The sequence below is a fragment of the Camarhynchus parvulus genome, chromosome 5 (assembly GCF_901933205.1).
Source record: "Camarhynchus parvulus chromosome 5, STF_HiC, whole genome shotgun sequence".
NCBI classification, from domain to species: domain Eukaryota; kingdom Metazoa; phylum Chordata; class Aves; order Passeriformes; family Thraupidae; genus Camarhynchus; species Camarhynchus parvulus.
The window spans coordinates 60,115,623-60,183,878 of NC_044575.1; the positions used below are offsets into that span (position 1 = coordinate 60,115,623).

At 49.4% G+C, this 68,256-nt stretch overlaps 5 protein-coding genes across 5 annotated transcripts; 3 read left to right on the forward strand and 2 right to left on the reverse strand.

Moving 5' to 3' along the window:
- Positions 1–967: 967 nt before the first annotated feature.
- On the forward strand, positions 968–17,357 carry POLE2 (DNA polymerase epsilon 2, accessory subunit). Its single transcript, XM_030950063.1, has 20 exons — positions 968–1,004; positions 1,374–1,629; positions 3,718–3,818; positions 4,855–4,930; positions 6,977–7,054; positions 7,727–7,820; positions 8,187–8,261; positions 8,527–8,610; positions 9,116–9,172; positions 9,551–9,599; positions 10,462–10,534; positions 10,958–11,130; positions 12,667–12,756; positions 12,913–12,967; positions 13,289–13,348; positions 13,446–13,523; positions 13,876–13,984; positions 16,117–16,293; positions 16,385–16,452; positions 17,177–17,357. The coding sequence occupies exons 1-20, from the start codon at positions 968–970 to the stop codon at positions 17,193–17,195; spliced, it is 1,809 nt and encodes a 602-aa protein (XP_030805923.1). The 3' UTR covers positions 17,196–17,357.
- Positions 17,358–18,566: 1,209 nt separating this feature from the next.
- On the forward strand, positions 18,567–33,840 carry DNAAF2 (dynein axonemal assembly factor 2). The gene is made up of 3 exons (XM_030950172.1): positions 18,567–20,902; positions 30,437–30,583; positions 32,682–33,840. Exons 1-3 carry the CDS (start codon positions 18,809–18,811, stop codon positions 33,132–33,134), a joined length of 2,694 nt encoding a protein of 897 aa, XP_030806032.1. The 5' UTR covers positions 18,567–18,808; the 3' UTR covers positions 33,135–33,840.
- A 1,079-nt stretch (positions 33,841–34,919) lies between these two features.
- On the reverse strand, positions 34,920–36,443 carry MGAT2 (alpha-1,6-mannosyl-glycoprotein 2-beta-N-acetylglucosaminyltransferase). Its single transcript, XM_030950173.1, has one exon. It carries the CDS (start codon positions 36,400–36,402, stop codon positions 35,056–35,058), a length of 1,347 nt encoding a protein of 448 aa, XP_030806033.1. The 5' UTR covers positions 36,403–36,443; the 3' UTR covers positions 34,920–35,055.
- Positions 36,444–37,586: 1,143 nt separating this feature from the next.
- On the reverse strand, positions 37,587–46,519 carry LRR1 (leucine rich repeat protein 1). The gene is made up of 4 exons (XM_030950354.1): positions 46,283–46,519; positions 46,111–46,209; positions 42,043–42,770; positions 37,587–38,732 (listed from the first exon to the last, which is right to left on the reverse strand). The coding sequence occupies exons 1-4, from the start codon at positions 46,457–46,459 to the stop codon at positions 38,489–38,491; spliced, it is 1,248 nt and encodes a 415-aa protein (XP_030806214.1). The 5' UTR covers positions 46,460–46,519; the 3' UTR covers positions 37,587–38,488.
- A 2,036-nt stretch (positions 46,520–48,555) lies between these two features.
- On the forward strand, positions 48,556–49,160 carry RPS29 (ribosomal protein S29). Its single transcript, XM_030949423.1, has 3 exons — positions 48,556–48,717; positions 48,857–48,956; positions 49,036–49,160. Exons 1-3 carry the CDS (start codon positions 48,656–48,658, stop codon positions 49,042–49,044), a joined length of 171 nt encoding a protein of 56 aa, XP_030805283.1. The 5' UTR covers positions 48,556–48,655; the 3' UTR covers positions 49,045–49,160.
- Positions 49,161–68,256: the final 19,096 nt, after the last annotated feature.

Below are 68,256 nucleotides of genomic sequence, written 5' to 3' on the forward strand. Positions count from 1 at the left end.
GAGCTGAATGGCAGCATCAGGTTTTCTTAGAAGGAGAATAAGCAGTAATTTTAGCAAATGAAGGTACTTATGTAAGAATTGGGCTTATAATGTGCACCTAGCTGCATGCCTGTGACAAAAAATGAATCATATTTCCTGCCAAAATAGCTGAGACCTGTCAGATGGCAGCTCTTTGTCTGAAGAGAGTAGCAGCAGCTTCACCCAAGAGCTCACTCCCCGATGAGGAGCAATTATAAATTGTGCAGTTGAGAATGGGCTATAGAAAAGAGCTGACATTTTCTGTCTGTCTGTAAATCCCTGCAGTCTTTCGATCAAACTCTTTCAAGAGTTGCTTTGTGAGCCTTCTGTGGAATCAAAGCTGTACTTTGAGAGATGGGGATGAGTGTTTGAATGAAATATCAGGTGTTTTCCATCTGGAGAGAAGGCAGCTACTCCACAATCCTGGAACTGTGGCTGTCCCTGGATCCCTGGAAGTGTCCAAAGCCAGGCTGGATGAGGCTTGGAGCAACCTGGGACAGAGGAAAGTGTCCCTGCCATGGCAGGGGGTGGGATGAGATGAGTTTTAAGATCTCTTCTCATCCATGCCATTCTGGGATGCTGTGATTATGTAAAAACAGCCCTGGAGAGCATCCTGTGCTCGCAGGACCAATTCACAGTCAGATGTGTTTGATGGATGTTTTCTGCCAAGAAAATCTGAAGTGAGAGACTCTGGAGAACTGGAGATGCAGAGGAGCCTGTGCTGGGCCTGCGGGGAAAGAGCAGGGAGAAATATTGTGAGCTACAAAGCAACAAAGTGATAGCATGGATAATTGTATTGGGTAACGTGTGTCAGTCACAGCAAGTGTTTTATAGAATCAGGGAATTGTTGAGGTTGGAAAAGCCCTCTATAAATGTGGAGTCTGCCAAGGCCACAACTGCCCCATGTCCCCATATGCCACATCCATACGGTGTTTAAATCTTTCCAAGGATGGGGACTCCACCACTGCCCTGGAAGCCTGTGCCAGGTCTGGAGAACCCTTTCCATGGGGCAATTCCTGCTGTGCCCACCCTGAGCTGCCCTGGCCCAGCCTGAGGCCGTTCCCTCTGCTCCTGTCCCTGTTCCCTGGAGCAGAGCCCGACCCCCCCGGCTGTGCCCTCCTGGCAGGAGCTGTGCAGAGCCACAAGGGCCCCTGAGCCTCCTTTGCTCCAGGCTGAGCCCCTTCCCAGCTCCTCAGGGATTCTCCAGCCCCTTCCCAGCTCCTCAGGGATTCTCCAGCTCCTTCCCAGCTCCCTCAGGGATTCTCCAGCCCCTTCCCAGCTCCCTCAGCCCTCCTGGGGCTCCATCTCCGTTCCCTTCTCCAGACCCGCTCCAGCCGCTCCATGTCTCCTGTCAGGAGGAGCCCGGAGCTGCCCTCAGGACTGGCGGTGCCCATCAGCTCAAGGGACAATCCCTGCCCCGAGCCGGGTCCGGCAGCGGCGCTGTCTCCAGCTGGGCAGACCGGGGCTGTGCCCGGCTCCTCCCGCGGCGGGGCTGGCCCGGCCTGAGGGGGCGGCCCGGCCGCGTTTGGCGCCATCGCCGCCATGGAGCCGAGAGCGGCTGCGCCGCCGTCTCAGCTCCGCGTTCCGGCTGCGGGGGCTCGTCCTGCGCCCGTGAGTAGCGCCGGGCCCGACCCTGCCCCGGCACCGGACACTGCTCCAGTCCCGGACACTGCTCCGGCCTCGGACCCTACTCTGGGCCCGCGGGGATCGGCCCCGGGCGGGCTCGGGCCCGCGGAGCGCCGGTGCGGGATGGGGATGGGGCCGGGGCCGCTCCGCGTTCCCCGCGGCCGGGGCTGCCTTTCCCCGCTCTTCCTCCTTCCCCTGCATCGAGGCCTCTGAGGGCTCCTCCAAAGCCATCTTTAGCCCGTCCTGCTGCTGCGGGCCCCTTCCTTCCATCCGTCTGTCCATCCATCCTCTCATGACCCTGGGTGCCGCCAAAAGCTGCCCATGGTCTGTCTCCCCTTGGAGCCCTCCCTGATGCTGGTGCCGGGTGTTCGGTTGAGTTTTTTTGTCAGCCTCTGACCCTCACAACCCTGGGATCAGAGTTCACTTGCCGGTCTTGTGCTCAGCGTTCTTTGCTAGAGGAAGGAATGGCATTTCCAAGGACAGGAATTGTATATTTCCAATATAATACGATGTGTTATTTAGAGATGCCAAGGTCAGTGGAAAGGGATTCCTGCTCGCAGTGGAAGGTGTCATGATTTAAAAAAGACTGCGTCTCCCATCGCTCTTATTTTCCCTTTCTTTCTCGTGTGTGTTAATATCAATTAAATTCTCTCTCTGTCATGGATGGGATGTGATTATTTTGGACAGTGCCCTGATACTTTCATTAGAGAGGAGCACAAGTCCAGAACTCCTGACTCCACAGTTCCATGAGCTGAGACACTTTGAAGGTCAGGCTGATCGCCAAAATGCCAGTTGGGTTGGCCAGCAGATGACATTAGTAAGAAAATTGTTATCTTTAATGTGAGACTCTTGTCTAAGGTTGAGGGAGGAATTGGATTTCTAAATCTTACGTTATTGAGAATTAAAATAACTTCTATTTCAAATACATTGATAAACTAGAGCAGGTCCTGTGGGGGCTGTAGAGGTGGTCCTGGGCTGGGGGCTGTGGAGAAGCAGGACACGTTGGAAACTCTGCTCTGGTGGCATCCCAGCTTCAGGGCTGCACCTGGATTTGGAGTCCAAAATGAGGGATGTGGAGCTGCTGGAGTGAGTCCAGAGGAATCCATGGAGCTGCTCCCAGGACTGCGACCCCTCTGCTCTGGAGCCAGGCTGGGAGAGCTGGGAATGTTCCCCTGGAGAGGAGAAGGCTCCAGGGAGAGCTCAGAGCCCCTGGCAGGGCCTGAAGGGGCTCCAGGAGAGCTGGAGAGCGACTGGGGACAAGGGATGGAGGGACAGGAGCCAGGGAATGGCTCCCAGTGCCAGAGCCATGGGATGGATGGGAGATTGGGAATTGGGAATTCCTGGCTGGGCTGGAATTGCCAGAGCAGCTGTGGCTGCCCCTGGATCCCTGGCAGTGCCCAAGGCCAGGTTGGACACTGGGGACACCCTGGGACAGTGGGAGGTGTCCCTGCCATGGCAGGGAGTTGGAATGGGATGGGATTTAAGATCCCTTCCAACGCCAACCATTCTGGGATTCCATGATTAGGGAGTCAGAGAGCCTGGCGTGGGGAGGATGTGAAGGATTTGGGTTGATTTAGCCTCAAGAAGGGAAGATTCATGAGGAGCTAATCCCAGTCTTCCTAAAAGTGAGAAGTGTTCTCAAGGATGCACAGCGATAGGGCAAGAGACATTTGATTCTTCATTGTAGTTGTAATTAAACTTTGAAGTTGATGGAGTAGAGAATGCTGGAATCTCCCTGACTGGAAGCTCTCCAGGCTTGGCTCCACAGGGCCCTGGACAGCATAACCCAAGCCCTGCTTTCAGGAGAAGGTTGGACCACACAGACTCCAGAATTCCCTTCCAACATGGAATTTGTTGTGTGAAGCTGAGGTTCTCCACATCTTTCCCCTGATATTTTCAATCCCAATGATTTTTTTCTTTGACTTAAACCAGTGTTTTATTATGCAGAGCTAATTATTTCTGCTTTTTAACCACAAGCCATGTGGTGATGATGTGCACACCTGCCAAAATCAGCACAGTTTGTGTCAACTATTGAACATTAATTGCTTTTTGTGCTTTCTCCTCTGGGATTAGGGATGCCCTGAAGTATCTCACTGAAGCTTTCCAGTCCACCAGTGAGGGAGAACTTGACGATATAATTGAAAATGTCATCGATGCAGTTGAAAAACAGCCTTGTAAGTAAACAATTTCTTTTTCTTGAGCCAATTTTCCTGGCATTTCTGATGTCATAAAGACAAAGACAGTTACTGGCAGCAGGGGCACTGAGGTATCATTGTAGTGTAAAGGGTTGATTTAGACAAATGTATTTTTTGGCCTTTTATTTTGGTTAAACACTGAGGTTTGCAATGTCAGCAGAAGACATTTGTGCCATATAAAGAGTTGGCAGTGCAGAATATCCTGATTTTCCCAAGAGCAGTAACATTTTTCAGTGGCAGTTACCAAAAGTTTGTCTGGACATCTTTGTACCTGAAACTGTCATTTTAAATATTAAAGTTTATTTATTTATTTTATTTATTTTAAATATTAAAGAGAGAGGCTATTTACACATGGAGTGACAGGACACAGGGAATGGTTTCCCACTGCCAGAGAGCAGGGATGGATGGGAGATTTTGAAGGAATATTTGGATGGAATGTTTTGAATGAATATTTTGAAGGAATAATTTGAAGGAATATTTTGATGGAATATTTGAAGGAATATTTTAATGCAATATTTTGAAGGAATATTTTGAAAGAATAATTTAAAGGAATATTTTGAAGGAATATTTTGATGCAATATTCTGAAGGAATTCTTACCTGTGAGGGTGGGGAGGCCTTCAAACTCATTTCAATTATCATAAATCCATGAAAACAACAATGTGCCCATCTCCAGAACTGTGTTGGAATACTTAAGGCAGCAATCCTTGTGATAATGTTCTGGAACCAAATTAACCTCCAGAATGTGAGAGCTCAGCTCTAACACATTTGTGATATATTTGGCAGCTTTGCATAAACTATAATTGTCTTGTTCTCCATGTTTGGGGTGTTTTTTCCCTAGGAATGTGTCCTTTTGGTGGCAATATTAAGTGATCCATCTGTGTGTCATTACAGAAAATTCATTTCATGAATTATTTGTGTGTATTCCTGTGAGGAGACTCAACCATTTAATGTGAAGTATTGGAGACTCACTTCCTTCCTTGCTGCAGGTTTAATCCTTGGGATTTTTCTTTCCAGTGTCATCCAACATGATTGAGCAGCCCCTGGTGGAAGCAGCAGTCCAGGAATGCAGCCGGGCCCCGGATGAGGCCATGTAGGGTGACATTAGAAATGTTCTGGGGACGTGTGGGAGCTGCTGGCATTTCCTTGTTCCTCCTGGGGACACGAGTGCCAGGCACTGTCTGCAGTCACTGCTCTGTGCTTTTGCCCTCCTGCTGCTGCCTTTGCTCCAGTGATGCCTCAGGTTTAGCTTTAATATTTTCACATCCTGTGCTGCTTTAGTGTGAGGGTCTGGGCTTCACATTAGGTCATGGTGAGCTCTGTGCACAGAGCAGGGAGACACAGCCCTGGCACCCAGTGCCACATCCAGGCTTTGTTAAACACACCCAGGGATGGGGACTGCACCACCTCCCCCGGGCAGAACATTCCAGAATTTTATCACCCTTTCTGTGAAAAACTTCTTCCTAATATCCAACCTGTATTTTAAATTTCCCTTGGTGCAGCTTGAGACAGGGAGCCCCAGGAGAGGCTGAGGGAGCTGGGAAGGAGCTGGAGAATCCCTGAGGAGCTGGGAAGGGGCTGGAGAATCCCTGAGGAGCTGGGAAGGGGCTCAGCCTGGAGCAAAGGAGGCTCAGGGGCCCTTGTGGCTCTGCACAGCTCCTGCCAGGAGGGCACAGCCGGGGGCGGGCTCTGCTCCAGGAACAGGACAGGCAGACAGGGAGGGAACGCCTCAGGCTGGGCCAGGGCAGGTTTGGATTGGAAATTGGGAACATTTCTTCATGGAAAAGTTGCCCGGGGCAGTGGTGGAGTTGATGTCTCAGGTTCAGCTTTTCCATTTTTCAGATTCTGTGCTGCTTCAGTGTGAGGGTCTGGGCTTCATATTATGGGATGGTTCTGATCATGTGCAGTTCTGAGCTCTGAGCACAGAGCAGGGAGACAAAACAATTCCTGCTCCAGCTGGGCACCAAGGACAAATGACCCAAATCTCAGCCCAAGAGCACAAACCCGTGGGCTGGAGAGAGAAAAACAAGCAGGGTGGGACTGCAGGGGCTAAAGCTGGAATGGGACAATGAACTGCAAGATGCAAATGGAGCAGAACTGATCCCAGGGACAGACCCCGTGCCCGGCCGTGCATTTTGGGGCCATTTTGGTTCATCTTGGGTGCAGCCCTGGCTGGGCTCTTGTGCTGCCCAAGGTGGATCCATGGAGGAGATGCTTTGAATCAATCCCTGCTTTATTCTGGAACTCCATCCAGCCTCTGCTCTAGGGCAGCCTGCACAAGGCATCACCAGGTTCCTCCTTGGAGCCTTTGTCCTCATGGCTGGGCCTCCAGGGGCCCTGAACAGAACCTGCAATTCTGGAATTCAGCTCCTGGGGTTGTGTGTTGGGTGTGCTGCAGGTGGAATATTAACCAACACTTCTGGCCATGCTTTATTTGCTTTGCTGTAGATGAAAGTTATCTCAAGTTGCTTTTGTTCCTTTCTTTTCTGAAAGCACTTTGGAGAAGTTTTCCTCTGGGATGCCCATTCCTGCTTTTTGTTTAGTTTTTTGAAGCCCTGATTGATTTCCCTTCTGTGATAACAAAGTATGCAGCAATTACTGGAGCTTCTGAGAACTTTGTGATGCTGATGGATGTGTTTCCTTTCATGTTCACATCATGATGCAAAGCATGAAAAGAGATGGTTTGCTGGGCATGTCAATTAGATCCTGTCATCCCCCAGCCTCTCAGGATGGAGAAAATTTGGGTTTAACTTTGCTCCTTGCCATTGGAATCTTTATGATGCAGATGGTGTGAGGGTGACTCTTCTTTGTGGTGCTTTTTTGTATTTAATGTAGTTTTTTTTCTGCTCCAGAAGTGAAGAGAAATCCAAATGTACAGATTCTCAGTGCAGAGTCCTGAAGGGAAAAACTCTACAGATCACAGGGACAAGTCTTTATCATTATTTAACTAAAAGATGAAGGAGAAAATAGACTAGAAAATAGAATATAAAATAGAAAGAGAAGTGGTGATGATATTGAACAAAAAAATGTCATTTTAGCCAACATATTTGTCAGTTTGTTTCACCCTCTTCATGGAATCTCAGAATGGCTTTGCTTGGAAGGTAACATTCAGTTAATGCTGTCACTGTTCTTATTTCAGAGAAAATGTTTTCAACATTATTGGAGCCTTTGACATTCCACGTTTTATTTATAATTCAGAAAGAAAGAAGTTTCTGCCGTAAGTCTCCCATATTTTAAATTTCAAGCACTTCCTGTTTTAAGAACAAAACCTCTCTAGGATAAGTCTGGTTTTAATCTTTCCCTCTTGGCTCTGTTCAGCTGAAGCCTGAGTGAGAAAAGTAATAAATATTTAAGACCATAAACCAAGTTTATTCCACCTAATGAATAAAAAAGACAGTAAGGCTAAGGTCATACATCACTAAAGGTAGTTTGGGGTTATTTTTTTCCTCACATTGGGCTGTTTAAATTTATTTTTTTAATAAATTTGATCTGTCTGTTGCCTGTATTTATTTCTTAGTCTGTATCTTGCAGCTCCCTGAAGCCCTGGGGGGTTTCTAAGAAGAGCTCCAAAGAGTAAAAAAGAAAAATTAGGAGCAGCTGGTGAGAAACTGGAGGAATAATGCTTTTGTTCCCAACTGCTTAAAGGCATAACTGCTTTTTTTAAAATGGATTTCTGCAGACATCTTTTAGGTGGAAGGATAAATCTCAAGGCCTGTGAGTTAGAGGGGAGTGAAATGGAGGCAGAAATGCAGAAACTCAGGATCCTGAGCAGGAATGTACCTAAACCATGGTGCAGCTTTTGCAGCCTCCCAGACCTTTGAGATCAATAACTCATCTTGATGTGGGGAATATCCCCTTTTGACACTGGGATTGTGTGAATTCCTTGCAGCCTGTCCATGACTGACCTGCCCAGGCCGAGTTTGTTTGGGACTGCCCGGGACAAGGCGGAGCTGTTCCGGGAGCGCTACTCCATCCTGCAGCAGGTCAGAGTCCTCAGGGATGGATCCCACTTCTCCTTCCAGAAACACGCCCTGCTCTCTGCCTCATAAACCCTCTGCCTCCCAGCTTGTCACAATAACTTCTTTAGCAGCCTTACAGATGCTTTCATGACACTTTTTTTGGGCTTAGTTTTATTACCCGCTGCGTTTTTTAGGCTTGGTTTTATTATCTGGTGTTATTGATCATCTGTTTCTTGGAAGTAAATTCTTGTCAAAAGGACTGAATTGTTACAAGTTGTTGGATGGAGTAAGAACTTTCTGAAGTGTTTTGCATAGTGCTTGTAGCAAACTGGCTTTTTGGCAGTGCTGATTTCTTTTTAAACTGAATCACTTCAATTTTGGTTTGTGCAGAGGACTCACAGACATGAGCTGTTCACTCCTTCACCAGTTGATGCTCATCCTGATGATAGCAAGAACAAATTCCAGGTAAAAAAAATGGGAGTTCTTTCCAGTTTTAATCCAAATGATCACAGCAGTTCTTTATGCTACCAGCCATTACTGGGAATCTTCTCCTAAGGCACATTCAGAAATAAGGCTCTGATTTTGGTGATGAGCCTGAATCCTCTGGCTCAGCTGGGTGTTCATGTACAGCCATGTCCTGTCTGGGGCTTTTGGGGGAAAAGCAAGCAAGGGAGTTTGAGTTTGGAGGGTTTGATGTGATTCTGATTGGATTCTTTGCCTTTGACCCCAGTTAAAGACAGTGGAGACTCTCTTGGGCAGTCCAGCTAAGGTGGGAGAAGTGATTGTGCTTGGGATGATCACTCAGCTCAAGGAGGTGAGTTCATTTTTGTTGTGGGGTCTCTGATCACTGCTCATTCAGTGCTGGAATACATTTAAAAAATAAGAAAACTTAAATATTTCACACTTACTCATTCTGAGAGACTTTTCCACAAGCATTCAGTGCCAGTGTGTGTGGAAAATGTCTTTATCTGCCTTCCCACTATAAAATTTTTATGTCAACAACCAGAAGCAGTTAGGATTTTTTGGCATGTCCCTTCTTGAGGGGCTGGAGCTTCCAGTGGCTGAGTTTGGACTTGCCAGTGCCCTGGACTGTGATTTCAGGGAGGGGAGCACCAGCAATCCCAACTGCAGCAGCTCCTAGGGAAGCTGCTGAGATACATTTACTACAAATGACATTATTTTCACTTCTTTCACTTCTTAATGTTCTTAAAACGTTAAACCCAGCCAGATTATTTCTAAATGCTGACTGATAGATGTTTCTGATTGGAGCATTTGTGTGTTTGGTATATTTTGCTTTATTAATGAATCCTGTTTTGTAGGGGAAATTTTTCCTGGAAGACCCCACAGGAGTGGTCCAGCTAGACCTTAGTAAAGCAATATCCTTTTGTTGTGCTGGAGGAGCTGGAGGAATTGCCTGTAGAGCTGCAGGGTTTGAAATTGAGCAGTAAATCAGTGCTGACCATTCAGAATTCCATATTGAGAGCTGCAGCTCTGTCTTTCTCCTTTGTTTGCAATTCCTTGTCCTGCCTTTCCCTTGGACATGGTGACTTTCCCTCCCTGTGGAAGCAGAGCCTGTTCCAGTTCCTGGGCTCTCTCTGGACTTACCTGCTCAGGTACCAGGGAATTTCCAGGCTCTTCAGGCAAGCTGTGACATTTCAGTGCTGTCCAAATCTATTACAGCAGCTGGAAAGCAAATTTTGGTTCAAAAACCTACTTTAAATCTAAGAAAAATACATTCCTTAACCTTGCTGCACCAGTTCCACAGTGGGTTATACACTGAATCCTCCTTTGTTCTGGCAGAAGGTAAAGCAGTCTGGGTTTATGTTTTTAGCTTGTAATAAATTATTCTGTTCAAGCTGTGGCTGAGCAGAGAAGTCTCATTTTGGTGACCATCAGTGAGTTTGGCACTGAGAATTTTGGCCTTCAGCTTTTGCTGTGACTCTGGAGGCAGAGAGGAGGAATTTGGGGGTTTTGGGGAATGTGAGCAGCTTTGAGGATTGGCCCCAGCGTGCTTGGAGCAGTTATGACTGGATTAGGAAGACAGCCTGGAATAACTAGAGGAATGATTTAATGATCTGAAAATACTGCTCTGTGCTGGCAAAGCTTTTTAATGAGGCTTCTCATTAGGATGATGTAAGAGCTTGCAGTTTTGGAGCCTTGTTTTAGCAGAAAAAAAAAAAAAGGCTATTTCTGTCTGTGGAATGTTCCTCTGTGCAAGATCCACGATGTCAGTCTGTTTTCTGGGGTGTTTTATGCTTGTAAGAAGAAGTTGGGAGCAGAAATGAGAGTGGGGATAAATAAATAAATAAATAAGATAAATCACCAAGTTCCTTCTGTTCTCAACAATGGGTTGTGAGACAAGGAGCACTTGGATGGGGCCAGCAAAATCAGGCAATCCTTGTGTGCTTCAGGGGGTTGTTGTGTGGCTGTGCAGCAAATCCACTCATAGGAGTGCCTGTAAAAAAACCTTGATTTCCTTCTCAGCCCTTTTCCCACCCAGCTCATTCCCTGCTCTGGTTTGTGGAGCTGCCACGAGAGAGGGATTAATGGAGGCTGGGGCTGGCGGTGCAGCACGGCTGCCAACTCTGACTCATGTCTAGGACATGATGCTCTTAGAAAAACTGAAGGGTTCTTTTGCTGTTTTTGCTCTTCCAAAACCTCCTAGGTTGGTATGAAGATGAAGTTTTTCATGTGAACGCTTTTGGATTTCCGCCCACTGAGCCTTCTGCTACCACGAGGTACAAAAGTGACTTTTGGCAGCCTCACTCCATGTTTTCCTAGGGCTTTCTAAGTAAGATCATTGTTATTTTGTAATTTCTCTGACATTCAAGTATGTTGTTCTTCCTCCTCCCCATATGCTTTAAAATAAATACCATTTTAAGGAAGCAGTTCTGGGCTTAGAGGCACTGTAGTGTTGGCAGAAAAGCCCTTCCAAAGGCCTTTGGGTTCTGCTTTTAATGGAAATTGGGATGTAAACCCTTCTCAGTGGCCAAGCCAGGTAACTGTTCCGTGGGAATCATAAATTCCTTGTTGCTGAGAGAGTGGATCCCTGGGACAGGGGAAGTGGAATGGATCCCATCCCACTGGAATGGGATGAGCTTTAAAGTCCCTTTGAACGCAAACCATGCTGGGATCCTGACTGGTGCATTTTAATGCTGCAGAGCCTTCTATGGGAACATCAACTTCTTTGGAGGGCCTTCCTCAACATCAGTGAAGGCTTCTGCAAAGCTGAAGCAGCTGGAGGAAGAGAATGAGGATGCCATGTTTGTGTTTGTGTCTGATGTGTGGCTGGACCAAGCAGAAGTGCTGGAAAAGCTTCACATGATGTTTTCAGGTAGGTGAGAATTGCTTTCACTCTAAACCTTGTCTGCCTGATTTGTTTCCATAAATTCTCAGTACAAATAGGGTTTTTGACCATTTTCTGGGCTGTGATAAGAATGTTTCTCTTGCTCCTGAAAGTTCTTCCTGGGCTTACCTTGGAGACTAATTCCTTAGTTCAGAGAGATGAGTGTTGCTACCCACTGCCAGATGGGATATTGGAAATTGGGAATTCCTGGCTGGGCTGGAATTGCCAGAGCAGCTGTGGCTGCCCCTGCATCCCTGGCAGTGCCCAAGGCCAGGCTGGATGGGTTTGGAGCTCCCTGGGACAGTGGAGGTGTCCCTGCCCATGGAAAAGGGGTGGCATGGGATGGGATTTAAGGTCCCTTCCAACCCAAACCATTCCAGGATTCTGGGATCAGTAATGGGGACAGCACTGGACAAAACATTTATGCAACATAAAGGAGCATTTATGAATTGCTCCTTTGTGTTGCAGCAGGTTGGGAACAGCTTGTCCCTCCTGCCTGGGGCACAATGGAAGTGTGAATTTAAAAACAGCCCAGAATTCAGGGTGGGAAGCTGCTCCTCACCAAAAGGGAGCTGGACACAAATGAGCAGAGTCATGCAGGAGTTACAAAACCAGTGCAGTGTCTGGATCAGAGCTGGGCAAACTGGGCTTGAGCCAGGCCTGCAGGTGCTGAGGGCAGAATGGACTTTGCTCAGTGAGTTGTGTGCTGGACCCACCTGGCAGAGATGCACACCTTGCATTTGCTATTTTGAGACTTGAACAGGCAAGTAATAACCTTCTTAATTATCAACTAAACGAGCAGCTGTGGGGGAGAGCAAGGGAAAATATTGATGAGCCATTTCTCTGGGATAAGCAATTCTGTTCTATTTACCAGCCCTTTGAAAAGCAGTGAAGTAAATCCAAGTGTGATTCTGTGTGTCAGGAAAATGGAGAGGAACTGGGATGTGAGATGAATGCCTGAGTAGCTGTTTCTATTTTTATTTCAGGGATGGGAATCAGGTTTCTTTTTCCCCCTCCCTTTGCTTTGAAGCCGTTAATGGGTGAGGTTGTGAGCACTCATCAGATCCTCCAACTGCTCAGGCAATTCCAGTTACTGTTGCTTTATAATGCCAAAGGGAAAATTGGATGTTGGGAGAGCCCTTAAATTGGAATGATCAGGGAGGTTAATAGCAACCCAGTGCTGCCTGCTTGCTGTTTTCCTCTTGAAGGCAATAATGCATTTAAAAATGGCATTATTTATTATAATTGCACTTGGTATAATTCTGTGGCTGGGGCAGGAGCTGGATACACACAAACACTGCTGGAGCTCAGCCTGTAAATGCCACAGGGCTCCTCAAAGTGACATTTGTACATTGGCATCCCCTTTTTTGAGCTAAAACCAGCCTGGATCAGGAAAATCAGTCAGGTGTATTAATAGCAGCAGAGCCTGAAGTGCTGTTTGAGTTCCTGCTTTTCCTGGGATGGGCTGAGTGCTGGAAGGTGCTGGAGTGAATGGATGCACTCACAGATCCTCTCTTTCCCCAGGTTATTCCTCTGCACCTCCCACCTGCTTTTTCTTCTGTGGAAATTTTTCATCTGCACCATATGGCAAAAATCAAATCCAGTCCCTGAAAGGTAGGGAGCTCTTTGTAAGCAGCCAGACATGTGCACTGAATTAAAATCATGATGGCAAACAAACGAAGAGAGCAGAAAATAAACCCTTTTAGCAGAAGGGGGGATTCACCCAAGTGTGTTTATTTCTAACCAGGTGTTGTGCCCTGTTTTTCCCAGGTTCTTTGAAGGCTCTGGCAGATATTATTTGTGAATATCCCAGCATCCACAAAAGGTACAGAGCAAGGGGAAAGCTGTTTATTTTGTGAAGCCTTTAATTACTTGCAGAAGCTGAGAGTTACCCTGTTTTCTCTGTCCTGTGAGGCAGCTGTGATCAGATAAAAAGCTGCTTTTGTAACAGGCCTGCAGGTTTGTTTGGGAGCAGGGTGAGTTTGATTTTATCTAAAATAGCTTGGGCATGGAAAATCCTAATGAGGGAGCCAAGCTCTCACCCTGGGATTCTTCCCTGGCTCCTGCTCTCTGAATTCAGAACATCAGACCCAGTTTTTAGGATCAGTTTAGACAAAAGAGATTTGTTAAACTTTTTTTTTTGCAGTAGTCGATTTGTGTTTGTCCCTGGTCCTGAAGATCCTGGGCCTGGCTCTATTTTACCAAGGTCAGTTTGCTTCCCTTCTTCACATCTTGGAATTTTGAGTGAAATTTGAGTTAAAGATGGAAAGAGTCTCTGTTGATACCTCTGTTATTTATTTTAGACCTCCCCTGGCTGAAAATATCACTCAGGAATTCAGACAGCTGGTGCCTTTTTCAGTTTTCACCACAAATCCCTGCAGGTAACCATGTAACTGCTAATTTTTAAAAGAATATTTTTAAACTAAATTATGTGCAAATATAATTTTCAAAGCCTATAAATTTTGAGGAAAATTTACCTTAAATTTTTCAAATTAATACAATTCTTCACTTGCATGAATTGTAACTAGTTTAAATATACTAAGACAAAAAATCAGTGAAGAAAGGATGTAGTTCTAAAAAAAAGATATTGAATGTAAAAATCCTGCTGAAAAGCATCATAAGGGGAAGTATTATTTTCATTCAATTGTCTGTATTAGAGGGAGATCAACTTTCTAATGCATCTTCCTCATTTTCGGGTTAACCTTAATTAATGTCACTGCTGTTTTCACTCAGGGTTCAGTACTGCACCCAAGAAATCATTATTTTTCGGGAAGATTTGGTCAACAAAATGTGCAGGAACTGTGTTCGCTTCCCAAGCAGCACCATGGACATTCCCAACCATGTGAGTGAGTGGAGTTCACCAATTTTTGCCAAGATTTTTGATTTTATTGATCAGCAGGGCTGGATTTTGGGGGCTCTGATCCTCATTTTTGTGCCACATTGCATGAGTAACCCAAAGGGGTTGTAAGAAGCATTTATACATTTAATATTCTTATTTTTCTTGACATTTTGACAGCAAAATAACTCAAACCATGATAGTTTAAGGTGGGAATGAGTAATTCTGTCACACTGGAGCTGCCCTTGAACACAGAACTTCAGAGCAGCAACCAACCCTCAATGTCCAGCCAAGAATCACTGATTCCTAAAGGCAAATTTGAATGGAAATTACCATTTTTTAAAGATTTGATTGGTTACCCAGTGCCATTTGCAGTAAAGCAGCAGGTCACTTCCTCTAAAATTCATCTGCTTGCTTTGTCTCCTCAGCTGAAATTCTGCTTCTCACCCATCAATGAACTCTGGGGTGTGGTTGCACTTAATGAATCCACAGCAGGAGCTGATGGGATTTACTGAAATAATGGGATGAGAACCATCCAGGTAGTGCTGGCTCATTGCAGTGATGGATGGAGTCTGGTTTTATTTATTTTACAGGAGTTTTTGTGTTTGCTTGCCTCAGAAAGGTGTTTTAGCTCAGTGTCTCGGTACCTTGGTTTTTGTGGGCACATTTGCATTCCTGACTCTTCCCTGTCCTCATCCAGGGCTTTCCAGGAAGGAATTGTAGAATTGCAGCACTTTCTGCAGGATGTTTTTTGTATACTCCCCTTTTCCTCTGCCTTTTTTGCCTATTTTAATTCAGCCATCAGTGTTAAAAAAAAAAAAAAAACAAGAGAAAGGGAAATTTTGTCACAGAGAAAGGAAAATCATCTGGGAATCAAAGGATTTCTTCAGTTCAGGGGAAAGACTTTATAAGTGTGGGTCTTGTGGTTAACTGGAAAGTAGTAAGGAAAATAAAAACAAAAAAATGAGAGTTGTGGCAATGTTGGTACTTTCTGGGCTGGAGGAACAGGTGAGTAGATTCTCCTGGAGAATCTGATTGATGAGATAATTGTGACATCTTCAAATGCTGGCCTTTTGTGTATTAAAACCCCCACAACTGAAGAAAGGAAGGAGCAGCTCACTGCTTTACTCTGGAAATCATTAATAATCAGCAGGAACGAGACACAGAAAAACCCCAAACATTTCCAGCTTCCAAAAGGTTCTTTATTAACCCACACTGACACAGGGATGAACTGAGCTTGCAGCAAATGTTTCAAACCAAGAGTTTGTGGGGTTTTATTTGCAGTTTGTAAAGACCATTTTATCCCAGGTGTAATGCTTAAAACCAAATGTTTGTGGGGGCTTGGGTTTTTTTTTTTTGTTTGTTGTTTTTGGTTTTTTTTGGTTGGTTTTTGGACCTTTTAAAAAAAAAATTTGTTGTTGTTGCAGTTTATGAAGACCATTTTACTTCTGAGTTTTTGTTTTTGGAGTTTGTAATTTTATCAGATTAAAACCAAATGTCTGTGGGCTTTTGTGTTTGGTTTTTTTGTGTGTGGTTGTTGTTGTTGTTTTGGGTTTTTTGTTTGTTTTTGTTTTTTGTTTTTGGGGTTTTTTTTTTTTTTTTGTTTTTTGGGGTTTTTTTTGGTTACAGTTTGTGAAGACCATTTTATCCCAGGGGTAATGCTTAAAACCAAGTGTTTGTGGGATTGTTTGTTTGTTTGTTTTTGGGCTTTTTTTTTTGTTGCAGTTTGTGAAGACCATTTTATCCCAGGTGTAATGCTTAAAACCAAATGTCTGTGGGCTTTTGTGTTTGGTTTTTTTGTGTGTGGTTGTTGTTGTTGTTGTTTCGGGTTTGTTTTTGTTTTTGGTGGGTTTTTTTTTGTTTTTGGTGTTTTTTTTTTTTTGGTTGCAGTTTGTGAAGACCATTTTATCCCAGGGGATAAATGCTTCATGTATTTCAATCCAAGTGTCGGGGGGTGTTTGTTTTTTGTTGTTGTTGCAGTTTGTGAAGACCATTTTATCTCAGGAGATAAATACTTAACACCAGGTGTTTGTGGCTTTGTTCTTTGTCGTTGTTGCAGTTTGTGAAGACCATTTTATCTCAGGAGATAAATACTTAACACCAGGTGTTTGTGGCTTTGTTCTTTGTCGTTGTTGCAGTTTGTGAAGACCGTTCTGTCGCAGGGCCACCTGAGCCCGCTGCCGCTGTACGTCAGCCCCGTGTTCTGGGCCTACGATTACTCGCTGCGGGTTTACCCCCTGCCAGACCTGCTGGTCACTGCTGACAAGCACGACCCCTTCAGTGTCACCAGCAGCGACTGCCTGTGCATCAACCCCGTGAGCACCCTCCCCTGCCGCCCTCCTACCCCTGCGCTGCCATTCCCCTCACACTCATGGGGATTTTTTCCCCCCACTTTTTCCTTCACAGGGTTCGTTTCCCAGGAGTGGATTTTGCTTCAAGGTGTTCTACCCCTCCAACAAGACAGTTGAAGACAGGTAAATAGGTTTTTCTTGTGTGCTGAGTTCCTGATTATCATAAAAATAAGATAAATTATATAAAACACACATAAAAATTGTAATATTTGAATGTCCCAGCAGCTTAACTCACACTTCATACTTAGGCAGTGTAACAAATCCAAATGGCCAGAACTAAAGCAATAAATGTAGAAATCACAAATATCAGTGATGGAAAGCACAATTCAGAAGTAAAAGGAGATGATTGCACTGCCTGATTTTCAGTGATAGAGAACTAATTGGGGAGCAGATTTATTTCTGGGTTGCTACATAAATTAATTAAATTTAGGACCAGTTTTTGCTTCATTTTGTGATAATAATCAAGCCCAGAAACCACTTTCAGGCTTTGATTTCATATATTTTCAAATCTGCACTTTTTAATTCCACTGACTGCAGAAAAGCCAGCTGCAACACCAAAAAAGTATTAAAATGTATCCAAGGGCTTAAAATGGATGAAAATTTACCTGTTTGAAATAATGATGGTATAATCCATTAGGAAAAGAAGAAATTTATCTTCCCTTGTTGGAGAAGCCTTCTCAGGGAATTAATAATGGGTCAGCCCATTTAACTTCTACCCATGTAATACTTTAGCTCTTTAAATAGTTGAAAACATTATCAAGTCTTTCCTAGATAAAGAAATAGAGGAACATTATGAACTATTTTTAAAAGAAACCTTTTAAATCCTGTTTTTCTTTGTGATTTTCAGCAAGCTTCAAGGACTCTGAATTTCTGTGGCACTGAAAAAGGGCAGTGAACCCACGGGAAGCCAACTGTAATTTTTTTTTTATTTACATGCCTTAGTTTTGTGATGTGTTGTGGACTTTTTATAAAAAATGTCGAAGTCAAAACTGATTTCTTTTGTACACAAATAAACTTTTACAGGAAAAGACACTGGTGTCAGTTTAGATAAGTTGTAAAGTCAGAGTGAAAAATAATTGGCAAAGCATAAAAAAAGGTTAAATGGAGGAACAAGCTGTAACAAACAGGAAAGAAGCATTAAAAAAAAAAAAGAATTAAAGATAAGGGGAACTTGGATAGCTGTTTATCTGCAAGGAGCCTGGAAATGGGGGTAGGATTTTTCTTTGTCTGGGAAATGTCCAGGAAAGATCTGTGAGGTGTTTTATGGTAGCAGCAGCCATTTGAGGATGGTGTTATGCAGACAGGACAGGGAGTGGTAAAAGCAAGGACACGATCCTTTAGAGCTTCTGGAGAAGGCTGGGAGGAGGAAATCTTGGTGGGGGAAAGAGAGAAACTGAGGCAAAACCTGCTCTGGGTGTTTGTGGGCATGGGGAGCACAGGGGGCACCCCAAAGTGCCCACCCAGGTGTGCCACAGAGGGAACCCCTGGCACAGGAGCTGTGCCAGCCCTGGCTGCTGTGCTGGCACTGCCCAGGGCAGGGTTGTAAATACAGATTATAATACTGGCTTGTCACAAATACTAAAAAAATTGGGTTCTGTATGTATAATGTGAAAGTAACTTAGCTCTACAGAAATATTTCTGCTATTAACTAAACTTAGAAATGGTGGTGAAGCAGCTGATACAGTTATGCTTTTGATAATTGAACTTGCTTCTTAGTTGGGATAACACCCAGTGAATGTGTGATGAAGACCCCTACTGCTATCAACACCTACTGTCTCTAAAAATTATAGACCAAAATACATGGACAAAAACCACAGCCAAGAAATGCTCTGAAATGGTGGATCTGATGCTAAACCCTTCTTAGAACATGTAAACTAGTTTGGGGAAAGTTTAAACATGCATAATGATAAATATGCAGTAGGCTGATGCAATAGACAAGGTATGGAAAGGGTTTCTCCAAAATCGCTTTGGCTGAATGCCAAGCGCTTAGCTGTTACCTTTGCTTTATTTTCGTATCCTACCAACCTTTATGAAACTTAAATTTTACCAGGAAAGTGAACCTGGTTTTTCACAGCAGGAAGGAGGAGGGACAGCGGGATAGGGGCTCTGAGGGGACAGCAGGGCTGGGAGGGAAGCTGGGCCTGCTGAGGGTTTAAAAGTGCTCTGTGAGGGGATGGCAGTGGAGCTGGGAGCTCCGGCATGGGGAGGGAACGTGCACTTTGCAGAAGGATGAGATGACGGCGGGAAAGCAGCCCTGCTGATGCCAGGGGTGCTGGCTGGAAGCCGCTGAAGGGAGGGGAAAGGGGAGGCCGGGACGGCGAGGCCTCGGCCCTGAGGGACCGCCCGCCATGTTCGCCGTCTCCATAGCAACCGCCGCGCCGGCGCCGCCATCTTGTTTACCGTCACCACGGCAACGCCCGCCATCTTGTTCGGCGTCCCCACAGCAGCGCTCCCGGCCGAGCCGAGCCGTGCCGGGGCCATGGCGAGTGCGGGGCGGCTGCACGACCTGGACCTCAGCGCCGAGGAGGCGGAGCGGCTCCGCCGCGCCTTCCGCGACGAGCAGTTCCGCGCCCTGTTCGCGGAGTTCGCGGCCGAGCTCACCGACCCCGAGCAGCGGCGGCTGTACGAGGAGGAGGTGGCGGCGCTGGAGCGGGAGCGCGGCGTGGAGGTGCGCTTCGTGCACCCGACGCCGGGCTTCGTGCTGCGGACAAGCCAAGAGGGCTCCCGCCGCTGCTACATCAATGTCTGCAGCAACCCTCTGATGGGGGAGCCGCGGGCCCGCGCCGAGCGCGGCGGGCAGCGCTGGGAGCTGCCCTACAGCCTGGCCCCGGGCCGCGAGGAGCTGCGCCCCGCCGGCCGCCGCCGCCTCGTGTACGACGTGGTGTTCCACCCCGCGGCGCTGCGCCTGGCCGCCCGCAGCGCCCGCTTCCGCCGCCTGCTCCGCGACACGGCGCTGGAGGCCGTGGAGAGCCAGTGCGGAGTGCGGCTGGACCGCAACAACGCCGCCGTCCTGCGAGGAGTCTCCTACAAGGGCATCCCGCAGGCGCCCGTCATCCGCTCCCCGCTGCCCGGCGGCGCCCCGAAGCCGCCCGATGACGGCGAGTCCCCGCTGCCGCCCTTCCCCTTCCCGCCCGAGGCTCCGCGCCCGCCCGCCGCCGCCGCCGGAGCCTCCTCGCCCGCCGCGCCCCCGCCGCCCTCCGGCCCCACCACGCCGCGCTGGAGCATCCGCCACCGCTCCTACGTGGACCTGCAGGACTACCGGCACTGCCGCGACTCAGCGCCCAGCCCGGTGCCGCGGGAGCTGGTGGTGACGGTGGAGCTGCCGCTGCTGCGCTCCGCCGAGCAGGCGGAGCTGGAGATCCGCGGGCGGGAGCTGCGGCTGGACTCGCGGTGTCCCGCCTACCGCCTGCGCCTCCGCCTCCCCTACGACGTGGATGAGAGCGGCGGCCGGGCCGCCTTCAACCGGGCCCAGCGGCAGCTGCAGGTCACGCTGCCCGTGGTGCTGCCGCCCGGCCCGGCCGGGGAGCGGCTGGAGGGGGCCGAGGGGCCGGCGGAGGCAGGGCCGGCAGAGGCAGGGCCGGCAGAGGCGGGCGGCGGAGCGGCTCCTCCCCCGGAACTCGGGCCTGGCGGCGCGGCCCCGGGCACGTGTGGCGGCGGGGAGCCCGGTGATCCGCTCAGCAAACCCCCGGGTGACCCTGACCCACTTTGTGATCCTGCCGCCGGTCCGTCTGCCGAGCCCCTCGCTGAACCGCCCCTAGAACCACTCTGTGATTCCCTCATTGAACCCTCGGGTGAACCTCCCGTTGATCCAACCTCTGAACCCTTTGCTGATTCCCCTGCTGAACCCCCCGCTGAACCTGCCCCTGATCCAACCTCTGAACCTGCCCCTGATCCAACCTCTGAAACCTCTGCTGAACCTGCTACTGATCCAACCTCTGAAACCTCTGCTGAACCTGCTACTGATCCAACCTCTGAACCTGCTACTGATCCAACCTCTGAACCCGCTGCTGAAGCTCCCACTGACCTAACCCCTGAACCTTCCACTGAACCTACCGCTGATCCAACTCCTGAACCTGCCACTGATCCAACCTCTGAACCCCCCGCTGGTCCAAGCACTGACCCCCTCTCTGATCCCCCCGCCGAACCCCTCACCGAGCCCCAGGCCCTGCCCTGTGCCGGCGCCGCTTCCCCCATCGCCATCCCCGCTCCAGCCATGCCCACCGGGGACACCCCCCCGCCGGCCCCCGAGGGCCCCCCCGGTGAGACGGCCACATGCCCTCCGTTCCGTGCCCGGCAGGACGAGGTGTCCCTCACGCTGCTGCTGCCGGTGCCCGGCATTCAGCGCCAGAGCCTGCGCGGGGATGTGGGCACGCAGCACTACAGCCTCCGCTTCCGCACCGCCGGCGCTGCCTTCGCCCTGTTCCTGCGCTTCCCTCCCTCCGCAGCGCTGCTGAGCCCCGAGAGCAGCGTCAGCGTCTCTGCCCACAACGCCGTGGTGGGGCTGGCCAAGGCCCCCGGCAGCACCGGGCTCTGGGACAGCTTCAGCTTCGGCCCCGAGCCCTCCGCTCTGCAGGTAACGCTGGTGGCACGCTCGGGGTGTCACCTGTGTTATAAATGAGAAGCTTGAGTAGGCCAATATTCAAGCAGCAATCAATTTATTAATAATTATGAGCAATAAGCTCATATTATATATAATTATATTTATATATATAATTGAGGCAGGAAGAAGTTCGTGTCTTCTGATAAGAGGGCAATAAATTCTGTGAAAGATTTAGGTATCCTGTGGCTGCTATCTTGCTGCAAGTCCTTTCTTTAAAAAAAGTATCCTACATAGCACAGTTTCTATTTTAACCTTATGTTATAACCTAAAACTATATTTAACACTCTACTTAAGAGAATTAACACAGCATCACTTTCTAGCACAACACATCTAATATTCATTTGAATATTTGCGAAAAGCCAAATATAAAACTCGCATTTTTCACGTGGCTGACACGAAGCCCAGCTGGGTATTTCGCACCTGCCCGATGCTGGCTGTGGCTGTTTGTGTGCTCCTGGCCGAGCGCTGCCCAGGGAGGTGCGAGGGGCAGCTGGAAGCTGCTGCTTCCTCCCAGAGCTGCTCCCGGATGTCAGTGCCGTGACCTGAGTTGTGCGAGTCTTGTTCAAGGTCACACCGTGGAGCTGACACCTTCATCCTTGGAATTGGAATGACTTCTGCCTCACATACCAATTTTTTTTCTAAGGGAAATTCTGGTGATGAGTGAAAACAGTGCCTATGTCCTCTATGTGCTTAGTGCTCACTTTTAAAGCCCTGTAAATTGCTCGTGCAGCCTGTTCACACAAAGAAAGCTCTTTATGATCCACCAGGCTTACACACACCGTCATGAACTGTAGGGGAGTGTCCCTGTGTCTGTGTTTTGGGACAGAATTCCCGTTTACAGCCACAGGAACCCCCAGCAGTTCAACCAGAGCAGAGCAGCAAGCAGCAGCTGTGAACTGTCCCGCTTTGCTGGGGTAAATCTTCACCTGCTCTGTCTGAGTGTGATTCTAATCTAGTATTTTCTAATTTTATGGGTTGTTGGGCAGCGATGCTCCCGTGGTGGGAGAAGGTGGGGTGGCTGCATCCAGTGTCCCCAAAGGGATGCCCACCTTGTGACACTGTTTGGCCAGAGCCACTCACACAAGTTCTGTGGAGAGCCGCGTTCCTCTGTGAGCTCAAACTTGCAGACAGTTTCTCACAAGCAGGGATTAAAGCTGCACAGTTCTTGTGCAACCTTCTAGCCTGGGATTTGGAGTTTGGCTGGAGTTGAGAGCAGTAAAATCCTCTGCACTCTGGATCACGTGCAGTGGGATTGCACGTCCAGGAAGCTGGCAGGCTTCAGGCACATCCACTGGGATAGACTTGGCTTGGAGCAGCTGAATTGCTCCATCCCTCCAACTAGAAATGACTCGTGCATGGTTTTGAAAGATAGTTATCCAATTAATGTTTGCGCAGCTGAAACCACGTCGGGTTTGCCATTTAGCAGCCACACACCTTTTACAGCAGCAATTCCTGTGAAGGAGGAGCTGATCATTTCGGGGAAGTATCAAAGATGATGAATTTATGGAGAGCCACCCACGCTGAGCTGCTTGCAGAGCATTTCCTTTGCTTTTACCGGAGCAGGAGCCTGCAAGTCTGTGCAAGTGGGGCCACAGAACACTCAGCGCTGCTGTTCACTGCTGTGATCTGGCACTGCCTGCTGCTGCCACGTCAAAAAAGCCACTGTGTAAACTCCTGCCTGTTCTCCGTGCAGGTCCTGAGGCTGCCCAGGGCACTGGTGGAGTCCCCATCCCTGGGAATGCTCAGAAAAACCTGTGGATGTGGCACTTGAGAACGTGGGTTAGCGGTGAACATGGTGGAGGCTGCACTGAAGTTTGGGATGTGGATTTGTTATTGCAATTGGAGGAACATTTTTGTGATTGAAAGGTTTTATAAAAGGCCACCCAGTAATGAGATTTTTGGCTCTGTGAGTTACAAAAACCCCTCGAATGTGCTGATTTTATTATATATTGCAAAATGTGTTGGGTGGAGTAGGAGAAAGAGGTTGGGGCATTAGTCATCAGCTTCCTGGCCATTCATTCACAGCAGCCTCCAGGAGATTCTCCTGGCCTCCAGTCCTGTTGGACACTGGGCCTGCAAATTGAGGCAGGAGAAATAAACTGAAGTCATTTGTCCTGTTTGCTTTTTTTCTAAATCTGTGCTATTTCCCCAAAGTGCCTGAGAGCTGCTCAGAGTGAAGGGAAACAAATGAATATTTAATTAGAGCCACTATTACTTGCTGCCTTCTGGCCATTAACCATTTGTTCCTGGTTGCTTTTCTTCTACTTATGTTGATTCCCTCAATTTGTCTGATGCCACCTTGGGGCTTTTCCTGCCTCGAGTCTCATTCTATAAATCAGAGCTGTGGCTCTTGCACTGAGACCTGTGAGGAGCCACATCAGTCACTGCAGAGTGCAGAGCAGGGCCAGGGCCTGAAGGGAGCTTTGGGGCTGAGGCCAGCAGGAATCTTATCCTGGAGCAGCAATTTATCCTGGACCCTGGAGCAGGAATCTTATCCTGGAGCAGGAATTTATCCTGGAGCAGGAATTTGACTCTGGAGCAGGAATTTCATCCTGGAGCAGGGATCTTATCCTGGAGCAGGAATTTATCCTGGAGCAGGAATTTCATCCTGGAGCATAAATTTTATCCTGGAGCAGGAATCTTATCCTGGAGCAAGAATCTTATCTTGGAGCAGGAATTTAATCCTGGAGCAGGAATCATCCTGGAGCAGGAATTTATCCTGGAACAGGAATTTCATCCTGGATCCTGGAGCAGGAATTTTATCCTGGAGCAGGAATCTTGTCCTGGAGCAGGAATTTTATCCCCAGTGTCCTGTTGGCCATCTCCTCTCTCCCAGCAGCGTTGCCAGAGGATGGTTCCTGGCAAAAGTGAATCATGGAATGGTTTGGGTTGGGAGGGATCTTAAAGCTCAACCAGTTCCACAGGCAGGGACATCTTTCCCTATCCCAGCTTGCTCCAAATCCTGTCCAATGTTTTTAACAGCTCTGGAATTCCTGCTCTGCTCCATTTTGGGAAAGCCAAGGGTTGCTGTGGTGTTCAATGGAGCAGATTTCTCCCTGGGTTAGTTCAGAGGCTGCCCCTCCATGCCATGGTGGCCTTTCAGTGCCTGCCCACATCATTCCCATTAAATTTCAATTCCTCCTTGGAATCTGCTCTGATCCATGTGCTGGTAGAAGAATGAGTTGGGCTCATCCATGCTTGAAACAGAACTTCAGGAGCTGCTTTTCCTTTTGTAGTCAGCAGTGGCTGGATCCCTGTGCTGGAAGAGGATCTGTTTAGAGCTCAGTTTCCACAGATGCTGAGCACTTGGAATTCCCACCCCAGCAAGTGCCTCTTTCCAGGAAATCTCTGCAGGGCCCTGCTCCTCCCTGGACTTCACCTGGGAGCAGTTTCCCTCCTTGGCCAAACCAGAATGCCCACACTGCAGTTGGACTTGATGATCTCGGAGATCTTTTCCATCCTCCTGGTTCTATGACTGGTTATGGTGACCAGAAATCCTGTAAAAATAAAGATTCCATAACTTTGAGCGTTGTGAGCTTAGGGTCACACATTTCAGGGGTTTAAATGCCTCCTTTTGTCACTGCCCTGCTGCTCAGTCACTGCAGCAGAGACCACAGTGCTGATCCTTCTTCAGGCCTTGCTCCAGGCCCTGTTTTTCCAGGGAATAATTTCCTGACCTGAGGAAGCTGCCTGATTTCCCCACTGCCAAAATCTCTGCTCTTTGCCTCGAAATTCCAGCCATGGGCTGTGCTCTCCCCATTGCTCTTCATTGCAGTTCACCCTCCATAACCTTCTACACCTTCTGCTTAAATCCTGGGAATTCAGGCGGGGAAACTCCTGCATCAGAGAATTCCCTTTCATTTCCAGACAACACAGCCTGGGGAGAAAATGATGAAGGAGAAGGGTTGGGAGTTAAATAACCATTAATGCAATTTGTAAGCCTGCCAGGCAGGGATTCTGAGAACGTGTCCCAGTGTGTCCTGGTTTATGGCAGTGCTGGAGCTGGGCAATTATGGAAATTGTGCCTTTGGAAATCACTTGGAATGTCTGGGAATGTGTGGCCTGCTGGGGTTAAATGCTGCATTCCCAACAGAAATAAAGAGCAGTTTTCTGGGGTGTATTGAGCTGCTCGGACCTGGGGGCTCAGTTCTTGGAGCATGTGGAACACAATTGGCAAGGAATGAATTCTGCAGTTTTGGGGTCGTGTCTGCTCATTTTCATGGGATTAGACAAGCCTGGTTCATGCAGGAGTTCCCGCTGAGGCTGATCCCCACCCTTCCTGCCCTTGTCAGGGGCCTGCAGTGGGTTTGTTCAGAGGATGTGTGCTCATTCCTCTGGCCATTCCCCCTGGGTACCCCTTGCTGGGCAGGCAATTGCAGCCAGCCCATCCCTTTCCTAAAAGGCCCTGTCAGATGTTATGGAGAATATTCAGATTTAACTCACATAAACCCCCCCGGGGCTCCAGAGAGCAGCAGGGAGCAGAGGAAAACAGAGGAAATATTTCCTCTGCTTTCCTATGCATTGCTTTGCTTTTTTTTTTTTTCACATTTACAGGCTGAAAAAGATTATATTGAACATTCCTGAGCAGTTCATGGTTGGAGCTGGGTCTGAGTTAGGCTGTGTGAAGGATCCAAATGGGAATTGCTCAGAGATTGGGAAGTTTTGTTTAACTTTTCTGGGAGTGTTGGGGCCTCCATGCAGGATGTTCTACATGGGTGTGATTTTTCTGCTTGGCACAGCCACGTGTGTAGGAGACCCTTTGGAGGCTCCTGGTGCTTTTTCCTTCAGAAAGCAGCTGTTAAAAAAAATGTGGAGCTGTTGGAGCAAGTCCAGAGAGGCCATGGAGCTTCTCCAAGGGCTGGAGCCAGGCTGGGAGAGCTGGGAATGTTCCCCTGGAGAGGAGAAGCTCCAGGGAGAGCTCAGAGCCCCTGGCAGGGGAAGGGGCTCCAGGAGAGCTGGAGAGGGACTGGGGACAAGGGATGGAGGGACAGGAGCCAGGGAATGGCTCCCAGTGCCAGAGGGCAGGGATGGATGGGAGATTGGGAATTGGGAATTCCTGGCTGGGCTGGGATTGCCAGAGCAGCTGTGGCTGCCCCTGGATCCCTGGCAGTGCCCAAGGCCAGGCTGGACACTGGGGCACCCTGGGACAGTGGGAGGTGTCCCTGCCATGGCAGGGGTGGCACTGGGTGGGATTTAAGTTCCCTTCCCATCCAAACCATTCTGGGATTTTGGGATAAGGGCCCCTAGAAGAGGCTGGGACCTTGTAAGGTGATCTGGGCTGACCCAGCCTGGCCTGGGGCACTGCCAGGGATCCAGGGGCACCCACAGCTGCTCTGGGCACCTGTGCCAGGGCCTGCCCACCCTGCCAGCCGGGAATTCCCAATTCCCAATCTCCCATCTACGTTTCCCTACATCACTTGTGTGGAGCTGGAGCTGCCAGAGTTCTCTTGCTCCTGGCACTGGGACCATGTGGAAAAGGCCAAGGGCTGGAAATGTCCCCAAGGGCTGGAAATGTCCCCTTGGGCCATGCTGGGCTGTGCTTGTCCTCTCTGAGCTCAGAATTTGGGCTCTTGTGGATAAAAGTGTTCCTTGGTTGGAGAGTCAGCCAAGCATGAAGCCTTGAGAGCCGTGTTGGGACGTGTCAGACGTGGATGTTTTAAACCTTTCCCACCTTTCATGGAGAAATCCATCCTGCAGAGCTGTTTTGCTCTCATTTCCAAGCTATTTGGAGTTACAATTTTCCATTTCCAAGCTACTATAAAGACTTATTGTAATAGTCAGGGGTTACTTCTAAGAAGATGCTGCTGGAAACTGGGGCTGTTGAATGTAATCCTCCAGCAGTTTATTTTTGGTTCAGTTAATTCTGTGCTCAGCATTTCAAGACTCTTGGCAAGTTTTTTGGGAGGTCAGGGGAGGACAAAGAAGGAGAACACAACAAACTTATTATTTCACATTTTTCAAAGTAATCCCTTTCCCAAGCTACATTAAGGACCATAATTAGTTTGCTTCTGCTATAAAACAAACTAATTTCTGAATAGTCTTTAATTGGTAGCTGCATTTTGGGAATACCATGACTACACAAAACAGTTATGTCAGGAAACATCATTCACCTGCTGCTGCTGAAGCTCATCAAAGCTTCTTTGGAGCTGGTTCATCTTTGCAGTCACGAGCACCTCAGAAAAGTTTTCATTTCACTACAGGCACCAAAACTTTGAGGTTCAGATTCTCAGCTCTCAGAGCTGGTTTGCGCTGGGACCCCACAAATGCAGAGGTCAGGAAATCCAGGTCCTTTCCCATATTGGCATCAATTGTTGGGTTTGGATGAGAGAGGTTGTGGCTGCCCCATCCCTGGAATTGTCCAAAGCCAGCTTGGATGGGGTTTGGAGCAGCCTGGGACAGTGGAAGGGCTGGAAGTGGATGGGATTTAAATCCCCTCCCAACCCAACCCATTCTGAGATTCCCTGATCCTCTCATTACAGGAACCACCAAAATAACTTAAACCTGAAATCTGTCCTGCTTTTCAGACTTGCAGGCTGTGTGGGAGGTAACTCTGGATGGAAAGTGTCTTCAGTTTGCAGAAATGAAAGCAGAATGAGCCCATCTGAGAGCTGGGGGCAGCCGGGAGGGGAGCTCCCAGTGCTGGGAGACACAGGGATGGGTCTGAATGATGAATGTTCCAAAAACCAAAGTCATCCCTGCTAAGGTTTATGTTAATTTGGTCTCAGTTTAGTCACAGGGAAAAATGAATGTGTACCAAACAGCAGATGACAGCGTGTGCAGGGAAAAACAAATTAAATTCAAAGTTGCTAAGAGAGCATCATAAATACCAGAAAATAAACGGCTTAAATTGAAGAATCATTTTACAGGGCCATTGAAATCAGCTGCAGATGGTTGTCCTCTGTTTGCTCTGGCTTGGAAGGCAGAGCAGGCTTTAGAATAAATTCCTGGATCATTTTTTCCCAAGGTCTGTGCTCTGATAACATCTGCAGTAATAGAAATGCCTCGACGTGTGCTCCCCGTGAATGCAAAGCCTGAGTTCAGTGCCTGGTGGAACAGGCTCATGAGAATCCTGACAACAAACACACCCCAGGGCTGTGATTTATGGGGTAGGGATGGGATAAAATGGTAAATACTTCTGGGAATTCAGTGCTGGGCTGGGTGAAACTTGGTAAAATTGGTTTGTGCAGTGAGTCAGAATTAATGGAGCAACAGCACAAGGGGTTACTTTTTATCCTCATTTGAAGCACTGATTAATCACAGAATTATGAAATCATTATGGAATCACAGGGATCAGCCAGGGCAGCTCCTGCCCTGCCCAGACCCCCCAAAATCCCACCCTGGGCATCCCTGGCAGCTCCTGCAGCTCTGGGGCTGTGCCCATTCCCTGAGGAGCCTGGGCAGTGCCAGCACCCTCTGGAATAGTGGAATCTCCCCTGATAATAGACCTCCCATTCAGTTTTTGTTTTTTTAACTTTATTCTCTGTGAAGAAAACAAATTCTTTTGCTTTTAATCAGGAAGAATTTCTCCAGAAAGATTCAGGATGTTTGCTGCCAAATTGCAAAGTTCTGATTGCTCTGAGGAGGAGAGGGTGTCCCTCACACAGCCACGGGTGCCGGAGGCAGATTCAGAGGGAAAAGAGATTATTTTCCTCATTTTCTGGAGGAAAAGTAGGATGGGACTTGGTGCAGTGGAAGGTAATTAAAGCTCCTGAAATACATCCCATGGCAGGGGTAAGAATGAGATGAGCTGTGAGGTTCCCTCCAACCAAACCATGCTGTGATTCCCTGACTTCCATTTTTCTGCTGGGAGAAGAATTTGATTTTTCTCCTCTTTCTGAGGAGGGTTGTGCTTTGCTCTCCTTGGGAGTGCAGGCACCAAAATTCCAAATCTCCTCCAGGGAGGCTGAGCTGTGCTCTGTGGGCCAAGAATCCAGGGCAGAGCTGGGAATTCTCCTCCTGAGCTGCCCAAGGATGGAGTTCAGGAGCCTGGGGCAGTTCTGCACAGATTTTGTGTCTGCAGCCCCTGCCTGGTTCTGTGCTCTGACTCCTTCCCCTGGACTCTGCAGAGCATTCCCACAGCCTGAAGCTCTGGCAGATCCCTCCCTGGCAGGCAGGAGAGCATGCAGCACCAGGGAATAAGAATGTTTAGGCTTTGCATGCAGAAGTGCAGGAAGCAGGGATGTTCTGAGAGGGTTTTCAGTCAGGGCAGCTCTGCTGCACTTTAATCTCTCCCCAAACCATCCCAGCATCCAGTGCTGGCTCCTTGCCTGGATTGTAATCTTGCTGGATAGAAAATGAATCCAATCCTCTGCCTTGGAAAACCAACAGTTCGTGTGCTATGACTTTCCATATTGTGATTTCTAATTTAACTATAAAAAATAGGACTCTGGCTGATTTTTCCAATCCTGGTTTGTTTTTTTTTTTTTTCCAGATGACAGTTAAATTTTGTACCTCAGACACAATGTGACATCTGGCTGTGCATAAGGCTCCATCCACAGGGGGCCAAAAATGTGCAGAATTGCCTTTTTGCTTCTTGGTCTGCAAGATGTCAGTGATAATTGAATTTAACTTTCATTGGATTGACAGGGAGGTTGAACTGGACCGAGAAATTTCAAAGTGTGACTTTGATGTGGAAGGTTTGCAACTTGTCCCTGTTGTTATTTCCAGTTAAATAAGGAAGGTAATTCCCAGAACCTAAGCTGCTCCTCCAGGCCAGACCATTTTTATTTTGTCTGTCCTTCCCCTGGGCCTGCACAGATGATGTGTGAATAGCACAGGGGCAGGGGAGGCTCTGCAGTTCCTGTCCAACAGCCCCTCCAGGATATATTTGAGGACCTTTAATTACCTGTAACTGATTTAAATCTCTGAACCCGTAGCAACACGTTTGAGGTTGTTTATGAACAGCCTGGAAACACACCCCAGGCTGTGTCTCTGCCTGTGGATACCTCTCCTGTTTATTTTGTTGGGGTTTTTTTTTTCCACCTGGCTTGTCTGCACGGAGATCAGAGCAGCCTCAGTGGCTGGGTGTGAAATGGATCCAGCCCTGAGCGCTCCAGATCTGATCTGGGAGTGAGGATCCTGCAGTGCCTCTCCAAGGAGGTGTTTGTGTTTTCCTGCAGGCAGCCAGGGGACAAACACCCCGCAGTCTGACACCTGCCTGCTGCTCACACAGGTGAGGAAGGTGCAACGAGGCTGGGACAAATCATTTCTCAGAGAGAGCCTGCATCTCTGTGTTAGTCACCCATCCAGAGAGAGAAATAATATTTCCTTTATATTTGATACCATGCAGATTTGTACTTTCGAGCAAAATTAGCAAAGCACTGGTTTGAATTCGTTTCACCTCATTCTTTGAGTGTCTGGCTCAGAATTTCTCTGTCAAGACTTGAGTGTGCTGTGAAACTTGGGGATTGCTGTCCTGGCTTTCTTTGCAGGGAGTTTCTAGCCCCAGAGCCCCTGAAGTGTAGCACAAAAAGAACATAAGCTGCTGTTTTCTCTCTTTTTCTTTAGGAGAGATTGTTTGTCAGCGAGGAGAACGTTGATGGATTTCTAGGCGCTGCTTTGTGCCCTTCCCCTTGCTCCCAATCAGCACTGGAAAGGCAGCCATTAATTGAAGTGCTGGATGTTACTGAGGACAGAATTCAAATCAGGGTGCAGGTAAGGACCCAGGAGCAGCACTGGCTGATTTATGTTCTTCTGCAAGATCCTATCAAGTCCCACTGAAACAGCTTTGTTCCTGTTTTGTCCTGGGGAAGCAGGGAAAGCCCAGGACTGGGGTTATTTGCAAGTGTAAATGTCAGTTTTCAGAAGTAAAACTTGTGTTCGTGCCATTTCATGTCACCAAAGGATTGAAACCTGCTCTGTTTCATTTGGAAGGTGCAGAAACTGTGATCCAGTCATTTAAAAAGTGATTTTGCCTTGCAGGAATAGCTCACCCACTCAGCCTTGTACAGGTAGAGAAATCCTGGAGGGTTTTGTCTGGGAAGAATCCTGCCTCATCTTTATTCAATCCATGTATTGGAATACTTGGTGGGTTCCTGTTGTGTAGATAATTAAACATGAGGCTATTAATCTTAAACACTGGTCTCAAATTCAATCCTTGCAGTCTGAGGCCTCATTCAGGCTCTCCCTCCTCTGCCTAAAACAAGCCAGGCTGTTCTGGGATCTGCCACGGGATTAAATTGTCCTCCCTTGGCAAAGTAGATGGACAGATGAAGAAATCCAAATGTTCATTTTGTGAGGAGGAAAATGTGAGGCAAAACCCCCCACGTTCACTGGGATTCCTGGGTAGGCACTGCATCCAAAATTCAGCTGAAACTCTTCTTAAAGGGAAGGTAAAAAGCAGGAAGAAGCAGGTCCCTGCTGTGGCCATGGGCTGGGGTTAATGTGTAGCTGGGTTATCGGGAGGCAAGGTCAGAGGAAGCACACGACCTTGGAACTGGGCTGGAGCCTGAGCAGCTTCCCAAAGAGAGTGGATCCAGCTCAGCTTTCACAGCTGCTCTGGGCTGGACACAAAGAAATGAAATTCTCAGTGTTGGAGAGCAGATGAGTCCCTCTGGGGACCTCAGGGCAGCTGAGATGCTTTAAATCATCCCTTAAATCATCCCATTGCTGCTCCTGTGTGGGGCCAGGAGCTGGGCTTTGTGGGAAATGCAGTAAAGGTAAGGAGGTTTTTAGAAAGTTGTGAAAGCAGGTTTTTAAAATAGAAAGAGGAGAGAATTTAGAGTTAGTTGTAAAGTTTGAAAGTAGAAAAGTTAAAATAGTGTAGTAAGTGAGGATATGAAATAATAGTTTGAGTTTTAGATTTGGTTAAGGTAGATTTTAAGATTGTAGAAAAATATGTTTAGTATGCTATTGGCTAGAAAGTTTTTAAAATGCTCTGTAACAAAAAAATCTTTACTACTAACAAGATGTAAACTATTAACATCTTTCAGTTATCTCAGCCACAGCATAAGACTAATGGCACAATAAAACTCAAAAACCCAGCAGTCCCATCCCATTGATACAAACTCCAACACAGAGCTGGTGATTCTTGGGGGTCCCTCCAGCTCAGGGCATTCCATGATCCTGCTCCTGTGGGAGAACTGTCCGGTTTGGAAAGGACTCCCTGGCGTTTCCCAAATTTCCTGTGGTTTGGGGGTGTGAGAAAGGGACTCTGCATCCATGAACCAGCTGCTCTTGGATGGATCCAGCCTGATCCTGACTCTCCACTGACAGGGATCTGTGAATTTCCAGCAGGGTTTTTTTGCCAAAACTGCCAGTAATGGTGAAATGGTTGGACAGCACCTCTCCCAGTTCCTCCTCTCCCAAGGCAAACTGCAATTCCCAGATTAGCCCCACAGGCCAGGAATTTCCCTCATTGCAAGGTTCCAACCTTGCAGCAAGAGTTGAGATCCCCTGGCTGATTCTGTGGCCGCTGGGATTTGGGGATTTGGGGATTTGGGATCAGGCTGGGTGTGGGGAGTGGCTGCTGCTGGAAAGGAAAGCAGGAAACCCTGGGGAAGCAGAACAACCTCCCTGCCCCTCATTCCCACACACCAGACAAGGGCAGGAAAACCTCAGCACTCACTCACTGGGCTTCTGGAAGGAGAATGATGGAATCACAACCTGATTTGGAACCTGAACGATCATGTGCTTCCAAAGGGACACTTTCCATTATCCCAGTGGAGCTGAGCTGTTGGAGAAACAAACCTCTGCTGTCTTTGTGTGCACAGTTTGTTCCAGCTATGAAATAATTCCTTTATTTCCTTGACAGCCACAGGAACGTGATGGACAAGGAACACTTGGCAGCTCGGGGGGAGCCCTGGCTGGACAGACCGACAGCAACTCCCCCGAAACAAAGGCAGAAACAAAGTGTCCTGCAGCCGAGGGAGGTGCTGCGGGACCCAGCCCGGCTCCCGGAGCGGGAACAATGGGAACAGCAGCCGGCTGTGCTTCACCCCATTGTTTGCAGCCTGAACCTCCTGCCTCCAGCTCAGCCATTCCCGGCGGATCTGCGAGAACCGAGCCCGATTTAGAAAGTGCTGCTGCAGCAGGAGGAGACACAGCCCCAGGAAAAACAGCAGAGCTGCAGGGGGATGGGGATGGGGCAGGGTCCCCCATCCTGCGGGAGGTGAACCCCCAGGACGGCAGCGAGCGCATCCTGCGCGATCACCGCACGCGCTGCCCCCTGCACTTCCACAGCTCCCTGCTCTATCAGCTGGATTAATTTCATTGTTTTAGCATTTCCTTCCTCGTTTGATGCTTGTTCTGACTTCCACGTGTTCGGGGCGACATGGAGGCCGTGGGTTCCCACTGAAACTGGTGCTACACCAAAACTTTCCTTGTTAACAATTTATCAATTCCCCAATCTGTTGCAATAATTTTGCTTGTAAGAAAAGTTGCAGTTGGAGGTGACTCCCAGCTCCTGGAAAAAAAAAGTATCTTTATTGTTTACATAAATTTTTTATTGTCTTCCCACGTTTCAGGGATTATTTGTATATATCCTCAGTCTAATGGCTCCCTGGGGAATTGAGCAGTAGTCATCATTTTCCAAACCTTTCATTTTGTGATAACTGCAGCATTAGACTCGCAGTGATTCTTAGCAATCAAATGAAATTTCTAATTACCCGGAGAAGTTCTAATTAGTCTCCTAGAAATAATCAGCATTTATTCCCTGTATTCCATCCCAGTGCTGTGCTTCAGATCTGCAGCACCCAGATATCCCCCAGCTGAACAAATTCCATTGCACAAGAGCATCCTCTGGGTGCACGTCTGCTCTGAAGTATTTACAACTGGTGAAATGGATTCTCTTTAGCCAGATTAGATTTATTTTTCTGTTTCCCTCGAGTGTCAGCGTTTCTCACCTCCCTAAAGCAGAATAACCAGGAGAACACATCTAATAATAAACTTCCTGTTCCCCTTTCTCGCTGCTGCTGAACCAACTTCTGTTTTTGTTTGAGAGGTGCTTTAGAGGAGAGTTAATTTTGCCTCGTTTCAGGGCTGCTCTGGCACTGCTGTCACATTTCAGTTTGTGTGTGTGGTTTCAGAGTTCAGCAGGAGCCACAGCTGCCCACAACACGTGCCCTGCCCTCCCTGGTGGCACATCCTGCTGGAGCTTTGCTGGGTTCAGTTTAACCCCCTCAGCTTTTTGGGAGAGCTCTCCGAGGGTGAGGCTCCAGCACCAGCCTGACCCAGTGGAACAGAACACAGAGCAATTACCTTGCACAACTGTGGTTAAATTACCCCTGGACAAAGAAAAAAAGCAGCATTTTCTTTCTCTGACATATTTCTGTGTTCTACAAAAGCTGCTGAGGTGCTTCTGCCACAGCTGAGTTCACAGAGGAGCGGCACTGAAGCTGCTGGAGCATTCACAGATGGCTCCGTGGCCCCAGCTCAGCCCCTTCCCACCACACACCAGCACCTTTCAGTTTTCACACAGCTAATCTGAAACAACTTAAAAAAAAAAAAATCCAAACAAAAGAGGTGCTGTGCCACCAATTTGCTAAATTTGCTACTCTTTTCTGCCTCAATTAATGAGTATCATTAAAAATGGGAGTGATGGCACGTGCCCAGCCCTCGGGATTAAAGAAGGGAAACTCCCCCCTCCTTCCCACCCTGACTCTTTAGGAACACGAGGTGACATCATCTTTTTGCTGACAATCAAGAACTTCTCTAGGCTTACAAAACAACGGAATTTTTTATTTCGGCAGAACTAAAAAAATCATATATTTATCTACATCGTAGTAAAAACAATGAGATTTATTTTCTTTTCATCCTTCATATATTCATCGACACGGCGCAACCGAACCGGGACTCGGGGATCGGGCGTGAGATGACCCCGGGTGGGAGCCCAGGCACCACCAGAGCTTTGAAGCACCAAAAAAGATGCACTTAAAAGTGTTCTCCTCCTCCTCCTCCTCCCAGCAAACACAGCAGCGGGTCACTTTTTGCGTAGGGGCTGCAGCACGTCACCCGTTTCCAAAACGTGGTTGCCAAACATGAGAGATTACTATTTTGGGACACCTTTAACAAGAATGTTTATTCATATTAAAGCAGAAACCAACTCATAAATGCTGTTTATACACGTGTGTGCCTGGAAAGGACACAATGGAACAAGTCAAGGAGAAAAGGCGCTGCGAGGAGGATCCTCACTGGAGTCTGCGGTAGCTCTTACAGAGTTCGTGGTCCCTGATGTCTCCCCACCCTCCGTTCTTGACGTGAGGGGACAGAGGAGCCATGGAGTACCTTTTACTGACACTCATCGCCTCGGGAAACAGGTACTGCTGGTTGCTGTTCAAGAGGGAGTCGATTTTGGCACTCTGGGTGGACGGTCTGCAGGATTTCTTGTGGTGCATGCCACAGTCCCCCGTGTGAAAAATCCTGGGGATTTCGGGAACCAGCACTTTCCAGAACTTTGGAAGACAAGAGACAGTCAAGTGCTGCAGAGTCCAGTCCCAGTTGTAGTCATCGTAGGTGCAGAAGGCGTCCGTGCACTCGATGAGCTTCTGGTAGGTGTCTCTGCCGAAGGCCATGCCCATGTTGTGCTCCGTGGACTTCCACGTCTTCATCTCCACCTTGTCGGCGCGGCCGGCGAAGCCGCCCCGCACGGGGCTGTAGGTGCCCAGCGACACGAGCTGGCACTCGGGGCACTCGCGCTGGCGCAGCGCCCAGAGCCGCTTGAGGACGTGGTAGAAGTCGGGCGCCAGGTAATGATCCTCCTCCAGGAAGAGCACGGGCCCCGCGTGCTCCCGCAGCGCCCGCACGCGCTCCCACACGAAGTGCAGCTTCCACCACCAGTGGTGCTTGGTCTGCGCGAAGCGCGCCTCGCGGTAGTGCCCGAACGAGTCCGGGAACTCGGCGTTGATGCAGCCCAGCCGCAGCGCCGCCGCCTTGCCCACGTCGCGGGGGCAGTCGCGGGGGTCGTGGCCCGGGAACTCGCGCGGGTACAGCTGGATGCTGAACGGGAAGAACACCTGCAGCACCGGGCAGAAGTCCACGCGGGCCGCCAGCCGGTTCAGCTCCTCGGCCCACAGGTCGTGGCTCAGCACCAGCAGCACGTTCTCCACGCCCGGCGCCCGCCGCAGCGACTCGAGCAGCAGCCGCAGGTGCTCGGCGCGGTCGTGCACCTGCACCACGAGCACCACGTCGGGCCGCGCCGGGAAGCGCCCGGCGTTCCGCACCGGCTGGTCGAAGTTCAGGCGGTACACGAGCGAGCGGTAACTCAGCGTCGCGTTCTCGGACAGCACCTCCGCCGCCACGGCGGCCGACGCGTTGGCGACGGGGCGGCGCGGTACCGCCGGCGGGGGCTCGCTGACCCGCGGCGGCTCCCCGGTGCTACCGGGACCGCCCCGCTGCTGCTGCTGCTGCTGCTGCTGCTGCTGCTGCTGCTGCTGCCGCCGCCGCCCGCCGCCGCCGGTGCCCCAGAGCGCCAGGGCGCAGAGCGCCAGCGCCAGCGCCAGCAGCAGCACCTTGCGCTTGTAGACGCGCAGCCGCATCGTCCCGGCGGCGGCGGCCCCGCTCCGCCGCTCCCGCCGCCGCCGCCGCCGCCGCTCCCGCTCCCAGCGCGCCCGCGCCGCCGCCGCCCCGCGCGCACACGTCGCCGCTCCCCATTGGCCGCCGCTGCGGCGACCGCGGCCTCGCCATTGGTCGGAGCAGCCATCAATCAACTCCTCGGCGCTTCCGCCGCGCAGGGGGGGCCGCGCAGCCGCCGCAGCCGCACCGCGCTCTGATTGGGCGGCGCCGGGAGGGGGCGGGGCCAAGTCGTGAGGGGAGGACGGGTAGGGGCGGCGGAATCCTTCGGGATTGGGGAAAAAAACGGAAAATAACTCTGGAAATGCGAGGAAAACACACGGAAACCAGCCGGGAGCCGCGGGAGTAACATAAAAAAAAAATAAGTGAATGCTAGGGTTGAAAAACTGCACGTTAAAAAGCATTCTGCAATGACAAGAATAAGGCGAGGAGAACTCATTCTAGAAATGCAGGAATAAGATAAAATCACTGTAGGATTGGAAGAATAAGATAAAATAACTCTAAGATGGAAAGAAAAAAAAAATCTAAAATTTACAGAATAAAATAAAATAATTCTAGATTTGAAAGATTAGGATTATGAAACCATTGTTGAATGGTAAGAATTAAAAAATTCAGATTAATTAATTCTAGAGTCACAAGTATAAAATGACTCCAAAGTTTTCAACATCAATGTAAGAGCAAAATAATTCCAGAATTGCAAGAAAAAGGTAAGGAAACCATCCTAGATCCCTGCAGGGATGGGGACTCCATCAGTGCCCCATGCCAAACCCCCTTTCCATGGAGAAATCTTCCCAAAATCCAAACTAAACCTCCCCAGCAGGCACTCAGTGTGCTCCGAGCCATCACATCTTCCAGGGAATGGGATTCCTAAAAACTTCTTAAAATAAAATAATCCTAGATTTGAAAGATTTAGGATTATGAACCCCATTCTTGAATGGTAAGAATTAAAAAAAATCAGATTAATTAATTCTAGAATCACAAGTGTTTGTTCCCTGCTGTTCCCATCTCCCAGACAAGACAGGAAATACAAGAATTTGTGGATATGCTCAACATTTTGGTGTCATCCCCAGAAAAACACCAGCAGTTAATTCCTGGAATAGACTGGATGAAAACCCTTCAGACAAAACACAATCCACACATGCATGGAAGGCTTTCAAAATTTAATCAGTCAACACAGTGAAACAAATTCCAGAATGGTTAAAACAGGAGGATTAAGAAACAAAGTTTCAGGCACATATTTAGAAAAAAGACATTTCTGGTATCACAAAGAAAGAAACCCCAAAAACAAAACCCAGCAATGCTGGTCCCTGCTCCGAGTGGGAATGTTGTAACAGAACCTTTAAAAAAAGAAGCACCTGGGATTCCACAACTGCTCTGGATGTGGTTTCTCCTCCCCTGGCAAGAGGGGAGTGCAGCGCTGGCCTGGCAGAGCTCACATGGGCAAGTCTGGGATAAATTCACATTCCCTTTGTCCTTCCAAGAAGGAACCACTTACCCACAAACCCAGAAACCCCGAGAACACAGGGAAAAGGGGAAATACCTTCCAAGGAAGGTTCTCTCCAGCTCAACACTGCTTGGTGCTCCAGGCAGAGGAGATTCCAGAGGGGGAGAAGAGCCAGGCCAGGCCAGGCCATGTCCCCTCCCTCCCAAAGGGGCAGAAGAGCCAGGCCAGGCCAGGCTGTGTCCCCTCCCTCCCAGAGGGATTTGTCTCCAGAGGGGGAGAAGGTCAGGCTGTGTCCCCTCCCTTCCAGAGAAGGAGAAGAGCCAGGCCAGGCCAGGCCAGGCCATGTCCCCTCCTCCCAGAGGGGCAGAAAAAAAATAGGTCAGGCCAGGTCAGGCTGTGTCCCCTTGCTCCCAGAGGGGCAGAAGAGCCAGGCCAGGCCAGGCCAGGCCAGGCCATGCCAGGCCGTGTCCCCTCCCTCCCAGAGGGATCTGTCCCTGCAGGGAGCTCCGGTGACACCGTAGGTGACACCTCCAGGCTCCTCCCTCCCCAGGCAGCCCGTCCTGGCCGGTGTCAGCCATCCTGGCTGGTGTCAGCCATCCTGGCTGGTGTCAGCCGTGGTGCCTGTCCAGGAACTGGGAGTAGCAGTGCAGGGAGCAGAAGTAGCAGAGCACGGGCGCGTCGGTGCCGCCCATGTTGTCCACGAGCACCACGGTGTGCGCCACGTGGTGCAGGTTCATGGTCACCGTGATCTGGATGAAGCTGCTCAGGCAGGCGCTCCCGCACCGACACGTCTTGGCCACCTCCAGATCCTTGCACAGGTGGGAAGGGAGCAGGTGGCAGCCATAAGGGATCCTGTGGGATGGGAGGAGACAGGCTGAGCCAATGCCTTCAGTTGCAGCTTTCAGGTTTTCCAGACTCTGCACTGCACTGGTGAGTGTATATATATATATATGTGTATATATATATGTGTGTGTATATATATGTAAATGTACATATTTTATATATATATACACATCTCTATATATATACACACATAAATATATGTATATATTTACATATGTGTATATATACACATATATGTATATATATACATATATTTATATATATGTATTTATCTACATATATTAAAAAATTATATATATACATGTGGTTATTAATTGTTGAGGCATTGTAAGGTCCTCAGGAAGAGGTGAGAGATGAGAATTGACTCCAAGTTCTCAGAAGGCTGATATATTATATTATATTATATTATATTATATTATATTATATTATATTATATTATATTATATTATATTATATTATATTATATTATATTATATTATATTATATTATATTATATTATATTATATCTGTTATGTTATATTATGTTATATTATGTTGCATTATATGGTGTTATATTATATGAAAATGATATACCAAAACTATACTAAAGAAAGGAGAAATCAGAAGGCTAGAAAAGAAATGATAATAAAATCCCTATGACTGACCAGAGTCTTGACACAGCTGGACTGGGATTGGTCACTAATTAAAACAATTCACATGGAACCAATCAGAGATGCACCTGTTGGTGAGCAACCTCCAAACTACAATCTAAGCAATCAGATAATTATTGTTTGCATTTCTTTTCTGAGGCTTCTCAGGAGAAAAATCCTGGCAAAGGGATTTTTCATAAAATATGACAATGACATGCACGCACATGTATAACTCTGAACTTCATATAAAGTGTCAGCAGCTTCTCCTCACAGCTCAGTCCCACAGAACAATCCTTTTCCTCTCCTCAGGCACACAGAACAATCCTTTCCCAGCCCCAGAAGCAAGGGCACCACTTTGGGACCAAAAGTGTAAAACCAGCGAACTGAGGAGAGCAAACTGAGAGGGTGGGACTGCAAAACCTGGAGCTGAAGTTGGACAATGAACCCCAATATGGAAATGGACCAAAACTTATAAAAGTGTGGAAACTTGTGACTCTGAGTCCATCTTGGGTGTAGCCCTGCCTGGGCTCTTGTACTGCCCAAGGTGGATCCTGTGAAGGCCTTTTAATAAATCCCTGCTTTATTCCTTTAACTCTGTCCAGCCTCTGTTCCAGGGAGCCTCTCCAGGCATCACACAGACACGGAAAACCAGAGATTTGGGACTGAAATGCCACTTCCTGAGATTTTTAGGAATGAAATTTCCAATTTTAGGACTGAAATGCCACTTCCCAAGGCAGCCCTAAGGACATGAACTCCGGGAAACACCCAACAGGGAGCTCACAGCAATCCTGGCAGCCTGGGCCACAGCCAGCTAGGGAATTAGAAAGATTAAGAGTAATGAGAATTAGAGAATTAAAGGAAGATTAAGAGTAATGAGACAACTGGGCAGGTTCTGTTCTTCCCTCACTCTCTGTGCCTCACCCTGGCCTGACGCAGCACCCACCATTTACTCCTGCCTCTTACACCGAGGAGTAGCAGTGCTAAAACACAACTCAGAGAAAGCAGGAGATAAACTGAGCCTTTTGCAGCAGCACTGTCCTGCAGGCAGGGAATGAAAAGTTCTCCTGCTCCACAGCTATCTCCATCCCTCGTACCAGCAATGACATCCAGAGTCAGGAAGGGGAATTGCTCCTTTTGGAATTCACAGAGGAGCAGTGTCAAGCTTGGGGTACAAAGTCAGTAATTCCCCTGAGGAATTCTGTCGGGGTGCTGAAGTGTGGGGCTCAGCAGTGCCCAGCTGGCACTCCAAACTCAGCACAGATCCCACTGACTCACATCCTGCCTCCACCTACACATTCCCAAGTTTTCCACACAGCTAAGACTCCTCTGGGCTTTCTTTTTCACCACCTTAATTTCAGAACACCCTTTTTTCTGGGAAAAACATAATCAAGAACTCTGGTACTTTCCCAGAATGAAGACTGATTTCCAAACATTATTTTTGCACCTTCTCCTTCTGTTTCGTCCCTTTCTCAAGGTTTTTACAGTAACTGAAATCTGACCAGTGCTGAGGGGTTTCTAGAGGTAGAAAAAAAGCATTAATATTGACATCAAACCCACTGCAATTTATATAAAGTTGGGAAAGGAGACATGTGGGGTTTAATTATAAAATCAGCAAGGTCAGCAGTGATTCGCCCAGAACATGTGGTGGCTCAGCTCCCTTCAGGGTGTGCCTGTGGATGCCTTTGGTGCAAATTTCTGGACAATTACCCCAGGTTTATGGGCTCTGCCCACCCTCAAGGCAGGAACAGGCACAGGATGAAGATTAGGGACACTTCCAGCCTCTATCTCCTCTCTTCCTGTGCCAAATTTCCATCTTTGTGCTCCCTTCCCACCCAGAGCAGGGTGGGAGCAGCAGCTGCTGGTACCTGGAGGCTCCTGGTACACGAAGGATCAGGGGTGGGGGAAGAGGAAGGAGCTGAGAACAAACAGCAGCCTGGGAGGGTGGGATTCACTTGGTGAAATCATATTTTTTAAACTTCCTATGAGCTGGGCTCTCTGAATAAGTCAGAACACCCTCACTCCAACACCAAGGGAAATGAGGAGCTGAAGGAAAACCTATGGCAGGGGAAAGCCTGCAAAAGAAGTGGCTCAGGGTTGTAGAATTGATTCCCTTTTCCCAAAGTTGGCCAAAAATATTCTGTTCATGCCCCTTTGGTGGATGAAAACACTTCAATCTCTGCCTTTCCTTAAATGCTTAAAAAGGCACCAATTATCCTTATCCTGGTGATTTGACAAGTGGAATTTAAAGGGATTTTGATCTTATGAAGTTAATAGGTGAGAAAGTATGTAGGGGGAGAGAACAGAAGTAAATAAAGGTCGTATAGAGAGTAATCTTACCCCCTAAAGAGCTGCAGCTGGATTAACTAGTAAAGAGTAGGAGCAGGCCTGACTTTAACAGGCTGCACCTGTAGCCAATAAGAAGCGTGTTACAAAAGAGTGGATTGGTTGGGTAAGGGGAATTGGAGTCACTTGGCTGCTGCAAGGACAAGGAAGAGTCAGTGCCCAGAGGAGCCTCCTACAAACATCAAGGAGGTGTGAAACTCTAGCAATGTGGAACCCTTGCAATGTACTGACAATAGAACTTTTGCACTCCAATGACAACAAAAGCAGGCACTGAGGGCAAAGGAAGGGAGCAGGTGAGGGAGGACAGGTGTGAAGGAGCAGTGCCAGCTGTGCCTCCCTGCCCTTACCTGTGATTGACCGTGGCCCTGGCAGCACACTCCAGCAGAGTCAAGGGGATCTTCAGCTGGATGTTGGGAACCAGCGGGTTGGGCTGCTCAAAGGGATTCCCAAAGAGGTCCAGGTTCTCCAGGGAGAGGTTCCTGAAGTCCCAGGGCAGGAAGGGCAGCTTGTTGCGCGCGGCCGACAGGAAGCGCAGGCGGCTGAGCTGCCCGATGCGGCAGGGCAGGCGCAGCAGGGCGTTGTCGTCCAGCCGCAGCTGCACCAGGCCCCGCAGCTGGCAGAACTCCAGCGGCAGGGCCTGGATCTGGTTCTGGCTCAGGTCCAGCAGCTGCAGGGATTTCTGCAGGCCCGAGCTGCACAGGGCCCCACTGAAGGCCTCCAGGTGGTTGTCGTGCAGGTCGAGCTCCTGCAGGCACACCAGGTCCCCCAGCGTGGCCGGCAGCTGCTTGATGTGGTTGTGGCTCAGGTCCAGCTTGCGCAGCCTCCGCAGGCACAGCACCCTGCTGTCGATCCTGGCCAGCTTGCAGTACGAGGTCTGCAGGTGCTCCAGGGAGAAAGGGAAGCTCTTGGTGAGGGGATAATCCCTCCTGGAAGTGATGATCATTTTGGTTTTGGGCTTCTCCACATCGGAGTTCTTTGCTGGGACCAGAGGTGAGAGAGGGAGGACGCCGGTGTCGTTGCCTTGGTGAGCCAGTCTCACGGCTGAAAGGAAAGTCTTTAAATTGATCACATTTGCCTGCAGGGGAACACAAGGCTGGAGTTAAAAGTTCATTATCCTGGTTGTTAACACTCTCTGAGCTGTTCTATGTGTCTCACTCAGCAGGGCAGTGCGATGGGAGGGGGAACAGCTCTGTTATGAACAGTCCTGGTCTGACTGTGCTGCAGCACCCAGGGCAGGAGCAAAGCACCAAATCCACAGCTGGAAGTGAAGTACAGAAAAAAAACCCTGATGCACTGGGAGCTCCCAAAAATCCACCAGGATAAAGGACTGTTACAAACACACATGGGGAAATCAGAGCTCTAAACCCTGAGGCAATAATTCCTGGAAGTTTCTAGGAAAGAAAAGGAGGGAAGCTGGGGTTGAATTCAGAAAACGGAAGGTGAAGTCAGTGCTCGTGGCCACACACAGCTCTGGCTGTGTCAGCAGCAGGCAGGAGGCAAATTCTTTGCAAAGACCAAATAATGCTTCAGTTGGAATACAATATTTTGGCCCTAGAATCCCAGGATGGTTTGGATTGGAAGAGATCCTAAATCCCATCCTCTTCAACCCCGTGCTGTGTCAGGGATACCTCCCACTGTCCCAGGCTGCTCCAAGCCCTGTTGTCCAACCTGGCTTGGGCACTGCCAGGGATCCAGGGGCAGCCCCAGCTGCTCTGGCAATTCCATCCCAGCCTCTCCCCACCCTCTTAGGGAACAATTCTCAATTCACAATACCCCATCCCATATTCCCTCTGGCAGTGCGGAGCCGTTAAAGGTTCCCACCAACTCTCAATATGAGAGTATCAAGTGATTTTTCTTTTAAATAAAGACCCAGAAAGCTCTGATGCATCTGTTGCACTGATTTGATTCGCTTCTAGGAACATTTGTGACCAAATCTTTCTCTTCTAGATCTTCCAGCAAGTCTCTGCTCGAGCTGATGTGCAGCTGACAGGCACTGAGCTGAAAAGTGAATTCTAAAATAAAAACCACATTGCAACCATGGAAGGAAAAGAAAAGAACTAACTTGGAGTTCTGAGAGCCCAGAGGTTGTCCTTGTGCTCTTAGCTGTCATTTGCCCAAGCCCAAGGACACATTTTGCACCTCAAAGACCATTTTGCTCCTAAATGTGTTTGTTGAGATCAAATTTGAGAGGGTTCAGAACTAGAGCACCCAGCACAAGAAAACAAAGATATTGGAGATAATCCTGGATGGAAATGTGGGAGGAAAAAAAACATTAGAGGTCAAACTTAACTGCATGTGTAAACTAAAATGATAATTGTCCTTAAGCATTCCAAGCACAACTCCTGCTGTGCCACCTGCCAGAGGTGGGGAGGATGCAAAACAAACACCTTTGGATCCAAGGTTATCCAGGGAAGCTGGGGCTGCCCCTGCATCCCTGGAAATGCCCCAGGCCAGGCTGGATGGGGCTTGGAGCAGCCTGGGACAGTGGAAGGGGGGGATGGGATGGGATTTAAGGTCCCTTCTATCCCAAACAGCCTGGGACTCTGGGACCACCAGCCCTCGTTATCTCAGCCAGCCTAACACACACATTTAGCTACAGAATTTCCCCTCAGTCCAGGCTGATTTGTGGCATTTCCAAGATCACTAAAATGGGAATTAAGTCCAAAAAGTCATCCAGATCTGTAAGGATCAAATGAAATCAATATTGCACACCAGACTGAAGCTACAGGCAGGATTTCTTTGCTCTCAAGCACAATTCCCTCCACAAGCCCTCCCTAAGGGCCATGTGAGATCTCCAAACCTCTTGTTGAGAAACCCTGAAAAAAAAAAAAAAAAACAAGAAAAAAGAAGAAAACAAATAATTACTTGCAATAATTACTTGGAAGAGCTCAGGATGAAATTTGCTGCCCCAAGCCCGAAGTCTCAGCCACACAGACAACGTTGGAAAAGGAGTTTAAATTGTGTTGATGCCTCCCAAGTGTGAGAGCTCTGAGACAATCGGAGCTGAGGTGGATCCAGGGAAGCAGGCTCAGACCTGCTGAAGGGAAACAAACCCCAGGAAACAGCCAGGATTTGTTATTTCTGCTCCAGGGGTGAATGCTCTGCACTGATGTTTCCCAACTCCACTCCTGAGCTGGCTGAGGGCAGCAAGTCCAGTGCCTGGCACAGCACAAGCGGGGGGATTTCACAGAACCAACACTCCAGTCTGTGGAAATCTCTTTTCCACAAAGTTTTTGTTCATCTTTGAGAGTTAAGGAGCTTTTCTGTAATGAATTAATAAAAATCTGGCAGAAAACTATGGAAAAGAGATTAAACACCTTAAATTTGGGGTCTGGAGGTGGAGAGCTTAAAAGGAACCTGTAATGTTTTCAGATAAACTTTTTGATTTTCAGTCTTCAACAGAAAAATTCAGAGTAAAGGAAGCAGAAGTTATTCTGAATCTAATACAAAAGCCTTAATTTTTCCAAACTACAGAGCACATTGGCTTCTAATAGGAAAAAAATAACTGGGTTTGGTGTCTTCCCTTCCTATTTAACCCTTTAAGAGGTTCATAAAATTAAGGCTGCATTCCTCAGAGTCAGGCAACAGAAAAGAAAAAGGATTTTCTAAACCACCAATCAACATTATTTGCTTTTATTTACACAGCCTGACTCTAAAGCTTTAGGTAAGAACGCAGAGGTTGTAGAAAGCCTGTCCCATTTTTCTCTCCTATAGGACTACAAAAGATTCCTGCAATAGGCACAGGAGAAAAGGACACGAGAATTTAGTGATAATATGATTTTTTTGATGAATTTAGAGCTGTTAAAAACATTTTACAAATCCTCTGGGAACGGTGAGTAAATACAGAGGTATTTGAAATAAGGGGAGATGGTGCCTGTGCCTGCTCTGTGTGTGCTTTGAAAGCCACGGTGAGCACTGATGGTTTTGTCCATGGAAACAAGAGGATTCTCAATTTTTTTTCCATGAGAAAGACTGTAGGGAACAACAATTTCATGGGAATTGAGCTGAGGGAATGCGGGATTTAAGGCCAAACACCAACATTGCATAAGAAATCTGAAAAAAGCTTTTTCTAAAGAAGCTGTGAGGCAAAGCATGAGAATGAACTGAAGGAGCAGAGTTAGAACAGAGCCCAGAAAAGAGGGAATGGCTCCCACTGCCAGAGGACAGGGATGGGTGGGAGATCGGGAATTGGGAATTCCTGGCTGGGCTGGAATTGCCAGAGCAGCTGGGGCTGCCCCTGGATCCCTGGCAGTGCCCAAGGCCAGGCTGGACATTGGGGCACCCTGGGACAGTGGAGGTGTTCCTGCCATGGCAGGGGCGGCACTGGACGGGATTGAGGGTCCCTTCCCGCCTCGGCGCGGGGGTCAGAGCCCGGTGAGCCGCGGCCCCGCCGCCGTTCCCGGTGCCGGTCCCACCTTGCTGAGGCACAGATCCACCGCGGGCTCCCGCAGCCGCACCGTGGCCTTTCCCTCCTCCACGAAGCGCGTGAAGAGCCGCTCCACGTTCTGCTGCACCTGCGGGCACAGCGGGCTCAGCGGCCTCCCCGGGGCACCCCCGCCGCGTCCCGGCCCCCGCCGCCGTCCCCACCTTGTACCGAGCCCCGCCGCGGTCCCGCGCCGTGCACACCATGAGGTAAATCTCGGCACCGGCAGCGCCGGGCGGGCGCCCGAGCGACAGCAGTGCCCGCGCGGCGCGGCCGCGGCCCCGCAGCCCGCAGGTGGGCAGGAGCCGGCTGAGCACCTCCACCTCGCACTGCAGCCGCATCCCGGCCCGGCCCCGGTACCGGCAACGGCCCCGGCCCGCGCTCGGCGGGCGGCGCCGCCGGGGGCCTCCCGCGCTGAGCGCGCACAGGCGCCCGCTGTGCTGCGCCTGCCCGCCGCGCTGCCAGCCCGCCGCGCTGCCCGGTCCCGCCCGCCGCCCGCTGAGGGGCGCGGGGCCGCCCGGTCAGCGGGATCGCGGGGCGGGAAGGGAGGGCGGTGGTTCCGGTGGTACCGGCGGCAGCGGCCGCACCGGCAGCGGCGGGCAGCCCGCCGAGCGCGGGCCCTCCGCGCAGCGCCGTCCGCGCGGGGCGGGCCGCGGGCACCTCCTGCTGGAGGCGGCTGGTGCGGCTTGGCGGGACGGGGAGACGGGCGGCGGGAGCGGCGGGGCGTGAGGGGACGCGGGGAGTGAGGGGACACGGGGAGAGAGGGGACACGGGGAGTGAGGGGCCATGAACTGTGAGAGGACGCGGAGTGTGCGAGGATATGGGAGTGAGGGGACACGGGGAGTGAGGGGACACGGGGAGTGAGGGGACACTGGGTGTGAGAGGACGCGGGGTGTGAGGGGACAGAGTGTGAGGAGACATGGAGTGTGAGGGGACGTGTAGGAGCTGAGAGGACGCGGGTGTGAGAGGACATGGGCGTGTGAGAGGACATAGAGTGTGAGGGGACATTGAGGATACGAGGGGATGCTGAAGATGTGAGAGTGCATGGAGGTGTGAAGAACATGGGGTTGTGAATGGACATGGAGCTGAGAGGACACGGGGGTTTGAGGGGATATGGAGGATGGGGACATGGAGGGTGTGAAGAAGGGACATGGGGGGTCAGGGGACGTGGGGAGTTGAGGGAGGACACTGAGGAGCTGAAGGTGTTGCCGAATCTTAGGGACTCTTAAACACGAACGAGTCAGGTTTAGAAAGGTGACATTGTTTATTCTCTGCAGGGTGCAAGGTGGAAATTGTCCACAAATAAGCGCGCCAGGGAATAAAAAGCAAAATTTATTCGTAAGGTTTACATAAATCCACCCAACCAATCCCCAGTTCCTGCCTACCTAATACGCAGTCATGGCCAAGCACAACATAAAATATAAAGTTTTCCATAAACATCAAGTAAAGCATAAAACATGTGGTGATGTGTTGGCTTTGGAAAGAGGGGTTAAAGGGGAGAGTGGTACGAAGAGCAAGAGGGAGCAGAGGAAGGGCCAGAGAATTCTGTGTAAGGACATGGAGGGGACATAGGGGAGATGAAGGGATGGTGGGTGTGAGGGGACACACAGGAGCTGAGGGGACATGGGAAGCTGATGCGACAGGCGTTGAGGGCAGGTGGGTGTGATAGCAGCAGCTGAGGCTTGGTAAGCGACAGGAAGGCTTAGGTGAGGCTTGGTGTCGGCGCCATGAGGCGGCTTTTTTGAGCACAAGAAGCGGCATTGGGAGAAAAACCAACCAAACTCGGGGAGGCGTTTGCTGATTGTTTGTGCAGATGTATTATTAGAGGGCAGGATTGGTGTTTGAGATTTGCTCGGCGCAGTGAATTGTGTAGTTGAGCGGTGCGGGGTTGTTGGGGTTTTTGTTCAGTAGGAGGCAGTGTGTTGCGTGTGTGTGTTTTGGGGTGAAAAGGGGTTTTTGGAGTTTTTGTTGGGTATTTAGGGTGTGTTATTTATTAGTAGTGTGTGGCAAAAGGTGAGCCCCCGTCTCCCTATCTTGCCCGTGTCTGTCTGGCGTGGCTATTCACAGACGCGGTCCATCCACTGACCGCCACGGGAGCTTCCCTGCTCCATCTCTGACACCTCCACCGGGTCTCGTGCCTCGTCAAAGCGACCTTTCCCACGGTCACCGTATCGATACCGGTTTTAAGTTGAAGGTTGGGCGCCCCACTCCAGGGTCCCACATAGCACACGTCAGCCCAGAACCCCGGGCTCAAGCGATCCGTTGGGCTCAGTCTCCCCCACGGCTAGGATTACAGACGCGCGCCACTACGTCCGACGCGCTGAAGCTGCTCCGACAGCAATACGAGCTTCGGCTGCGCTGACGTCACGGGATGGGCGGAGCTGCACCGCCCACTGCGTGACGTCACTGAGCGGGCCCACCCACAGCTCTGGCGGCGCAGGGCGGGAAGCGGGAGCCGCGCGGTGCACGCCGGGAGGCGCCGTGAGGGGTATAAGGGCGGGCGGCCGCCGCCATCTTTCTCTCGGCACCGCGCAGCCATGGGTCACCAGCAGCTCTACTGGAGCCACCCCAGGAAGTTCGGGCAGGGCTCTCGCTCTTGGTTAGTACCGCTCCTTGACCCCCTCGGGTCGTGGCTGCCGTCTCACCGCCCTGCCTCGCTGCCCTTTCCCCTCACTTTCCCCCCCTCCTCCCCGGCGCCATTCCCCGCCCTCACGCGCCTCTCTCTGTTCCCCTCCCAGCCGCGTGTGCTCCAACCGCCACGGCCTCATCCGCAAGTACGGGCTGAACATGTGCCGGCAGTGCTTCCGCCAGTACGCCAAGGACATCGGCTTCATCAAGGTGAGCCCCGCGGCTGCGGGAAGGGCCTCGGGGGTGCCCGATCCCGCTGACTCCCCTCGTGTCTCTCGCTCTCTTGCAGCTGGACTGAGCGCCGGGAGGATGAGGCGACAGCCAGGAGCTCTCGGAGCGTCCCAGGGCCTCCCTGACACATCTGCAGCGTCTCGGCTCAGTCTTACCTAATAAATGGTCTCCTAACCCAGCTGATCCGTGCGTGTTTCCCTTCTGTGCTGGTTTTGGCGGCTCTGGGGGTTCTTTGTACAGGGCTGCTCTTGGCGTGTAGGGGCTGCCCTGCTCTGCTCGGCTTCCCAAACTTCCACTACCCCGGGCTGCCCCAAGCCCTGACCAGCCTGGCCTGGGGCACTTGCAGGGATCTGGGGCAGCCACGGCTGCTTTGGAGGGAGTGCGGTTAAGACACACTTAAGTGTGCCAGAAGTCTGGAATTCCAAGTTCTTTGGGATTCTGAGTGTCTGGGTGCTCTTCTGCTTTTCACTGCCCTTGCTGTGAGGGGACTGAGCAGGGAAATGCTCTGCTCACCCCTGGGGTCCCAAATGCTGCTCCCTCCCAGCTGAGTGCTTTGCAGATCTTTGGGAATGCCCAGGAGCCTGTTTTGTCCCCCTGGCTGTGACATTGGTGTGATGAGGGAGTGGGAGCAAACCCAGGTGTGCCCGTAGCAAAAGCTGAAGGGCTGTGGGGTTATCACTGAATTTGGGATGGTTTGGGCTGGAAGGGACTTTAAAGCCCATTCCAGTCCTGTGCCCTGGGCAGGGACACGGGGCACTGGATGGTGAGGAAGCAGCTCCTTCCATGTGTGCCACAGGGATGAGGATGTGGCATCATTGGGAGCCCTGGGCAAGGGTTGGCTTTCCTCACCAGGAGGTGGTTGGGCCTCTCATTTTGCGTGAGAAATGGTTATCAGAAAATGCTTCAGTGTGAAGGTTCTACACTAAAAAATAAAAATATTCAGTTGCCCTGGTGGTGGTTTTGGGCTTTCCTCTCTCTCCAGTTTTTGTTGATGTATGCAGGGAGGGTAATCCTGTGGGATGTGTTTGTTTGGCTTCAGTGTGGTTCTGAAAAAACACAAAACCTCATTGTCTTTTTAACCAAAATACTGAATTTCTAGGGGGGTTTTAACTGAGGTGTAAAATTTCAGGGGAACACAAAATCAGTGAGGATGCAGAAGGTGATGGGAGGGTCTGTGCAGCTCCCACTGCTGGGTCCATCTTTCCTCCTGCTGCCTCTCAGAGGTGCTGAGGCACTTCCCAGTGGGAAATCCGTGCTTTTCCCAACATGATGGACACAGGAGGATGCTCCATGCTGGGCACCACTGAGAGCCTTGGAAGTGGCAGCAGGATTGGGATTTTTTGGTTTCTAAAACCTGTTCAAGCCAGGCAGGGAATTGTAATGGATTTGGGATAATTTTCCCTGTGCTGCCCCGAGGATCTGGGCCCCAAATCTCTGCCAGAACTTTTTTTTTTTTTTCCTCATTATGGAAAACAAAAATAAATAGTTGGGGATGGTAATTGCAAGGCAAATCCCTACTGAAACCAAAGCTAAAATATGTTTTTTTAAATTACCTTGTAACCATCCAAATACCTCTCTTGGCACCTAATTTTGTGAAATTACAAAATGACAATTGCCTTTTCCCTGTTGTGTTGTTCCCATCTTTTAAGCCTCGGGAGAAGGTGGTGCAGGACAAGCTGTAATTCCTTTTTACCTCATTGCTGCCTCTACCAGGTATTTATTGCCCAATATACAACGAAGATGAGGTGCCAAAACCTTGAATTTCCCGAGCTCAGTGTGGAAATTGCGTTTTGTTCCTGGTGGCTCCAGTCCCTGGAGGTTCATGGATGTGAAGCTGGAACTGATTGGGATGCAAAGTGATTTATAAAGAGCTGCTGAACAGGTGAAATCAAAATCCACCTCAAGGACTTTGCATTAATAATAAACAGCTAATAAATGGTTTCCTGTAGGGAAATAAAATGTCCTGCTCAGGGCCAAGGAAAAGATAGTGATGCTTTGGGAGAGAGGAGTTTCCAAGTGCTGGAATTGAGTTTATTGGGTATTTGCTCTGCTGAAACCCCACTGAATTGCATTGGATTATGCACCAGATAAAATTTGTGCTTGTCACAGGCTCTGGGAGGAATTTTAAAGGTTTTGGGGAAACCTTTGGCCTCTGAGCTCATCCCAAGGCTGGAGAAGCTGAGGGTGCTCTGCAGGAAAGCAGTCCCACTCCTGCTAGGAATCCTCCTGGCTTTGTGGGACCAGCCTGGGGTAGATCTTGGGGGCTCTTCCCCTTCTCCCAGGTGGATCGCAATCTCCTGGATCAGGAATTCCCCAGTTGTGAGACTGGGATGAGCTTTCAGCCTGATCCTCCCAGTCTGACATTCCTGAGTTCTTGCAGGGATCCAGCTCCACCTGGGCTGGTTTGGAGGCTGCAGGTGATGCTTGGGGTGACGCTGATTTTAGGGCTGTCCAGCACTCCAGAGCCACACTGAGGGAAAGGGACAAACCCAACCACGGAAAGGAAGGAAACATCCAGAGGGTGGGAGCAGGGCCAGGCAGCCTGAGAGGATACAGGGAGTTTATCCAAGCACACAGAGATTGGGAAGGATAAAGCCCTGAGGGAATTCAATGTAGCCTGGGCCGTCAAGGGTGATAAAAATGCTTCTCAAGTACCAAATTCACAGAATCACTGGGTTAGAAGAGACCTTCAGGGTCATGGAGTCCAGCCCGGCCCCAACAGCTCAGCTCACCCCTGGCACCCAGTGCCATATGCAGGCTTTGTTAAACACACCCAGGGATGGGGACTCCACCACCTCCCTGGGCAGAACATTCCAAAACTTTATCACCCTTTCCATAAAAAACTTTTTCCTGATATCCAGCCTGTATTTCCCTTGGCACAGCTCGAGGCTGTGTGCTCTGGTTGTGTCAGTGCTGCTGGAGACAGAGCCCAGCCCCAGGTGAGCACAGGCACCTTTCAGGAGCTGTGCAGAGTGATGGGGGCAGCCCTGAGTCTCCTTTTCTCCAGGCTGAGCACCCCCAGCTCCCTCAGGGGTTCCTCACAGGGTTTGTGTTCCCAGCCCCTCTCCAGCCTCGTTGTCCCCTCTGGATGTGCTCAGTGTCCCAAGGTCCTTCCCAAGCTGAGGGGCCAGAGCTGGGCACAGCACCAGGTTGGACCTCAGCACTGAGTCCTGTCCTGGAGGAAACAGGAGAGCAAGGGCTGGAGCCAGGCTGGGAGAGCTGGGAATGTTCCCCTGGAGAGGAGAAGCTCCAGGGAGAGCTCAGAGCCCCTGGCAGGGCCTGAAGGGCTCCAGGAGAGCTGGAGAGGGACTGGGGACAAGGGATGGAGGGACAGGAGCCAGGGAATGGCTCCTGGTGCCGGGGCAGTGCAGCATTCCCGCTCCAGGAGCCGCAGCTAGATGGCACCGTTAGCCGGCAATTCCTTCTCCTTGCTCTGTCCCTGAATCCCAGCGTGCAGGAATTTGTCCCGTGGATTCTCTGTCCTTGCTTTCGTTTGAAAAATCCCAATATTTTGTATTTTTGCTGCTGGACAGCAGGACTGGGGCAGAGCTGAGCTCTGCTTGAGTTTGTGTGATACTGTAAGCAAAGTTCCAGTTCCTTCCTTTTCCCCCTATTCCTTCCTTTTCCCCCTATTCCTTCCTTTTTTCCCCATTCCTTCATTTTCCCCATTCCTTCATTTTCCCCTTTCCTTCCTTTTCCCCTTTCCTCTTCCCCTTTCCTTTTCCCTTCCCTTCCCTTCCCTTCCCTTCCCTTCCCTTCCCTTCCCTTCCCTTCCCTTCCCTTCCCTTCCCTTCCCTTCCCTTCCCTTCCCTTCCCTTCCCTTCCCTTCCCTCATGCTCTGCTCCTGCACATTTTGTCATTTTGGGCAAAAAGTTTAAAATCCCACCCAAAGGAGACAGGTGCTCTCTATCCCTGCTCAGGTTATCCCTGATTTCCTCCTGCTTCTTCACCAGCCCCTGCTGAGCTCTCCTCATCCTCACTGGGACCACAAACATTCCTGACCCGAGGCATTTTATCCACAAATTCATTTTAGGAGAGTCAAACTCACCTGGGGACATTTGGGTGTCACTTTGTGGAGCCAAAAGCTGTGCTGAGCTCGAGGGAAGCATCTCCTGCATCCAGCACCAGAAGAAAATCCCATGGACTTGGGAAAATCCCATGGATTTGGGGTGACTCCCATGGATTTGGGGTGACTCCCATGGATTTCAGGAACTCCCATGGATTTGGGGTGACTCCCACACATTTCTCCCTGCTGATTCCCAGCACCAGGCTGGAGCTGCAGTGATGCTCACATATCCCAAATTCCCAGTTTATCATTTGATTTATTCCTTCAGCACAGTTCTCTGCTAAACTTTCCCCATCCCAGTATTGGACTGAGCCCCCGAGCACAGGCTGTGGCACCAGGAGGATTTTCCAGGAAAAATTTCCCTATGGAAAAGTTGCTCAGGCCTTGGAATTGACTGCCCAGGGAGGTTTGGAACCCCCATCCCTGGAGGTGCCCAAGGAATTCCTGGAGGTGGCACTCAGAGCTCTGGGCTGGGGACAAGGTGGGGATCAGGCACCGCTGGGACTGGATGATCCCAAAGATTTTTTTTCCCACTCGACGATTCCATGATTCTGCTCCAAGTTTTTGGTGGGATAAACAGGCAGGAAAATCCAGGCAGATGGGATCAGGCTGAAGTGCTTCTAAATAAAACATTCCCAAGGGCTGGCAGGAGGCACCAGTGGCTCGAATTCACGCCTCTTGTTGGGAGTGTGTTCCTCGCAGACAATGTTTATTTATGGCATGGAAAAATCTATTTCCATCCAAACATTTCCATAACTGAATATTTATGCCAACAGCCACTGAATGCTCCTTGACTAAAGTGAAAAAGTATTTATTCAGTTATAAATGTTTACTTGTTTAGTGGTAAAACTGCTTTAAACAAACTTAAAAATCAAACTGGTGGCTTCCCCTTCTGCAGGATTTCCGTGGTTTTCCAGGCATCAGCAATGGATAATGTTGGAATTATCATTCCAGCTCGAGGAGCCTCTGTCTATTTATACCTCTAATCTCAGAGAGAGTTGGTTTAGGTGGGATATTGGGAAGGAATTCCTGGCTGGGAGGGTGGGGAGAGGCTGGGCTGGAATTGCCAGAGCAGCTGTGGCTGCCCCTGGATCCCTGGCAGTGCCCAAGGCCAGGCTGGAGCAGCCTGGGACAGTAGAAGGTGGAATTAAATGGGATTTAGGATCCCTTCCAGCCCATCCCATTCTGGGATGAGCAGGCAGTGCTGGAGTCCCCACTCCTGGAGGGATTTAAGTCCCTGTGGATGTGGCACTTGGGGACACGGAGCAGGGGTGGCCTTGGCACTGCTGGGGATGGTTGGACCCCATTTTAGCTTCCCCCCTGCCCTGGGCAGCTGTGCCAGGGCTGGACAAACCTTTCCATGGATAAATGTTCCCCAAATCCACCCTGAGCCTCCCCTGGGCCAGCCTGAGGCCGTTCCCTCTGCTCCTGTCCCTGTTCCCTGGAGCAGAGCCCCAATCCTCCTGGCTGTCCCCTCCTGCTGGGATCTGGCATCTCTGCAGAGGCTGAAGCTGCCCCTCCTCTCCCTCAGAGCAGCTCCAGCTTCATCCCACAGCCCTGCTGAGCTGCTCCCTCTGCATTTCTCCAGCGTTGGGATCAGGGAAGTTTAGCAAAGGACTGTGCTAAGGAATAAATCAGATTATAAACTGGGAATTTGGGATATCTCATTTTCTTTCGGCATGAGATTGGAAGAGGCTTCTCAGCCTCTCAAAGTTGATATTTTTGGGAATGAGGGGCCCTTGTTGCTCTGCTGGCAGCTCCTGCTTGTGCTGGTGAATGAATCCAGCTCCAGACCCACGGCTGGGATGCTTCCCCCAGCATGAGGGGTTTGTAGGTGAGGGGAAATCCATGCCAAAGCCTGGATTTCTTGGATTTCATCCCATAAAAAGCTGGAATCCTGCCTCTGCTTAAAGCTTCCTGCTTTGCAGAGGGGATTTTGTTCATCCAGCAGCATCTCCTTGCTCCTCTCCATCATCCTCCTCCTCCTGTGCTGGCTCTGCAGAGCTGGGATTCCATTAAATGGGAGGATTTCAGCTGGGATCTCACCTTTGCTGCAGAAATCCCCCCCTAACCAAGCACCTGGGATCCTCCCACACCACAATTAATCTCATGGATTAATTACTTTTTGCTTCTCCTTAACTGGCATGAAAAACTGGGAAAAGCAGGCAAGACCCTGGAGCCAGCCCTGCCTGGGGCTTAGCTTTGCTCAGGACTATTTTTTTAAAAAATATTTGTTTTTATTATTTGTTTGGTTTTGTGTTGTGGTTTTTTTTTTTTTTTGGTTTTGTTTTGTTTGTTTTTTTTAACTGATTTTTTTGGAGCTCTGAAAGCACAAAGAATATTTTAGTGAGTGTGTGCAGGCATCATTGATCACAGCTTTGAGGGTGGTAAGCACCACCCAAACCCCAAGAAAGAAATTCTCAGTGGCCTGGGAGAGCAGAAATCCCTCTGGAATTCTGTCCTGAGTGATGGATTTTGGGTGGATGTGGGAGATTCCGGGGTTTTTGGGGTGGTTTGGGTTGGATCTGAGCGGTTGGAATGGGGAGGGGCTGGCACAGAGTTCCCCTAAAAGTGTCCAAGGCCAGTTTGGAGCAGCTTGGGATAGGAGAAGTGTCCCTGCCATGGCAGGGCCGGGATAAAATGGGATTTAAAGGGATTTAAAGGGATTTAAAGGGATTTAAAATCCCTTCCAGCCCCAGCCAGTCTGGAATTCCCTGATTCCATTCTGCCCCAGAGCTTGGCCACGCTCCCTGCTGCCCCCACACCAGCCCTGATGTGCCTTTGGAACTGAACATTTATAAATTTCCAATTAATCTCTTTGCAACTGAGGGGAAAAAAACCCCATTTTTAAGGGATCATTTTTGAGGGATTTTTTTTTGTTGGCAGAGGGGTTGTCCCAAAAATACTGGGACAAAAATAGTGGGAAAGGTGGTGAAAAGGAGGGAGTGATGCCTCCCTCCCCAAAGGGCCTGCTCAGAGTGTGAATATCCTCACCAAACACACCAAAAATTTCCCTTTTCTGGCTGAGAACTGATCGAAGTGTGGCTGAAAACTCAGTTTTTGGGGTGAGGAGTGAAGAACTGACAAGCAAACTTTGAATCTGCGAATACAGAGCAGCAGGTTTAGCTCATCCCTGCCAGTGCCAGGTTTGCAAACAGATTTCAGGGAGACGAAGGGACTCTCCCAACTTGGAGATTTCTGCCCTAAAAGGATCCCCCTCTCCTTTTGGGGGGACTGCAGGTCCCAAAGCCCCACAGAGCACCTGCAGTGCAGCCAAACTGGGGGTTCCCTTTCCCCAAACCTGGGGGTCCAAACCCCAAATCTGTTCCTTGAGTGCCAAAAAAGGGAATAAAAGACCAAAAAAAAATTAAAAGAACCCATAATTTCCTGGGTGCTTTCCCCATCCCCACCCATAATTTCCTGGCTGATTTCTCCTCCAGGGCTGGGGTTGGGATGGGAAGAGCTCTGAGCATCAAGAAGGGATAAAAGGGGCTGGTTTGGGGCTCTGAAATGGGATTTTGAGGACCTGAACCGGCTGGTGATTAAAGCTGAGGGAACTTTTATCAGATAAATAGGTGAGCACGCATCCAGGTGTGTGTTTTTCCTCCCAGGCACATTCCAAGGATGGGGAAAATCTCAGGAAATGAATCCTGGGGTGACTTTTCTTTGCTCCCAGCCTGGATAGAACTGTCCAAAGTGTCCTGCCCTCACCAGGTAACTTAAATTCCTTTAAAATAAATCCAAATTCCAGGATTTTTTTTTTGGGCTTTGATGAGTGGATTTTCCTCTCTGCAGAGGCAGAGCAAACCCAGTAAGTAAAAGTCCGTGGCAGCAGGAGCTGGATGGCTGCAACTGGAAAGGTCTTGGAGCGTCTGGAGGGAAGGGAATGGATTGATTTATGATTTTAACAAGCCTGGCTGGGCAGGGAGTCGTGCCTAGATGGTTTTAAAGGCAGCAGGAGATATTAATCAAAATTAAAGCTGCTCTAAGCCGCTCTGCGAGCCACTGGGCTGGGTCCTACCTAATTAATTCCAGGCCTAAAGCAGGGCCAGGGAAAGGACAGGCTGGAGGGAGGGGCTGGGCTTGAGCAGAGGCTGCAACAAGGGGGGTGATGAGGAATCAATAACTGGGATCACTTGGAGGGGCTGTGCTTCCCTGGCCCCTGGGATCAGTGGGATGATGGATGGGAACCCAGCACGAGGAGCAGCAGTGACATTTCTGCAATCCTGCCCTGCCAAAGGTCAGCTGGGCTTGGACTGGGAAATGCAGCTTTGGAAAATTCACTGAATTTACAGAGTGACCAAGCTGGGAGAGACCTTTGAGATCATGGAGTCCAACCCAGCCCCAACAGCTCAGCTCACCCCTGGCACCCAGTGCCACATCCAGGCTTTGTTGGTGACACCCAGGGATGGGGACTGCACCACCTCCCTGGGCAGCCATTCCAGAACTTTATCCCTCTTTCTGTGAAAAACCATGAAAAAATGATGGTGTGGGGCACAAGTCTGGCTTTTCAGCCTGGATTTAGCTGCAAAAGCCCTGCTGCCTGACCTCATTCCTCATTCCTCATTCCTCATTCCTCATTCCGGAATTGTCATTCTGAGGGAAAGCTCCCTGAAAAGGCCGAGCAGGGGGTGCTGATGGGGTTTCCCCCACCTGGGTGAGGTCACAGAGCAGATTTTGTTGGAAACGGCTCCAAGATCATGGAGTCCAAGCTGTGAGTGACCCCACCTTGGTTTTCAGGGCAAGAGGGATCTCTGGGCGCTCCTGGGAGGGGCACTCACAGAGCAGCAAGGCCAAACTCCACCTCCCATGGCCTGGATTTGGGATGGTGCGGGAATTCCAGGAGGTTTTAATGCAAATCTCCACCTCTTTCCTTATGGAATCCATATTTTATGTATGGAAAATGTGAGGAGAGGCTGAGGGAGCTGGGAAGGGGCTGGAGAATCCCTGAGGGAGCTGGGAAGGGGCTGGAGAATCCCTGAGGAGCTGGGAAGGGGCTCAGCCTGGAGCAAAGGAGGCTCAGGGGCCCTTGTGGCTCTGCACAGCTCCTGCCAGGAGGGGACACTTGGCTGAGCAGAGGACAGGGACCTTTAAGGGACATTCCTGTGCTGTGGCATTTCCAGGGGCCCCCATGGCAGGAGGGAAATGATGAATCTGACTCCATGTTCTCAGAAGGTTAATTTATTATTTTATGATCTATATTATATTAAAGAATGCTATACTAAACTGTACTAATGAACACAGAAAGGATACTTACAGAAGGCTAAAAAGATAATAATGAAAAACCTGTGACTCTCTCCAGAGCCCTGACACAGCTGGCTAACCAACACACCCTTTGCCTCCTTGGCTATCCAGTAAGGCTGGCTCAGCAATTCTTTTCTTCCAGATCAAAACTTGCTTCCATCTCTATTCCTTCTTCAGATTCTACATTCAAAAATATTCCTGCCAAGCACACAAATATCTGTGAGACCTTCTTGTCAAACTTTCACCCTTCCCAACAACCTCCCACTGTCCCATGTAGATCCAAGCCCCATTTCCTGCTCTCCTGAGTGTAAAATCCCAGCTTCTCCTGCTTGTGAGGTTTATCCATTCCTCTCCAGCTGCTCCAGAGAGCAGCAGGAACATCTGGATGAACCCAGCCCACAGTTCTGCCACGGGAAGGGTTTAAATCCTGATTTCCCTTCTTGCAGGACCAGCTGCTTTTCTCTCCTTATTTCAGCGTTTCCTTGGATTGCAGCCATTTCATCCAAACTCCCTCTTGCTGCTGCTGGAGCAGGAATATCCAACAATTTGCTGGGAAATAGCTCTGCCTTGAAAAGTTCCAGCTCAGCAGACAGGTGGGGAATTGTTGGGATTGTTCAGGGCTGGTTTTCATGCTTTGGCAGCGTTTCAATGGATTTAATTCACCCACCACAGCAGAAAAAGAATTTCTTCCTTTATTTCTCTCTTTTAAAATCCAATATTTAAATGCTCTTTTCTCCCCAGACATGAATTTACTCACAAAATGCTTGTTCTGTTCCCAGAATTTAAAACATTTTATTGGAAGGATCCACAGAGTGAGGGGATGCTACATCCAGGGATGGGAAGGGTGGTGGGAATAAATCAGGATGTCTTGGATAGGGCTTGGCATAAATAATGTGGAGTGAAGGGTGGAGAAAGTGTGGCTGGGGCTGGGATAAAGTCAATTTTCTCCCCAGAGCTGGTGTGGGGATCTCAATTTGTAGGAAAGGGGGGATAAAGGGAGGATGACATGGTGTCCTCACATCTGGGCACCACTGTGTTGAGTTTTTATCTTCTTTTTGTCAGGGTTGGGGCTGAATGTGCAAGATGGTATTTTGTGTTTGGACTTTGATGTTTATTAGTTTTTATCTATGTTACAGCCTCACAAACCCAGAGTTCTACAGCACTTCATTTTAATAAACTAAAAAAATGGAGCTGTATTTATCTCTACAAGGCTTTTAAAGGATAAACTGTCCAATTAAGAAATGACACCTCAATTATTTTTATTTTTAACCCAATAACCAACCACCCATGGCTGCAATGGGGACTTTTTTATCCAATTACACAAAACCACCCAAACCCATGGAGAAGGAGGTGAAGAAGAAGGAGCAGCCTCACCCTAAAAACTCCATCTTTGCTTTCTATCTATTACTACATTCTAAAACCTTAAACTCTGAGTTTTCCACCCTGTGATATCACACACTTCTATCCAAACCCCACACCCACAATCCCAGTTCTGTCATTCCATTTTGGAAGCTTCTCCAGGCCTCAGGTCAATAAAGTCTTCTCCTGGGGATCAGAGTCTGTCAGCACAAAAAGTCTGAAATTCTCTGCAATTCTCAGGGTTCCAGCATTATTTGGCTTTCCCTTTCCCTATTAAAGCATCTTCACCTCCCACTTTTCCCCTTCCCGATTTTCTCCCCCATCCCACGGGATTGTGAGGGGCCGTGCCTGGGGTGAAAAATGTCACTGTCACATTTTCTGGAAAAATCCCTTAGCCCAGGATTCTTCTCCTGGGAAGCTGAGGAGCCTCGGAGAAAAAGGAAAACAATATTTATCTGATTTGCTTCTCCTGTGTTGTGCTCATGTGGAATGTGTTTGGAGATTGTTTACCCACAGGTGATTGTTCCATTGGATTCTGCTGGGAGTTGTTTTCACTCTTTGGCCAATCAGGGCCAAGCTGTGTCGGGGCTCTGGAAAGAGTCACGAGTTTTCATTATTATCTTTTTAGCATTGTGTAAGTATCCTTTCTAACTATAACTAACTATACTAACTATTCTTTAGTACAGTTAGTTATCAGAACCCAGGAAATTCCTCTGGCTGCCCTGGAGGGCTCAGAGACCTTGGCACAGAGCCCAGGACCCCTGTGCTTTTGATTTTAGCCCTTGGAAAAAAAAAACAATTACCAACCTTTATATGAAGAATTACAAGTTGAGAGTTTAAGCAGAATAACAGTTAGTTTGTCACAGGGTGAAAAATAGATTTTTGGGGTTTTTAGAATGGAGGCTCGGGATCCCAAGATGGAGGAATTTGGGCGTGCCGTGTCCTTTTTCCTTCTTCTTCCTAGCCTCCATTTTTCTGCTGTGATGGTGGCACTTTTGGATTGGTTTAAGGTAGAAGCTCACTGTCTAACGCAGGTGATAGGTATTGGGAAGTAATTGTAAATAATGTACGTGTAGTTTTTCGTATAAAAAGACAACACCACCTCTGAGGCGGGCACTGTGCCTCAACCCGACCTGCCAGACAGACCTCGGCGGGTCGGAGAAAAAAATTTGTAGATAAGAAACAATAAAAAACCTTGAGAACAAAAATAGAAGAGTTCTGAGTCCTTCTTCGATTGTTGGTCTGGGGAAAAGAGACTTGTACACATCTCAGAGTCACTCTGAGCAGCAGAAGTCCCGAGAGTTAGTACAGTATTCTTTAATATAATATCGATCATAAAATAATAAATTATTTTATTATTCAGCCTTCTGAGAACATGGAGTCAGATTCATCATTCCTTCCTTCCTGCCATGGGCACCCCACAAATAGAATATAAAACCCAGCTGGGTTTGGCACCTCTGGATGCTGAACCCTCTGGTTGGGGGTTTGGGAGGCAGGGACCATGGAAGTGGCAGCAGGAAATGGGGAATGCTCCTGCTCAAGGGTTCCTTGGTGTTGTTGTCCTTGTTAGCGACCAAGGGATGGGATTGTTTTTAAGTTAAGAATGATTTATTACTTAAATAAACATTATTCTCAGAGATCATGAGATTTTAGGGAAGGATTTGGTTGTAGTTTAAGGATATCAGGGATCGGTAGATGGAGCTCTTTGTTCACACTTCCAGGGATCTCCAGCCCAGTGGGATGTGATTCCCGGCCTCTGGAACCTTTCATTCCCCAAGATTCCCTCTTGGAATGGCATTTAAGGAATAATCTGGACTGGAGGGGGTTTTCTCCCAGATGGATAAAGTTCCAGAACAGATCCCAAGAAAAGCAGCAGAGGATTTTAAGGAGTTGAAGAAACTTTTCTGGGAGATGCTGAGCCCTCCCTGCTGCTGGATCCGTGTGGTTTGGATTTTCCAGGGATGAGTGAGGGGCTGGAGCTCCCCATGGAAAGGTTTCCTGTGGAAATTCAAGGTTTTTCCTTGGCTTTTCCTGCTTCCAGCACAGGGAGGACGTGGAGCTGCTGGAGCAGCAGGATCTGAGGGATGGAGCAGCTCTGCTGGGAGGAAAGGCTGGGAAATTTGGGAATGTTCACCTGGAGAGAAGCTTTGGAATGGCCTGAAGGAGCTCCAGGGAAGACAGGGAGAGAGGATTTGCAGGGATGGAGGGACAGGACAAGGAGGAATGGATTCAAACTGACAGAGAAGGGGTTTAGACGGGATATTGGGAAAGAATTCCTCCCTGTGAGGGTGGCAGACCCTGGAATAGAATTCCCAGAGAAGCTGTGGCTGCCCCTGGATCCCTGGAAGTGTCCAAAGCCAGGTTGGACAGGGCTTGGAGCAGCCTGGGGCAGTGGGAGGTGGAACTGGCTGAGGTTTAATGTCTCTTCCAACCCATCCCGGTGTGGAATTCCATGATTTTCCAAGCAGATTTTTTACTCCTCACTGGCAATTCTGGAAAAAAACCCCAAAAATCCATTTTCCACCTCTGTTCCACCAACTTTTCTCCCTCTTTCTCAGCTCCCTCCCAAACAATGTCACCCCACTGAAGCTGTTTGGGGTTTTGCTCTGGGGCACAGCCACAGATCTTTGCCTGATCCGTATTTTTAGCAGCCCTTGGAAAAAGCTGGATGCTGCTAATTCCATATTATGGGATGATGATGAACTCCTGTGAGCTAATGGTGCTCAGAAATATGGTCCCACTGAAATCCTCACCCCTGAGTGCTAACCTGGGAGCTGAGCCGTAAAACCCAATCCACATTAAAAATCAGTGATCTGTGCTCTCAAAAAGCCACATTTTGTGTGATAAATAGGGAAAAAAAGGCTTCCAAAGACCCTACAGGAGCACATTTATGGTGTGGGAAGTGCTTTTATAGGACAGGGCTTTAGGGCTGGGTGGATTTTAAAGGTGCTGCTCTTTAGTCCCAGGCTTTGCATGTGTTTAAGAGAAACTGGAACATTTTGGCTGGAAACTGGAACATTTTCCAAGTGCTTCCCCAGGTCTGGCAGATTCTGCACCTGTTGGCTTGTTTTAGGCTTGGGATTTTTTTCTCCAGCAAATAATCTGGGGACGGTCACTGATCCTTGGGATCAAGCAACAACCTGGTTTTCTGTGATCCTAATTCGATGTCTTGTCCCTATCTGTCCCTATCCCTGGCTGTAGGGTTGGAATAAACCCCTTGAAAGTCCCTCCCAACCCAAACTATTTTTCCATTCCAACATCCTGAAAAACTCAGAGCTGTTTTTAGCAGAACTGAGCCCCCTGTTCTGCCCCTTGGGGAGATCCCAGTGGGTTCAGGGATGTGTTTGGGGCTGGTGGTGTGGGGAATTTCCGACTGTCCCTATGGATTTACCTATGGATATACCGTGGATGTCCCTTTTTTGTATTGCACAAAACGCCTTCCCAAGAGATCATTTCCACCTGCTTTCCCTCTTTCCCCTCTTTTGCTACAAAACCCCATAAACTCCAACCCATCCCCTGTTTTTAAAATGTCCTGAACCTCCTTGAATTCCAGGACTGCGTTTTTTAATTCTTGTTTAAAGATCCCTGTTCATTCCCTGCTTTTTTCCTCCTCAAATCCCTTTCCTGGGCTTGTTTTCCTTGAGCCAGGGATCTGGTGGTGCTTTGCCCACTCCTGGTTAAATTACTGAGTGACATTTACTGCATTTGCATCCTTAATTATTACCCTTTATGCTAATTAGGCTTCCTCTCACTGTCACTCGTCAGAGCTCCAGCCAGAGCTGGAGCAAAATGTCTGTTACAAAGATAGATGGGATGCAACCAAAATATTCCAATGAATATTCATCCTTTCCCATTTTGGAGCCCTTCCTTGCTGGTTCCATTTGCACTTTTGGGCTTGGACAGCTCTGTTTGTGGGCAGGGCTGTCAGGCAAAACACAACCTCTGGCAGAAGGGGATTAATTTTATTTTTTGGGGAGTTGTTTTCACAGCCAGGAGAAAAAAAAATTCATGGAATTTGCTCCAAGAGGCACCACTGGAGATGGGGATGGGATGTTCTCCTGGAAATGTGCATGGATGGAAATGTTCTTGGAGGAATAAAGGGGTTTTTACTGCAGCTCGGGGGCTGAGCCTTTTGTTTTCTTAATCCCATATCCCAAATGTGTTTTTGGGACAATTGCCTTGTGCCTCAGCACCTGGGATAATGGGAGGTGTCCCTGCCCATTGGAATGAGATGGGTTTTAAGGTCCTGTCCAACCCAAACCATTGGTGTGGGATTTATTTTGTTTCATTGTTGGACACAGAGATCCCTTCAGGGCCAGGGGTTAATTCTTGTAAATATAACAGGAGTGGCTCCCAAACCTGTCCCTGATTTTTCTGTGAGAAAATGGTCTCAGGAATACATTCTGGGATGAATTAATGATTAATTAATTTCTGTGCATCCAGGTATTCCAAGCTTGGCTCTGTTCTGGGTCTGGGATGTGCTGCAGGGTCTCCTCCTGTACAGTTACTAAAACCAGAATTGGGCATTTTACAAAAAACAGTTTAATTATTAAATATATTCCTTCTTTTAATGAGAATTAAAGCTGCTATTAAATTCTGATGATGCCTTGTGAAGGCTGCCCAGCTCCTGGATGGAGTTCCAGAATAAAGCAGGGATTTATCCAAAGCATCTCCTCCATGGATCCACCTTGGGCAGCACAAGAGCCCAGCCAGGGCTGCACCCAAGATGAACCAAAATGGCCCCAAAATGCACGGCCGGGCACGGGGTCTGTCCCTGGGATCAGTTCTGCTCCATTTGCACCTTGCAGTTCATTGTCCCATTCCAGCTTTAGCCCCTGCAGTCCCACCCTGCTTGTTTTTCTCTCTCCAGCCCACGGTGTTTGTGCTCCTGGGCTGAGATTTGGATCATTTGTCCTTGGTGCCCAGCTGGAGCAGGAATTGTTTTGTCTCCCTGCTCTGTGCTCAGAGCTCACCATCCCATGATGTGAAGCCTAGACCCTCACACTGAAGCAGCACAGAATGTGAAAAATAGAAAAGCTGAACCTAAGGCATCGCTGATGCCTTTATTCCCTCTGACTCCTCTGGATCCCTCACCCAGGGCTGCAGGAAGAACCTTTTACCCCCTCTAAATTCGCAGTTCCTTCTCCTGTTTCCCACCAGGCTTCCCATCTTTTCCATGGCACCACAGGGCAGGAGAATCACCCTGGGATGGGACAAATCCTGACACCATGGAACTGGCAGAGAGGGAAGGGCTCCACTTTTGGGATGGGCAGGGAGCTGGGATGTGATGAATGGAATTTGGGAGGCAGGTGGGACCTGCTGCTGGTTCTGGACCAGGCTGTGATGCCTCAGGTTCAGCTTTTCTATTTTTCACATTCTGTGCTGCTTCAGTGTGAGGGTCTGGGCTTCACATCAGGGCATGGTTTTGATCATGTGCAGTTCTGAGCTCTGAGCACAGAGCAGGGAGACAAAACAATTCCTGCTCCAGCTGGGCACCAAGGACAAATGATCCAAATCTCAGCCCAAGAGCACAAACACCGTGGGCTGGAGAGAGAAAAACAAGCAGGGTGGGACTGCCGGGCTAAAGCTGGAATGGGACAATGAACTGCAAGATGCAAATGGAGCAGAACTGATCCCAGGGACAGACCCCGTGCCCGGCCGTGCATTTTGGGGCCATTTTGGTTCATCTTGGGTGCAGCCCTGGCTGGGCTCTTGTGCTGCCCAAGGTGGATCCGTGGAGGAGATGCTTTGAATCAATCCCTGCTTTATTCTGGAACTCCATCCAGCCTCTGCTGTAGCTCAGCCTGCACAAGGCATCAATTGATCCCGGCTGGAACTCTGGGATGGGTGGATGCAGCTCTGTGCTCACACCTGGATTTTTGGTCCACATCCACATCTTCCATTTCTCATTTTCCTTCTTTTTTTCCCCACTCCCCCTCTCTTCAAAGCCGGTATTTATTTTACCCGGAGCGAGCTCCTCATCAAACAAATCCAAGCCACGGATGCTATAATTAGCATTAGGAGATACTAATTTTTCTTCGGGCATAATTGGAAGGTTTCTCCCGTTTCAGGATAATCCTAAAACTATCCTATTTTATGGCTCATTTGCCAGAGGATGCCTGGGAAGCTCTCGCAGCTTTATCACCCCTTATCAATGGGTAAAGAGTGTCAGAGCGGGGGCGGGGGTGGGCAATCCCAATTTTCCCAACTTCTGCTAATTGAGCATCCTTCCCTGAGCGTTTGGTGATAACGAGCTGCTAAAAGGGCTCTGAAAACCGCCCCAAAACCTCCCTGCAGGGGCTCGGTGTTTCCAGCTCTTCTTGCTGGGGCTGATTTTGGGCTGTTTGGGGCAGTTTTGGGTGGGTGCTGTGGATACTCGGCTGACCCCACGGCGATTCCCAGCTCCAGGAGGGGGTTTAGCCCTTCCCGCAGCTGCTCTAATCCCATTAAATCCCATTAAATGCCCGCGGTGCCTTATCCTGAGGAGCTGAAGGGCTGGGCTCGTTTTCATTTCCTAATGAGCCCAAATTAATCACACTCGATGGGTTCCTATTGAAGGGCGCCTTCATCGCTCCTCTTCCTCCTCACTGGCCTCCAAGGCAGGACAGGGGGGGCGGATGGTGGCCAAAACCCAGAAATGCTGGATCGGTAAGGTTTGGGAAGGGGCAGGAATTCACAGAATTCACAGAATAATCACTGGGTTGGGAGAGACCTTTGAGATCATCGAGTCCAACCCAGCCCCAACAGCTCAACTCAACCCTGGCACCCAGTGCCACATCCAGGCTTTGTTAAACACACCCAGGGATGGGGACTGCACCACCTCCCTGGGCAGAACATTCCAGAACTTTATCACTCTTTTTGTAAAAAACTTCTTCCTCATATCCAACCTGTATTTCCCTTGGTGCAGCTTGAGACAGGGAACCCCAGGAGAGGCTGAGGGAGCTGGGAAGGGGCTGGAGAATCCCTGAGGGAGCTGGGAAGGGGCTGGAGAATCCCTGAGGAGCTGGGAAGGGGCTCAGCCTGGAGCAAAGGAGGCTCAGGGGCCCTTGTGGCTCTGCACAGCTCCTGCCAGGAGGGCACAGCCGGGGGGGTCGGGCTCTGCTCCAGGGAACAGGGACAGGAGCAGAGGGAACGGCCTCAGGCTGGGCCAGGGAACGTTTGGATTGGAAATTGGGAACATTTCTTCATGGAAAAGTTGCCTGGGGCAGTGGTGGAGTTGATGTCTCAGGTTCAGCTTTTCTGTTTTTCACATTCTGTGCTGCTTCAGTGTGTGGGTCTGGGCTCCATATCAGGGGATGGTTCTGATCATGTGCAGTTCTGAGCTCTGAGCACAGAGCAGGGAGACAAAACAATTCCTGCTCCAGCTGGGCACCAAGGACAAATGACCCAAATCTCAGCCCAAGAGCACAAACACCGTGGGCTGGAGAGAGAAAAACAAGCAGGGTGGGACTGCCTGGGCTAAAGCTGGAATGGGACAATGAAGTGCAAGGTGCAAATGGAGCAGAACTGATCCCAGGGACAGACCCCGTGCCCGGCCGTGCATTTTGGGGCCATTTTGGTTCATCTTGGGTGCAGCCCTGGCTGGGCTCTTGTGCTGCCCAAGGTGGATCCATGGAGGAGATGCTTTGAACCAATCCCTGCTTTATTCTGGAACTCCATCCAGCCTCTGCTCTAGCGCAGCCTGCACAAAGTGTCAGAGTCCCCATCCCTGCAGGGATTTAAACTCTGTCTGGATGTGGCACTTGGGGACACGGGACAGGGGTGGCCTTGGGGAATGGTTGGACTCGGTCCTGGAAGGTTTTTCCAACCCCAAGGACTCTGATTCCCTTTGCTGGGATGAAGCAGCTGCTTGGGGCTCAGTCCTGTGGGATTGGGTCAGAAGCAGCTCTTGGGGCTCAGTTTACTCGTGGAGCTCTTTCCTGGGGTTTTTGGCAGAGCCTTGAGCCTCTGACTTCCTCTAAATTGTTTTGCAGCCCTTTTAATGTAACTGCACCACCATGGGTGACTCCTGGTGTTGCATCCTGGCAATCCATTCCTGCATCTGGACCAAGGAATTTGCTCCTGGACCATCTCAAGATCCCCGTGGGTTCTGCTGTTGCCCAGCATGGCCTGGAGGCTTCTGCAGGGGCTCTTTGCTGAAAACACCTCTGGCCTTGGAAATTTTTCTAGGAAAGAGATCTGAGTTGTTTAAACTTTTAATCCTTTTTTTATTTCCTTGATGCTTTTCTTACTTCAGCAGAGATTTAGGAAGTGCTGTGGCCTTGGCAAAGATCAATAGATACCCTGTTAAAGAAAGACTCTAAATTTAGTGTTTGGATGATTTCAGGGGGAAAAACAGAGTTTGAAATATTTAATCTAGCATTGAGCTAAGCTTCATCATAAGAAAGGAGAAACCCTCTTCTCAAGTGAGAGAGGAACCTTTTGTTTTTCTCCTGAAGCCTTTAATTAAAACCCTGAATAATTAGATTTGCCCTGTTTAGTGGGATACTAGGGCAGAGGCTGGGATGCTCCAGCTCCAGTTCTCTGCTATTCCAAAAAAACCCAGCAGACACCTCTGTCTCTCCTATTTTTCCTTTCAAAACTCCTCTAGACTTTTTCCTCATTTTCCAG

What these genes read in the sequence shown, in the direction of transcription:
- RPS29 (XM_030949423.1), top strand. Translation starts at nt 48,656, where the DNA reads ATGGGTCACCAGCAGCTCTACTGGAGCCACCCCAGGAAGTTCGGGCAG. An exon ending in GGGCAGGGCTCTCGCTCTTG is followed by an intron (nt 48,718 to 48,856) that starts GTTAGTACCGCT and finishes TTCCCCTCCCAG; the next exon opens with CCGCGTGTGCTCCAACCGCC.
- POLE2 (XM_030950063.1), top strand. Translation starts at nt 968, where the DNA reads ATGGGGACTCCACCACTGCCCTGGAAGCCTGTGCCAG. An exon ending in AGCTAGACCTTAGTAAAGCA is followed by an intron (nt 9,173 to 9,550) that starts ATATCCTTTTGT and finishes ACCTTGCTGCAC; the next exon opens with CAGTTCCACAGTGGGTTATA. An exon ending in TCAAATCCAGTCCCTGAAAG is followed by an intron (nt 12,757 to 12,912) that starts GTAGGGAGCTCT and finishes TGTTTTTCCCAG; the next exon opens with GTTCTTTGAAGGCTCTGGCA.
- DNAAF2 (XM_030950172.1), top strand. Translation starts at nt 18,809, where the DNA reads ATGGCGAGTGCGGGGCGGCTGCACGACCTGGACCTCAGCGCCGAGGAG. An exon ending in CCGAGCCCTCCGCTCTGCAG is followed by an intron (nt 20,903 to 30,436) that starts GTAACGCTGGTG and finishes CTTTTTCTTTAG; the next exon opens with GAGAGATTGTTTGTCAGCGA. An exon ending in GAATTCAAATCAGGGTGCAG is followed by an intron (nt 30,584 to 32,681) that starts GTAAGGACCCAG and finishes TTTCCTTGACAG; the next exon opens with CCACAGGAACGTGATGGACA.
- LRR1 (XM_030950354.1), bottom strand. Translation starts at nt 46,459, where the DNA reads ATGCGGCTGCAGTGCGAGGTGGAGGTGCTCAGCCGGCTCCTGCCCACC. An exon ending in GCGGCGGGGCTCGGTACAAG is followed by an intron (nt 46,210 to 46,282) that starts GTGGGGACGGCG and finishes CTGTGCCCGCAG; the next exon opens with GTGCAGCAGAACGTGGAGCG. An exon ending in TGGATCTGTGCCTCAGCAAG is followed by an intron (nt 42,771 to 46,110) that starts GTGGGACCGGCA and finishes GTTCCCCTGCAG; the next exon opens with GCAAATGTGATCAATTTAAA.
- MGAT2 (XM_030950173.1), bottom strand. Translation starts at nt 36,402, where the DNA reads ATGCGGCTGCGCGTCTACAAGCGCAAGGTGCTGCTGCTGGCGCTGGCG.